At 38.4% G+C, this 54931-nt stretch overlaps 1 protein-coding gene across 5 annotated transcripts; it reads left to right on the top strand.

The window, feature by feature from the left end:
- Nucleotides 1–2527: 2527 nt before the first annotated feature.
- Nucleotides 2528–52708, top strand: XRCC5 (X-ray repair cross complementing 5). Of its 5 annotated transcripts, none has more exons than XM_069020958.1 (21): nt 2528–2607; nt 4913–5026; nt 5567–5750; nt 7439–7487; nt 9027–9149; nt 11869–12057; nt 14873–14987; nt 16623–16761; nt 18824–18936; nt 22384–22446; nt 23120–23257; nt 23903–23993; nt 25233–25360; nt 29426–29622; nt 33938–34028; nt 35906–35975; nt 42782–42891; nt 43400–43496; nt 45528–45595; nt 50325–50396; nt 51128–52708. In XM_069020958.1, exons 1-21 carry the CDS (start codon nt 2590–2592, stop codon nt 51140–51142), a joined length of 2184 nt encoding a protein of 727 aa, XP_068877059.1. In that variant the 5' UTR covers nt 2528–2589; the 3' UTR covers nt 51143–52708. The 5 variants fall into 5 exon arrangements, with proteins under 5 accessions (XP_068877059.1, XP_068877063.1, XP_068877061.1 ...); XM_069020960.1 differs by lacking the exon at nt 2528–2607 and adding an exon at nt 2758–2808; XM_069020959.1 differs by lacking the exon at nt 2528–2607 and adding an exon at nt 2820–2852.
- Nucleotides 52709–54931: the final 2223 nt, after the last annotated feature.

The raw sequence follows: 54931 nt of genomic DNA, 5'->3' as shown, positions 1-54931 counted from the left end.
TGGCAGCATCAAGGTGCAAAGTGGGTTTATTGTTTGTGTATTTTGCCAGAGAGCTAAAAGCCCCCATTTATGTCAGACTGAGAGCTGAAGGATAGGAATATCACAGATGGAGTTTCATGGTTATAGGTGTCTTTAGTTTTACTCAGACTTTGTAAGGAAATAGGGTGGCTGGTGCCTGGGCCGGGCATACAAACCTCCTGTAATCAGAGGTTCCCAGTCCTGGCCCGAATTTGGTTTTCCTGAGTAGTGTTTGCAATTACAGCTCTAGCTGCAAGAGCTTGGACCAAAGCCTGGGATTCAGCTTTCATGTAAAGTCTAGGATTCAGAGAGAAGGGGTTTATGTCAATAAAACTGCTCTGTTCCAGCAGTCAGGGCTGGGGTTTTACTTTCCAACCCCAGCATAAAAATAAAATGTTAATTGATCATGATGCCTTGCAAAATGCTTTTCTGCTGGGGAGTGAAAAGCTATTGCTGATGAAATTGATGAGTTCTTGTTTCTCTGTTCTTCCCTCGTGTGTGTGCACATCTGTCTTGTGCCTAGAACTCAAGCTATGTTGGAAATCAGCTGGAGTGGAGTTTGCCTGGTCATGAGCCCGAGGGGGGGGGCTTTTGGACTAAGATAACATCAGCAATAATAATAATAGTAGTAAGCAGCCTGATTTCCTTGGCTGATTAATCTGAAATCTCCTTAGAGACATTCAGGAAGACAATGCAAGATTTTGTCTGGCAGTAGCTGACTGGGGTTTTTTGTCTACCGGTTTCCCCTAAAATGCTTGTCACATTGCCAAGCTGCTCTGTTCCTTTGATATGCAAAGTGCTGTGAAGAGAGAATCCCTCAATTACCAGTATTCCCAAAGCATGGCAATGTAGTAAGGAGGGAAAGGGGATTTTTGTCTTCAGACATCACTCAGTATAAAAAGGAAACACTTGTGTTTTTAGGGTCGTCTTCTGGTACAAGATTTTTCAAGTGTTTGTGTGAGATTTACTCTTTTGTAGCTATACTAGTATCGCCCCTTCAAGCTCTGTTTAGAGAATAATTATACATAATATGAGGGTTTTGAGATATACCCAGAAGTGAAAGAACACTGGTAATGATATTTTCAAAGGATACAGGGAAGGTAGTGCAGAACAAGAAGTACTCAGTACATGTGATCAAATACTTACCATTCTCAAAAATCGCTGGTTATTTAATATCCAATGGGCACTAAGATATACCTGATATAGCATCTATTTCACCTGGACTTTTTAAAATCAGCGGGTTCCAGTTTTATCAAACAGCCTAGATGTAGTGTGGTTCAGAAATTCTCTCTGTTGTTAATGGTGGGAGAAAGCTAGTGTTGTGCCAGTGTTTAATAAAACAATCCTGATCCACTGGCGATTCATGGGCAGAATGCAACTTACGAGATGCTTCAGACAGCCCAAATCCCTGTCCTAGTGGTGAAGGGGAATGGCTGCTCCCCAGCAAGCTGTATCCTGTGGGATTCTGCGGTGCCAGGAAAAGGAGGCTGGAGAGCCCCAGGGACAGGCCCTCTGGGGTGGTGCAGTGGGTTTGGGTGGGATAATTTTCTTCACAGCAGTTGGTATGGGACTGTGTTTTGGGTTTGTGCTGAACACACAGTTGATAATATAGAGGTATTTTTGTTATTGCTGAGCAGGGCTTACAGAGCCAAGGGCTTTTCTGCTTTTGGTATGGCCATGTTGGCAAGAGAGTTGGGGGTGACACAGCTGGAACAGGTGACCCCAGCTGACCAAAGGGATATTCCAGACCATATAACATCATAGTATAGAAAGTGGAGAGAAGGAGGAAGGGGCGGTATTTGGAGTGGTGGAGTTTGTCTTCCCAAGTCACCATTACACGTGATAGGGCCCTGCTCGCCAGGAGATGGCAGAACACCTGCCTGCCCTGGGGAAACAGTGAATGAATGCCTTGGTTTGCTTTGCTTGTGTGCACGGCTCTTGCTTTTCTTATTAAACTGTCTTTATCTCAACCCACGAGTTTTCCAGTTTTTCCCCCTTCTGCTTGTCTCTGCAATCCCGCTGGTGGGGGATAAGTTGAGCAGCTGTGTGGGGCCGGGCTGATGGCAGCGGTTACATCACGATGGGTGAGGGATGGGGGAACCAGGAGGTGCTCTAGGACAGGGCAGAAGAGCCTCTGACACTTGCCCTGCCACCGCCTCTCCTCAGGGACCCCAGTCCACTCACCCCAGGCTTGTCCTTGGCTACGCTCTGCTCGCACTATGGCCAAAATGACAGCCACGCCTGCGAGACGTGGCACTTTGACGTGGGGGCAGACCTGAGGAGAAAGATGCGGGGGCCACCCGACATCTCCCTTGCCACTCCATAGCCGGCCGTAGCCAGCCCAGCTCCCCCCCGCAGCCCGTCCCGAACCGGCCCCAGCCCAACCGCGGGGCCCGGGCCGGGGCAGAGCCGGCAGCGGCCCCGCCCGAGCCCCGCCCGCCGCTAGGCGGCGCTGCCCCCGCCGCGGAACGCGAGGCGCCGCCGCCGTGTTCCCGGAGGGACGCGGGGCGGGAGGGGCGCGGTGCCGGGCGGAGCGCTGAGCGCGGCGCACCGCGTCCCGGCACGAGCGCGATGGCGCCCAGCGGCAAGGTGAGGGCGGGGGGTGCGGGGGTCCCGCCGCCTCCGGGCACCCACACGCATCCATCCCTGACACCGGGGAACTCCTCCCCGTGCTGGCCGGCGGGCCGCTGGCGGTACAAAGCTGCCTAGCTCAAAGGGAATCAGTGTTCCGCTTTAGAGCACAGTGCAGCTCCCGCAGCAGTAATTGCCATTGCTCTTGCTAAAATAATGGTAGAACTGGCTTTGCTCTGTTGAAAATGCAGTTTGTATGTGTGGTGCGTTTAAGGAATCTTGTTGGTGAAAGCTGTGTTAGGTCTCTTGTGGTACAGGGCAGTTTAGTATCTGTTAAACACAGCTTTATCTGTGCTGCTGTAGCCGTCTCTCTCTTCGCTTTATTACAGCTACTTCAGCACCGAGAGGTCAGCGATAAAGGCAGGCTTGTTCCATATCGCCCTTACCAGTACTTGAGCAGAGCAGGTTGGTTTAGCTCAGTGTGACAGTGCTGTCCTGCGGTCACACGTGCGGAGCATCGGGAAGGTGTCCCTCGGGACCCTGCACCTGACAGCAGCAGCACTGGGTGAGATGCCCAGAGGTTAGGAACAGATGGAGAGATACGGAGAGGAAGGTTACCCTGAAGGAGGATTCCACGTACCTGAACGGGCACCGAGCTTGGGTTTGCTGCCTTCCAGAGGAGCGTGTTGGCACTTGACACTCGACTGTGTGTTTTGTAAGGGAAAACAGCAGCTCTTTGTTCCTGCACTTCTTTGGCTTCTCTAGTGTCGTTCTCTAGTGTCACCTGTGAAGAGAGCTTTACTTCTTTTGGACAACAGGATGGATTTGGCTGCCAGCCATTGTGTGGTTTGAGGCGGGACAGCACCAAGCTAAGGGGGGTCTGCAATTGCTGATGCTGGTAGAGTAGTTCCTCAGGCTGGAGGTGGGCACTGACAAGGCCCTTGAGAGAACACAGTAACTGCCTCTGTTCTTCTCTAAGCTTTTGCAGACCTAGCTGATTGAGGCATTCGTTCCCAGCTCCCAGGCAAGCTACTGGTGAAGGCAGAGTGAGGAATAGAGTGCTGAGACTGAGTATAACCTGCCAGACAACTTGTGGAGCTCTGCTGCTAAGCCTTCTTTCTTTTTTTCTCTCTTCCTCTCCTTGGAGGATGCAGGGAATTAAACCAGTGCTTGTTAAAATGACAGGGGAGGTGCACAATATATTCTGGGAAAAGAAGGAGGATAGGAAAATAGCTTGAGAGCTGCTAATGCAGAGCGTTAGACTGCTAACTTGGGCAAGTTTTCTTTAACTTGGTTTTAAGACTTGTGTATTTGGGTGACAAAAAGGGTTAGGTTCTTTCAGCAGATCTTTGGAAAGGTACTTGGAGTTGCTTGCAAGGCCTTTTGCAGAGCTTAGACCAACACCTTTTCTCTCTGTTCATCCATTTTGCTTTGCAAAAGCAGACTCTGCATCTTGTGTCACTTGACAGATTTATGATTTATTGCCCACATCCTTTTGGCAGCTTCATTTCTTCTGGAATTGGGTATATTTTTAATTTTAGAACAAGTCAGCTGGTTCCAACCTTCCTGTGTTCAGGCAAACAATAATTTTTTCAGCCAGTGTAATTTAATCTACTGGCAGCCCATCAAGCAAGGTTTTGTTGGATATTTAGGGAACTTCGGTTTAATCCATGAGAATAAATTTGAGCTGGCCTTGGACATGCAGGGTATCATTTTGCTGAATTCCTCTTGCAACTACATTCATCTGTATGATTAATCAAGATAAGGGGAGTCTGTGAAAAACTTCAGAGGAACTTAGAATCAAATGAGAAATTGCAAGAAACAATTTTATTTAATTCCAGCTTATAAATGGATTTATGGGCAGACTTGGGCAGTGTTTCATATAGATCAGTTAAAGAGGTGGTCAGAAATGCAAGAACATGGACTAGCTTGAGGGATTTAAGCCCCTAAGTTGAAATTGGAATTCATCCTTGTAACTGTCAACTAAAATATCTGTTTAACTTCCTAGTGCAGAAAAGCCCTTAGATCCCTAATACATTCATGGGGTTGTGTAGAAATTGCATGCCCTTTACAGATTATTGTGTAACAGAGGATTTTTTTTTGTATTTTCCACTGAAATGTCTTCAACGTGGTACAGGATTAAATTATTTTCTTTTCAGTGCAATTCTACCAGTTCTGTCTCCCACCATTATCTCTTATTAACAGTACTGGAAAAGAAACCAGTTGTAATGTAGTTTAATTTTTTGGTTTTGTGTGTACCCTTTTAACCTTTTAAGTAATTATACTTGTATTTTATTTTTTTATTCTTACTTATTCTTTCCAGGTGGCAATAGTGCTGTGCCTGGATGTGGGCTTTACAATGAGCAGTTCTTCTCCTGGTGAAGAGTCTTCACTTGACCAAGCCAAGAAGATTATGACAAAGTTTGTGCAGCGACAGGTGTGTGTGACTTCATAGGTGTTAAAAAGGGAGAGGAAACAATAACATCTGTGAAATATTTTCCTCATTTACTAATAATTGAAATAACTGAGGAATGAGTGAGAACTGGTCTCTGTTTATATGGGAGTGACAGTGTTCCTTGTTTCAGCTGTATTTTTTGTGCATGAGATGTGATAGTTGGGTTGGTCACCCTTTTTCTTCAGGGCAGTAGAAACTTTTAGGGAAAAGTTTCTTTCTCTAAAATATTTCAGCACTTAATAATTGCCACACAGAAGACTCATTTCGAGGACTGAACCAGCCAGTTTCATTTGTTTTTTCCCAGATAGCCTCTTGTCAATTTGTGAGTTTAATTATATCTAACTTTGTGAACACACTGTAAGATTACATTTTGAGAGGATAGCACTGAATAAGTAAAAAAAACAGTAAATCCATTGTAATTAATGTTTCAAAATGAGTTCAGCCTGCTGTAATCTGCCTAACATAGTTATGTATGAATCTACCTGTGTTTTTATACCTGTTTTGTGTTCTCTCTATCTGCAGGTGTTTGCTGAGAGTAAAGATGAAGTTGCTGTAGTTTTGTTTGGCACTAATGGCACTAGAAATGACCTTGCCAGTGAGGATCAATACCAAAACATTACTGTACATAGGTCACTAAAGCTGCCAGATTTTGATCTGCTGGAAGACATTCAAGATGTGATTAAAGCAGGCTCTGAACAAGCAGACTGTATCCTTTTGCTGCAGAGCACTTCTTGAACTGATTCAGCTACATAGGAGACAGGAAGTCAGTGTTGTGAAATTGGGTTCAGCCTCCCAAGTTTTAACTGCTATTAGAGTTGAGCTAATTTGTGGTTGTAAGTTTGTCTGAAAGCTAATTTAGCTGCTTTTTGACATTCTTTTAGGCTAACAGATATAGCCTTGACCTTAAGGAATCATTGCTTTTATGAAGTGTTCTGTTAATGAAAGAGAACAAAGATAATAATATAATTTTAGGCCTCAAATAAGGCATGTATTTTTAAAACTAGCATTACAGAACTTGGTTTATGCTTTTTAATAAAATGAAAATATTGTTTATTAAATAAGTCAGCAGAAGTACCAGAAACCAGTCGTGGTTTAAGCCCAGCTGGCAACTCAGCCTCACACAGCTACCTGCTCACTCCCCCACCAGCTGGCTGGGGAGAGACCTGAAAGGGTAAAAGGGAGAAAACTTGTGGGTTGAGATAAAGACAGATTAATAGGGAAGTTAAAAGCTGTGCACACAAGCAATGCAAAACAAGGAATTATTCACTGCTTCCCATGGACAGACAGGTGTTCAGCCATCTCCAGGAAAGCAGGGCTCCATCAGACTTAACAGTTACCTGGGAAGACAAACACCAGAACTCTGAATATCCCCCCTTCCTCCTTCTTTCTCCCAGCTTTACATGTTGAGTGTGATGCCAGGTGGTGTGGAATATCCCATTAGTCAGTTGGGGTCAGCTGTCTCTGCTGTGTCTCCTCCCAGCTTCTTGTGCCCCCCCCCAGCCTCCTCACTGGCAGGGTGGTACAAGAACCAGAAAAGGCCTTGGCTCTGTGCAGGCACTGTTCACCAACAACTACAACATCCCTATATCATCATCACTGTTTCCAGCACAAATTCAAGACACAGCCCCATGCCAGCTACTTTGAAGAAAACTAGCTCCATCCCAGAGAGAGCAGAACAGAGGTTTATCAGATTGATTTATTTATAAAGTATTTCTAACATTGCCAAATATCTCTTCCTGGTTTGAATGCCATTCGTGTTTGAATGTATTCTACTCCTAGTTACATATAAGGTGAAGAGTTTTAAAGGGTGACCCATATAGTGTTCTTCATGTGTTTCATTTACATACAGTTCAATTTCCTGTGTTGTCTCTCTCTGGCCATAAAATGATTGCTGTGAGCTCTATCCAGGCAGTCAGAGCTGTTTCAGAGAAGTGTGCAGCCAGCCAGCTGGCTCACACATTCCCAGTGGAAACTGTGATGAGGAAGAAGTGAAGAGATTGTCAGATACAGGTGGTTAGAAGAAAAACTTGCATCAGAAAATGGTATCATATATTGAAATTTTGTTGGTGGATTCAGAGTGACATTCTAAAGGTTAGATTGTCCCTTCATTGGACTTGAGTCTCTCATTGACAGTTAAGAGGCTGGGATCTGAAGCAGTCTTTTTAGTGTTCCATTGGGTAAGTGGGGCAGAGACAAGATCACAATACAAACACGTTATAGAGGAACCACTTGCACATGAGTTATTTGCAAAGTATTTATCTCAAAAGAGTATTTCTTAACTAAAATGCGTGTTTGTCAGTCTTTGAGAGGGAGTGAAAACATAAAATTGTTTCCTAAGAAAAACACTTTTTGTTACTTGATTCATGTTCTGAGGTTTTTCTTAATTTTGCTTAGTTTTGGATGCTATTATTGTGTGTATGGACTTGCTTCAGAAGGAAACAATGTGAGTATGTAACCCGAAGCCTTTTACAGAATTTTGACTTTGCACTGATCTGATTTCTTGTCAGTCTTCTATTTCCAGTATGTATAAACATGGAAAGTGCTTTCTTAAAAAAAAAAAAACCCAAAAATAAAAAATTTAAATAAACGTTAAAGATAAACAGCAGAAGTTTGTCTCTGAAGAATCCTGAGACATCTGACTTCTCCAGACAATTGGAGAGCTTTCTGAGGCAACTGGCAGCTTTGTAGTAGAGCCATGGGACTATTAATGCCATTATAGAAGGCACAAAGGCTTCACTTTCTATCACATTCCTTGTGATCTGTTTTCAAAAAGTGTTAATCTGGATGTTAAAATGCTTAGAAAAGGGCTAGTAAGTTTAAATGTGATGGTGCATTTTAGGAAAAAAAAAAAGCAAAACTAGAAAGGTGAACTCGTTCAGCCTAAAGATTTTAAGACTGTTGGAGATGAGGTGGCTGTTAGTAAATTTGCAGGCTGTAGGAAACAAAGGTGCAGTAGGAAAAAACACTGTTTAAGCTGAGAAAAAATGTTGACATCAGGTGTTACAAAGTTGCCACTGAATGTATTTAGGCTGGCAAGGTGTTTCTAACACTCTCTGAACTAATGGTGCAGGGAAAGGAAAGTAACTGCACTTCCTCTCAAACCACAGCTTGAACATGTTTCTAAAAAGGTTATATGATCTAAGTGTGAGTGCAGAAGACTAGACTTGGTGATGCAACTTGTATTTTTATGAGTAAGGTCTAATCAGTGTGGAAAGCTGTATCCATTTAATGGTTAAAACTGAGTTGTGAATGAAAATTACTGTGTTTATGGCATTATAGTCTTGAATAGCTGTGGAGCAACTGGTTTTGTTGTTGCCTATATACACCAGCCACTGTGATATGGAATTTACCTTCATTTGAGAAAATACTGCTGAGTAAAAATTTAAGAAAATCACTTTTATGCTTGATTATCCAGATCAAAACTGTACCAGTTCAAGTGAATTTTGTTCTGTCATTGGCCAGCCTTCCTGATCTGTATTGTTACTACTTCTTAGTGCATTAAGTAGTCTTGACAGTCCATCTTCTCCAATGAATCTACTGAATTAGGTTACTAAAATGGAACCCCCACCAGCAACAGTAATTTAAAATATGTTTCCACAAGAACAGACTTACAGCTGCAAAGGAAATAACCAGTGTAATCCACAAACAGCCTAACATATTTTATTAGCATTTTATCCACATTGGTGAAAATTGGCAGAATTCCATTCATTTAGATATAGTTAGTGATTTATACAGCCACAGGGCTAGAGTCCTCAATTTTAGGGTAGGAGGGAGAATCATATAAACATGTAGGATAAATAAAATAACCTATGGTAGAACAACTTCTACCAAGTAGGTTTTTTTGCTTCTTTCATTTTACGAGTATATTTCTTTGGTAAAAGTAATTACAACTATATTACTTTTGTTGTTATTTTGTAAGGAAATAATTAAAAAGTGGCCTCATAATATTTTCAATAAATGTGAATGTTTTTTCTATTTTAAGAGGAAAGAAATATGAGAAGAGACACATTGAACTGTTTACAGACCTTAGTAGTCCTGTCAGTGAGGATCAGCTGGGAATTATCATTGCTAATTTGAAGAAAACAGGAATTTCACTTCAGTTTTTGTAAGTATGTAAATGGCTGTTTTATACTATGCCATTTTTTAAAGTGAAATTATTCTTTCTTAATAATTATCTTGAAATAGCTGGTGATCTGCTGGTGTATGGTTTCTTTAGAGGTGTACCAGTAAGTAGTATGATTATTTTAAGTACTTCTATCAGTTATACATACCATGAGTTCCAGTTATGAACCAGGTCCCCTTGGTTAAGTGATGTGCAAATAAATGTTAAGATGATGACTTCTTCTCCACTTAAGCTTATAGCTTAGAGCCAAAGTCTAAAATGGGAGACAAAAGAACAGTATAAGCAGAGAATTGGGAAACAGCCAAAAATAGTCTCAGAAACAGTGGTTTTGTCACAGCAACAGCCTAGATCCTTTTAGGTAAGGAAGTTACTGGGAAGAAATAACGAGGTAGTCTTGCAGATATGAGTAGCTTGATTCTGGTCTCAGTAGAAGAGCAGGTCTGAAGAGAAGGGTTATATTCACAATGATGGGCTTGGAAAATGGAAACAGTGTCTTAAGTGTTCAAACAGGAGTCCCTTGATTGTCACGCTGTAGATATAGGTACTCATCTGAAGAACCAATGCTGGTGTCAAGGTCTGTATTAGCTGTTGCATGTGATGGCACCTGGGAGCTGTGAGCCTTCTAGTGGAGTTTATTTAAAAGCAAAACTTTGTGTGTTGCTGTTTATAATAAATACTTACACAGGAGAAAGTTAAAGCCCTAGTTTTACTGCAGACCATATACTTTTACCTAGATCCAGCATTCTGTAATGAACAATGTTGTGAACTTAATAATAAATTCATCTAAACCATTTGCCAACCCATCTGGAAGATAAAAGAGGGGTTAGGTAGGAAAATGTAACTGAAAATCATGGACTGATCCTCCACAAAAAAATCTTTGCTTTGCTTTTGCTTAGGGGAGGCTGAATGCAAAAATGTCAGTTTCTGTCTACACAGCAAAAGCAGTTATGCTTCCAATGTGACATGCCCCTCCTGGCTTATTTGAGCTGTTGTTGGCATTGGGGGTGTGACACCATGAATCTGAGTACCTCTGCCAGTCAGAGTACATCTTTGGAGCTCTGGTATTTAGCTGCTGGTCCCTTGTCTATGAAGCACAAAGGAAATGTTGCTGTTGCAGGGTTGGCTGCAGATTTGCACCCTGTCTCCCAGCCACACGAGCAAAGGATTATTTGATTTTTACATGTACAAATGTAAAACGCTCATTTAAAAATAATTTCTTGCTATAACTTGTCCTTTTGTTGTAACCCATGCTTCCATCTCTTATGCCCTGTTTATAGATTAGGTTGTAACATGCAGCAGATGGTTGGTTTTCCTCCCTGTTCTCAGGTGCCAAGCACATGCTGTAGTGTTGGGTATTACGTACTTCTAATCACAGCAGTCTCTGGGCATTGTAGAGTGAACGTAGCCTAACTTTTACCTATCAGAGGTTTGAAGCTTTTTGATGTTGCCATATCAACTTAAAAATACAGTTTCTCTATTTTATCAGTGGAATCTGCTTCCTAAAAAGGTACCAAACACTTTGCTGAAGCTTGATCTTTAATTTTGCTATATGTGACACTGTTGTGCATAGTGTTAACTCTGCTTATTATGTGTTGCTTCATGGATAAGTTTAGTGAGGACTAATGAGGTGAAAGTATGGCAGAGATCTGTAAGCTGCTTCTGAAAAGCATAATACAATGCTAAACTTATTTCACTTTGTGGAAATGTGGTAAGAGGTATCATGTGGTTCTTTCAAAACTGGAAAAGATGAAAGACCTGAAAAATCTGCAGGTGTTTCCAGGGGCACAGGGTAGAGGATCTTACACATCTTTCTCTACTGTGTTTGTTATACTTAGTTAACTCTCTCCTATATTTTGAAGAGCAGCAAAATCATTTTATCTATAACCCCCGGCTAAACTTTAAAATCTGATTCATGAAGTGCAGGAAAAATGTGTCATCTTCAGTCAGAAATTCACCTAGTGTTCTAAGCTATTAAAATCTCAAAGAGTAACATTTGTTCCAGAAATACCTAATAGCTCCACAGCAGAGAACGTCCTGCTTGCTGGCATTTGGAGCCAATACAGAGTCACAGGCATGGATGGCCTTTAACAAGTCATCTAGAGCAATCCTCTACCTCAGACTGGGTCAGGTGTATGTCTGCCATTGCTGAGCAGTGTTTGTCTAATCTTCTGATAAAGATTTGCAGTGATGGAGATTCTTCTTTCTCCTCAGGCAGTTGGTTTTAGAGATTATAGTTGGAAATGCCTTTATCAGGTTTTTGACAATCTGACCTGACTCCGTGGTGTGATTGGAGTGCAGGCAGAATACAAAGAACTGATTTTTTCCTTCCTCCCTGCAACAGCTTTGTATATTTATGGCTGTCTTGCCCTCTAATTTCCTTCTCTACAGGCTTTATTTTTATTCAGTCTTTTTTAATGGATCTTACTTTCTAATCAGCATTGACTTTACTGTCTACTCTATTCCTGTACGTGGATGTCTTTATTGATGCACGATACTCAGAACTGGTGCATCACTCTGGTCAAGACATTACCAATGCCAAGTAGACTTGAAATACTACTGAATTTGTTTTGCAAGTCCTGTGGCTCTTTATACATCTGACTGCAGCTAGATAGAAATCGTTGATCCTGAGAACATTTTTGTTTTGATTGGTTATTTTAATAAGGAAGAAAGTCAAAATTACTGCTTCTTCTTGTGTTCTTAGTCTGCCATTTTCAGTGGGTGTTGATGATGGAAGTGGAGATACAAGTGCCAGTGTACATGCCCATATGCACAGAAACTCTTTTCCAAGAAAGGATTTAACTGAACGACAGAAGCAAGGTATTGATGTGGTGAGGAAACTGATGTATACTTTGGATGAAGAAGGAGGGCTGGAAGAAATTTATACTTTCAGGTAAATTTGGCTAATCCTTTTTATTGTACTATAGATTTACTTTCTGATTTCTTCTCCAAAAGATGAAGTTAAATAATCAGTCGTATCATAGTTTCATTGAAGTCAGTGAATTTTATGACTTAATATATACTCAGTCCATTTCATACAGCTTCTTCAGTGGCTTTAGAATAAGTAGAAGAGCTTACAGATTTCAGGGGAAAATCAATTTTCTTCCATTTTTAGTGTTGGAGGATTTTGGAGGGAACATTTTTATAAATGTAATTTCAAAAACATGTTTTAGAAAGAGATGGAATTTGTGACATAGTGCAGCTTGAACATCTACATTTAATGGTAGCCTTTGTTCCTTGGTCATAGACTTCTTCTAGCTCACTGGTTTGATAAACCCCCACAAATGCTTTGAGTAAATGTTGTTTGTTGAATCCTGCTCTTTAATCACAGTCTGCTGTGCCACTGTGACAAGCTATATACTTTTTCAGCAGCATTCCTAATACAAGAATTGAAAGATGATTTTTCACTTCTTGTGACTAATATATCCAAGACTTTTCCACACAGGTGTTGTCTCAGTTGGGAAACAGACAAAATGCATCTACGTCCCTTATCATGGTCTGATGTTACTGTCTCAGTAGTTCTGTTCTACAATTATGGAAAGTGATCTTTTAGACAATGTGGTTTTCAGGAAGCTTAGCAGACCATGGCTGTAACATGGTTATTAAAGGTAATTTTTAGATGAGGGTCGTCCCTGTAGGTTTGTATGCTATAATTCATCAATTTCTTTGTGGGATTTCCTTCCCTCCCCCAGCTCAGGTGGTCAGCTTTGCACCTCAGCAGCCAGTGAAGCTGCTCCTTGAGCATTAGTGAAGAGACATGTGTCACTGTCTCTGTAGTAGTCAACAGAGCAGTCTGAGTCTCTAGAAAAAAGCAGGCTTTGTCACTGCTTAGAAGACTGCACAGAAAAGCAGAATCTTTCCTGGCCCGTTTATCCTTTAGGATAATCCATATGCATGAATCTTACCATGTGGCTTGGCTTCTTTATACTTTTTTTATCACAGACTCTTTCTACTCTACAAGCTGTCTTTGTGCCATACTTTCAGGGGAAATCCAAAATCTCTGGATAAATAGGCATTTGGCTAGTAGATTAAAGCTTTAGTTGCAAAAGTTGTTTAAAAATATGTGAGGTTTTAGATGCAATTAAGTTGCTTATCAAGCTTTAAGAAGTCGGTTTTGCCAGTCTGTCATGATAATTGTCCAACTCAGATATACTCTCCATTTCCCAGATTCATTATTCCTGCTGGTAAAAATATTTCAACTCTTGTAAAAATAAATTAGCTGTGCCAGGAAAGGGAGTGAGGAGATTTTGTTGTGCTGTTTTAAGTCATGATACTCGGTCTGTTAGACAGGAGGTACTTCTGCTGCCTCTGGGTTTTGGGGGAAGGGTTGCAGAGCGGAGGAGAAAGGTTGTGTTTATAAAATACAAGTGGAAATGTACATTTGCAAGGGTTTTATTGACTGTGTCATCTTTGGTAACAGGCAGCATTTTTCTTCTATAAATATAAGAAATTAGAGATAATAAATTGAGCTTAAATTACATTTTTAGGCATTTGGCACTTATGTATTTGATTTGTACTCATCGTTGAATGTATGTGTTGCAGTATGATGTAGTAGAAAGTTCTTTTTAAAAATCCTGTATTGATGTCTTTATTGCTAGAAAAAAAATCCTCCGTTCCTTTCCCTAAGGAAAAAAAAATTAAAAATCCAATGTTTATCTAATTTAAAAATCCCAGTGCATTTTTGTCTTTCACTGTGCTTTTAGAATTTTGAAAAATCAACCCTGTTCATACTAGGAAACCTGAAAAGCAGAATGCCAAGTTGAATTCTCTGCTGATGTTTTTAGGAGTTGATCTTGATTTCTGCCAGACAAGTGCTTTCATCAAGAGAGTGGTAGATTCCAGGTTTTATCACAATGTGGAAAAGATGAGTTCAGTATTGTTTTATCTTTGTTTTATCATGCAATGACAGAAAAAAAATTGAGAATTTTCTCTGTTTTGGAATTTTACAGCCAAATAGCCAAAATAGTTTGCATTAGCTGAAAGCTGTTCTGTGGGGCAAGCCTATTTGAATTCACAATAATATATTATAAATTACTGTGAATTTTAGATTTTGGACTCCATTGCTAAAAGTTGTGCAATTAAGTTTACACTTTTTAGTATAAACTCGTTGCAGTTCCTTTTTTTGTGTTTTTTTGAACTTGTATATCTGCTGTTTAGGCTAGAAATAGTTGAAGTAACTTCCTTCACTCTGACAGAATGCTCTTAAATTAATGAGTTCATTAGTACTGTATAAAATAAAGTGTCAAAAGTTAATTCCTATGTAAACAAAATCCTGTTAATTGCAACTGGATTCTTTATTTCTTCAGCAGCACTACAGGAAGCATTTTACCACTTAGAGAGCCTTTTCTAATTTGTGTTGTTCAGCTCGCTACTTGCCCTAATTGGGTGAGCACAGATGAATGTAAAATGCTTAAGAAGCAATTGTGTAGTTTTATCAGTAGACCTAACACAGTGCCTTTGAGCCTTAATGTCACACCATCATAAAGGCTCAAGATGGGGATAATCTACTGTACCACCTCTTTTTTTCATGATCTTTTCTGACAATGGTTAATGATAAGATTATTGATACAGTTTATTTTCTAATGCTTTATGCAATCTAATCGGAAACAGTTTGGACTCCTGCATTTCCTTAAGGAGAGTGTTTTGTCAATAATACTTAATTACAGTTTGCCAGAGTTCATTTCTGTTTTTCTGATTCCTTCATTTAGAGAGAGCCTGGAACGTCTTTCAATGTTTAAGAAAATAGAAAGAAAGTCTATCCCTTGGCCCTGCCAGCTCACTATTGGTCCTAATTTGTCTATAAGGATTGTGGCCTACAAATCAGTAAGTACATAAAGTGAAATGTTTTAGTGTCATTTGGCAGCAAGTTAGGTGCAGCTGCATGTTTTTTTTCCTTAAGGCTAAGAAAATAAAAGATAAAACAACATCCAAATAATAAGGATAGAGATTTTTATTTGCTTAGAAGCCAGTACATCTAAAATTGTGGTTTAGTACATCTAAAGCTGTGGTTCCCACAGCAACTTTAACTTCACCATACACTCGTTGAATAACTAAAATTCATAAGGTACAGAAGTAGGAGTAACTGCTGTCTAGTCTGGCACTTAATGGTATTGAAGTTGATGACCCTGATTAAGAATGCTGTGATTGAAGATTTACATTCAGCATCAGTGATATGTAAGACTTTATATATATTTCTTAAGCCCTAGACACAAGAGGAATTTTGGATGTGTGTGTAAAATGGTGGATGTAAATGTTTTACCAGCCATTGTTTCAAATCACATCTGTTGTTATTTCAGATTTGGAATAAAAGGTCTTTTTTTTCAGCTTGTTTGTACTGTTTGGCAGAGCTTGGGGCCATTCTGTTTCTTAGGGTTTATATGGCTCCTTTAATCAGTGCTAGGAAAAAGTAAGTGTATTTAAAGACATAAAATGTACAAATTTCTAGTTAGAGAATAGTTAATAGGTAACTGTAGTGTGGCAGTATTGAGGGATCTGGTGAGATGGGGATTAATTATTTTGTTATTTCAACATGAAACTGAGTCTGATATTATGAAGCTGAAATATATCTGAATTCTGAGAGATGGGTATACTATCCTTGAAAGACATCAACTTTCGATATATAGTTATTAATAATTTTTTTATTAGGCCATTGTGCCAGACCTGTGCAAATAGACAGAAAGAGTCCCCTCCCAAAGACATTTACACACAAAATAAAGTTAGTTTGGAAGAATAAGCAACATGAACTGAGTGACTGGCCTGAGGTCATACAGCAGTCATACTGACAATATATTGTCTTTACTGTTTTCTGCTCAGTTCTACACTTTTCTTCTCATGTACTAACTATACAATCAATTTCACTTAAGCAGAGAGAAAAGAAAGCAATTTTATTTCCCTGTAGTTGGGAAACATTCACTCACTGTAAATACTTACTCCTTCTTTCCCTTCTCAGTCCCATAATGCAGCTGGGATTTTTTTTGCCTTTTGGGGAAGTTGCAGTAATATAAGGTATTTTTATCCTGTAGTGTAGTAAGCCTGATGGAAAACTTGGCCAAACAAGCTGAATGAACTTTGAATCTTAGTGTATCTTTAATATATTTCTTAATGCTTTGTCAAAAGTATTTATACAGTTGGAGGTAGTAAATTGCATAGCAAGCAAGTTACACAGTATCCTGTGACCCAAAGACTTCCACAAATGGCTTAACCTACAGGTTTAATGAATAACCAGGACAAGTATGCTGTCAATATGCTACAGTTCACATTTTAGGTCTCATACAGATGAAGCAATACTGAAAGCACTGTGGTGGCAGCCAGAGATGCATCATTTGACACTGTCTTTATTAGTTCTTTATTGGCAAAACAATGCAGCACTCAGGCTAAGGATTTTTTTTGTGTTCTGGTAAGTACTCTGGATCCCACTGAAATGTTAAACATTCCTTTTCTTTGAATTCTTATATCAAGATCACAGAAGAGAGGGTGAAAAAACTTTGGACAATTGTGGATGCTAAAACCCTCAGAAGAGAGGATGTGCAAAAAGAAACTGTTTACTGCTTGAATGATGATGATGAGACAGAGGTTCAGAAAGATGATACTATTCAAGGTATGACATCTTTATGTGCACCCTGAAGACAAGGGGAAGACAATGGCTGGACTCTTAGGTCACCCAAGGGCCTTTTAGTTCTATACCTTGAAGCCTAGCTGTGATCCTAGAATGTAGGCTCTGTAGGCTGATGGAACACAGAGACTGTTACATGAGAGTCTTTGTCTTCACATATTTTTAAAAATCTGACTTTTCCAGTAGTAAGAATAACAATAATAGGAATAATAATAATAGGACTAAAACCACCACCACCACCACCAATAATAACAACAGATCGAGCTTGGAAGGCACTACAGCTTCCTGAACTGTGCTCTGTGGAGGGCTGTACCTCACTTCTGTAGTGAGTAGTTCTGCTACCACTATTCTGTTTTTAGATCTTCAGTTGTACTGATAACATGACTGCTTTCATAGTGCTGCTTTTTTGTAGATGAGCAACTGCTCTAGTTATTCTGCAGCTGGAAAGATGAAGCCATCAAAGGAAGATTTAGTGTTCAAGAGTACCAGCTTTGCTGTACTGTAACAGGATCAATCTGAAGTACTGGTATGCAGAATACTTTTTCTGACCTGCAGCTTCTTTCTGAGCAGATTAGTTTCCTTAGAAGACTACAGGCCCCAGAAACAGCAGGAAGTAGTGTGCTTACTTGTAAAAATGGTGTTAAGCAAATCTGTTTCATTTTTTGTGATGGTATAGATATATTTTGTTACTAGTTTTTTTCCTTTCCTTTGCTGTTTCAATCCCACAGAAGTAGGGCAAGTATATTAACTATAAAGAGCAGAACTATTCAGATAACACTATTCAGAGAGTGCTGTCAATTGAATAACATAAATTGAAAATTAGAATAAGCTGTATTTTTTAATTTAATCTATTTCAAGTCTAGCATTCATAGATTTTTCATAGGAGTATCAGATAAAGTCCCAGCAATAATGGGACCTTTTCTTTAAGCAGAAGTGATGGTTAAAAGATAGTCTAGTTATGTTTTACAACTTCAGAACTATGTGTAAAAAAAATCCACTTCTTACAGAGAATGCATTTTGAAGGATTTGTGACTGTTGTCACGTAATCTTCTGACTGGTTCAGTTAGTAAGTAGTTGTGGGATACTAGTAAAAAGAAGTGGTGAGCAGTTCAATGTGAACAAAAGTGATAAAAGATTTCCCTGACAGTGGTGTGATATTTCTTATGCTAAAAGAGCTACTGATGCATCCTGGACTTAGATGAATCTTTTGAGAAATGTCACGATTAGGCAATATTTTGTATTTGCAGCACCAGTACTGAAATTTCTTTCATTCTGCCTGTATGTTTGCTTTTCAGTTTGCAGGAAAATATATCTGCTTATAGGTTTTTCATCCAGGGATTTATCTCTGTTCCTTCTACTTTCTTCACACCTGAGGATATCATCCTTAGTCTGTGGCAATATAATAAAGTGATGATGTTACAGGGAGGATATTGGAGGCTGAGATAGGAAATAAGCAGCTGGAACAGATGATACCTCTGAGAAATTACAGCTTCCTATTTTGTGGAGATATACCTGTAATGTATGGCATGGGAAGTAAAACACAGAAATATATAGAAAGACCAGTTCTGCATACAAGAGTGTTTTGGTTTTCCATTGTGTACCTTGCTTCCATTGTTAGCACATTTTATTCTCTGAGTCTCTCCTGGTGTCATCTCTTGTGCTATGATTTGTGGTATGTTTGAGGTTGCTTGTATTATGTTTGCAGAGAGTGTTGCAATCTGTTTGCTGAAATCTATTCTGATTTGCTTAAATCTATTCTGTGAGCATAACTTTGTTAGGCAAGATGTTCCCTTATTTTCTTTTCTGCTCTCTGAGGGTACTTGCGTTACATAAAATGATGTACAAGGAGTGCAACTGCTGTTCTCGAAGTACAAAATGTGTCCATGGGTGTGTGGTTTTTTTTTGCTAACAGGGAAAGTAATTTGATGAGCATGTGTGGATCGTAGCTGTGGGGCACGAGTGCATTGTTAAAATATTCAGAGAGCTAATTTCGGTGTTAAAATTGTAGGCCCATATGCTTACCAGATGCTCTTCTCTTGTTCTCCAGGTTTTCGGTATGGGAGTGATATAGTTCCTTTTTCCAAGGAAGATGAAGAGCAAATGAAATACAAAACAGAAGGAAAGTGTTTTTCTGTTTTGGGATTCACTAGATCCTCTCAGGTGTGATGCTAAATGTCTTCCTATTCAACTTCCTGGGTTATTCAAGACACTTGATCTTGGTTTGAATTCACTAGAGTGTTGTATTGGGTTTCAGTATTGGGAATGGGGCATCTCCACTCAGGTATGCAGGGGTGACTTATTTGCTGATTCTAGTACATGTAAGCAGTGTGTGGTCTTGCAAAGGAGAGAAGCTCATAAATGTGGCCATTGGACCCTCAAGTGAAGCCAGAGCCACTGAACTCAGGTCTCTGCAAAGTGAAGACAGAGGTATTGTGGTCTCACATCTCACAGACTTTAATAGTAGTGCCAGATCTGCAACAGAAGATGGTCTGTCTTTTGTTCAGCTCAGGCAGCAGCCTTTCTGGGCTTTGTCCAGCTAAGAGTATGGCTGCTTCTTAACAGAAGCTTCTCCCTCAACATTACTTTAATGTTAAAGCAAGCCTGAAAACTGACTCCATTCATTCTCAATTCCATAAGGATTAGTTTGTGAACCATGACTTGCTGTTTCTTTCTATTGTGACAAAACATAAATTTAGAAATTTATGTTTTTATGAAATTTTTATGAAATTTATGAAAGCTTAGAACTTAGACAAATCATTCAAAACCTCTCCATATTTCTGTGAGGTGCTTGGTGTTTGTAATGCATTTATTTCTACTTGTGGTATTGACTTTGCTATTTGTTGTCCTTGATAGTTGTAACAAACTTACTTTGTGCAAGTACCTTAGTAAAAGTTATCCAGCACAAGGTGATTTCCTTTAGAAAATCCAAGACTTAAGTATTAGCAAAGCCTTAGGCAAAGGCTTAACAAAACTGTTCTTGAAGCAGGACACATGAGGAGAGAGTACAGAGATGCAAGTGCCAAGTAATTGCTGTGCGTGTTAAGCTGCTCCCCATCTTTTTTCTCCAGGATACTGCACAGGGTGGGTGAAACTTTACTCATCTTGGAGCTGTCCACACGCAATCCTCTCTTCACCAGTCAAAACCGAAATGAAATCATAGGGCAGTTCTACACCTTCTGTTCTGACAGCTCCCAGCCCTCCTGCTCTTTGAAATCTCTCACTGCCTGAACAAAGTATAACCCTTGAGAAAGGCTAAGGCATCGTCACCTTTACCATGAAGGAAAGATGCTGATGAAATAGGAAGCATCTGTGGGAGCTTGCTCCCAAATGGATGTAACTAAACATCTTTTTACTTTACAATACAGGTGTCACAGAGACCTTGTGCATGTTGCTAGATACATCATTAGATGCAATGCAGTGTTCCAAAACATAGTGACCAAGGAGCTGGGAAGTTATGTTGATTTACTGAAATGAGGAGCCAGCCTAACTGGAAACTGTGACCTGGTTGCTCCTCGAGGACTTTCAAAACTTAGTTGTTGAGTAATATGAGAGCTTGTGAACTGCAAGTGACTGCGAGGAAACATGTCATGCTTGAGCTTATGTGCCCTAAATTGGCCAGGACCAGAGAGATGTTAGGGAGTGCTACCTCCTGTACCAGAAACTGGATCTAATAAGTGAAATGTGTCTGAATCCAGTGTTCCAATGAGACAATTTCTTGCATCTCTTCATGCATTATGAGCCTCCAGCTGAGTCTTACTATTGTAATTTAGCTCTGCAAGGTGTATTTCACTGTGTGCAGAGTTTTCTCATGCTGGAGGCTAGCCTCCTGTTTTGACTTGGTCTGACTTTATTTGAAAATGGAAACTAAGAGCAAAACAGATGAGGACTATAGTGTTCTGTGAGCAAACTGTTATTTCACATGGATTTTTATTTTCCCAACATTGGTCAGATACATAGTTAGTAATTGTAGGGTTGGACTTAATTTTAGGAATATTTTTCGAGTCACAAGTATGCATAAAAGAATTAACAAGTTGTTTTTAAAAATTTTCAGTGTACTAAATGCCGATTGCTTTTGATTAATTTTTATTATGTACTTCTCTTGTCTTTGTATTTCATAACAAAAAGAAATTACATCTTAAAGTGTGCTCTGGTCCTGTAGCCAGGAGTGTGAGTAGTTATGCTGTGTAGTAGCTGCACATCCCCTCAGTGGAATAAATTATTCAGGCATGCTTGCAGGATTGAAATTACAGTGTATAGATAATGATATCAGGAAGTTTTTAACTACAGCCAGAATTTTCAAGACCCATGCGTTATCTTAAGTTTTGCCTCCTAAATTTTGTTATTTGGAATAATAAAACTGACACTATTCAAATGTATGTTTTATAATAAATTGTTTCTTTAAAAAACTTTGGTGGAAAGATAATTCAATATTGACTAGAAAAACTGGAACAGCTCCAAATACATAATTAAATAAGGAATAGAAACACCTTATATTATTTTCCTGAGTTGTTCACATCCCTCAGGAAAGAAGATCAGAGGCCGCTTAAACTTTGATTTTTAATTTATAAGCCATGCCATGTAAATCAAGAAATAGTACCTGAAAATATTATAAAGGGACAATTTCTTCTGCAAACAAAAAAAGGTGTAGTGATACACACATCTAGTTATTTAGACTACACTGAAAGTAAAATTTCCTGAGCATTTAGAGACAGAACAGGAAAGAAGGATTGCAGGCATAATAATCTGATCTGAAGAATCGTGCTGTAGTACAGTAAACAGATGTGCTCTGGTACAGGTTGTCACTGACTTCAACGGCCTTATGGTAATTTGCTAAATTAAGAAGATAGAATAAAAAGATGAAATGAATGAAAGAAAACTCAAAGATACAATGAAGTTAGTTCTGAGACTGTAATTCAAAGAGGGGGTTTTTTAACAAAGGTTATTTTAACCAGTGTCTGTAGCAGTGTGTGATCTTTGTGACAGGCCTTCTACGATTGCAGAGTTTGTCTGTGTGTGTGTGCATGTGTGTGTCAGCTGCTGTAGCTCCAACTATTCCAGTGATGCCCCTTGCTGAAACTATTTTTTCTGTCTGTTTTTGATTCAGCCATGTTCATGAACAGAATAAACCCTGCTGACAGAAGTGCTTCTTTGCCAGCACAACTGTATATACTCGGGGTTGCTGTTGAAGTAGCTTTATTAATTACGGATGAGACCTTTTTCAGCTCCTTTTTGATGTATCATCGCTAGAAAAATTTAATTGCATAGATATGGTGTCAGGTTTAGGTCTTGTATTAACTACTGTAGTTTTCCACGCTGACTTTTGAATTACTGAAGTATAATTCAGACCGGTAACAGCTGCAAGTAGCACTGTCTTTCATTCCTGCCCATCAGTAGGAAGCTGTGGGAATATCCTACCCAAGATGACTGAATACCCATATTAAGTGACAAATGGAGAGGCATATATAGGGCTTCAACCTGTATGCACTGTAATTAAATTTGGTGGCTTCTGACTTGACTAATGTTAGTTGTTTTGTAATTTAATTGGTCCACTTGCATTAGTGACCTTTTCTTTAGGTCAGGCTAACTCTTGGCCATTTGAATCTGTAGATCCAGAGGCATTACTACATGGGCAACCAGGCTCTGAAGGTCTTTGCTGCGAAAGATGATAAGGTAAGGTGAACTGAAGTTTAATGCTGAAGGTATTTTGCTGTGGAACAAAGAAGAATAGTAGTGACACTTGAAGTTGTCCTGTCTTTCTGTGTTTATAATAAATACTTTTAATGCAGCTTGCAGAAATGTCCTATTTCGTTGCCCAGTAGGTTAAAAAGAGGTTGGATTAAACTGCAAATGAATACAGTATCTCATGAATAATGAAAGACTGATAGGTACTATATCTAGGCAAGGTTATGAGGAACCTGAAATTTGTGCTTAAGTCCATTCTCATGCACAGCAACAGTGTGCCCTGTCACTGTGTTGTTTAGAACAGACCTCCAAAGTACTGGAGGTAAAAAGCTCACTGTTGTGCTCTGATATGTTCCTTTAAGGGTCTGGCTTCCCTTCTTTTCTCTGTCTCTTGCAAAACCTCTGAGAGTTCTTCACACCTGGTGAAAAAGGTGGAATGTGCTGAATCTAAAGTTGGCTCAGCTTTGAATGGATCCACTATCGTGATGAGATTTGACCTTTCTGCTTCTTTGATTTACAAGCATGAAAAAATGCTTGTGTTAAAGTAATAGCTGAAATGGAAGCTAGTCTTGACTAAATCAATGCTATTGAATTCCCTGTGAAAGATGTACTTCATGATTAAGAACTTGCATGATTCTGTAGACTTCTTTTTTCCCTCCAGAATGCAGCAGTTGCTTTTTCTGCACTTGTTCGTGCACTGGATGAGTTGAAAGTGGTGGCTATAGTGCGTTATGCTTATGATAGAAGATGCTACCCACAAGTTGGAGTAGCTTTTCCATATATTAAGGACACATATGAGGTAATTTTTCACTCTTACCCTTCTGCAGAGAGACCCAGAAGCAATACAGTATGTCAGAACTTTTGCAGCATATGTTTCCCCTGATCTTTCCTACGAGAGACTATTGAAAGAGCTAAATATGTATAGCATAGCTGAGCAGTGATGGAGGTGGGGGCGGACACAACAATCTTCAGACTTTTCAAGGGTATAAACGTAAAGGAAAGGAATTATTTGGGGTGGTATGAACTGGAGGAGGTATTTGAATAAAGAAAAAATGAGGCAGAGAAATGTTAAAAAAACCAAACCCAACTTTTGACTTTGAAATACAGTAAGCTGTGATAAAATCTCCCAGAGTGCCAATATATTGGATATTTAAAGCTTGGATAATTGGAACTCTGCACAAGAAAAAGGAATCAGATGGCTGGGGAGGTCTTTATTCCACGAGCAGAAAAATGAGTGTAGCCATTACTATGTTATAAAATATAATGCTGTGTTTTATTCTGATTAAAATTGTGTTGCTCTGTGAATATTTTAAGTGTTTTGATGGACACAGACATTAGGCCTTCAGATTTTTCATATGTTTTATGTTGCCCTGATACGGCACTCTGGGGATGCAGATTTTTTTTTTCCTTCAGGCTCAGTTGTTCTTTCTTTCCTCTTGCACAGTGTCTCATCTATGTGCAACTACCCTACATGGAAGACCTAAGACAATATGTATTTTCATCCTTGAAAAACAGTAAAAAATGCATTCCTACAGGTAAGATATGTGCTGGTCAGCTGGAAAAGTAACCTGCTTGTTGTCTTCTAAGATGCTCTAAGAGAGTTAGAATATTTGGCTCTCCAATGAAGACTTGAGTTTTGTTGTTATTTTGGCTTAGGAGAAAACCCAGGTATTTGGGCATCCATTATGGTGATGTCATCTTGAAGTGTAAATGTGTATCAAAGCTTTGCCACTTCAGTTGCAGGCTGAGCAGACCTAAGTTTGAAGGCAGTATTTCAGCTGTCCTGTTAAATGACTTCTGGCTCAGGTTATAGCATCATTAGTCTCACAGGATCCTGTGACAGAGAACTGAGATTTGTCCTCTGTATCCTTTGATCTTTGAACTCATCATGGGAATTAAATGGCCAGACCTTGTGGGATCTACAGTGTGTGATTAGCTAGCTAGAATTAGAGCAGACACAGCTGCTCTGTTGGTGCAAAGCTGGTTCTGTAGCCGTTTGCAGTATGGCCTGTTAATATAATGTACAAAGGCAAAGACAGTATTTGCTGTGGAGTGTTATTAAACTGTGCACTTATTGGTATCCAGACTGAGATGGATGGCATCTGCAGAGAACATGCAGCTATACAAAGCTTGACTTGCTCTTCTGAGAGTTTTGCACAGCAATGAGTCTTAAGTGGATGTAGTTTAGAATCCACTCCCGCTTCTTTCATCTGTTATGAGATGCATTGAATGGGCACTTGCACGTCAGGGTATATATAGCGTGCTGGTTTTTCTGAAACAGTTTCTATTTTCTTGCCTGTAAGGAGTAGTTTGATAACCAGTCTAAAACCTGTCTTACCAAAGCAATAGCTGGCTATTGTGAACTGTGTTAATTTGCAATCATAACTTTAAAAATTTATATTGTGCCATTTAGTTTTGCAAACCAACTGTTCTCCTTATTTACTAAGTGGCCTATAAACCTTCTGTTGCAAATGAAAACATCTTGAAAAAGAATAAAAGTGAAAGCAGTAAGGCAACAATAATTGAGGTCTTGGGGAAAAAGAAAAAGGCTTTATGACTTAGCTCTGTAGTCCTTAAATAAAGCAGAGGTTTATTATTGTGTCCATTTTCCATATTTTTATTGGCCCATCTATAGCTGCAGTGTATTCTGTGGCATGCAATGACTTGGTGAAAATCTCACATTGTGAAGCAAATCTTCATTTATAAATTGTTTCAAGAAATGCATCCATCTGCAAGGGTATTTAATCTTCCTTTGTATGTAATTGCTGCCTTAGCGGATCAGTTATCTGCTGTTGACTCACTGATTGATTCTATGAATTTGGTTCATGAAGATGGAGAAACTTTTGAGGACCTATTTAAGCCCAGCAAAATCCCAAACCCTCATTTTCAGAGGTTTTATCAGGTGAGATGAATGATATGGTATTTTTTGAAAAAATTTTTTTAAAGACTTTTCACTTTTCTGTCTTTCTCTGATTCACACTGGAAAGATCTGCATTGTGGAAATGCAGATGTAAATCTCTGGCATTAAAGCATGGGGTAAACCAGTAATTTCTGTGTTGTCCCTGACATAGATTTATTTTTAAAATTTCCAGTTTCCAGGAAGCAAAGGAAATTATACCTGTGCTGAGGGTGTCTGCAACAGCATCACTGATAGTTATAGGCACATAGATTAGGCAAGTAAAAACTTGCATCTCAACACTCTATTGTGGACCTAGATTCAGTCTTCGGCTTTTGGACAAAGAGAAAAAGTGTCTGAAAATCAGGGGTATCTTCAGCTTCTCATTCTGCATCCCATCACTTTTCTGTGCATTGTTGCATCTAGCACTGTTCCAAACCAGGTCAGTCTGTGGTGAACTGGACCAGTAATAAATGGTTAACATTGTTGACATTTAAAATGTTCTGCTGGGGTGTCTAAGCTGATGCACTTTACAAGCAAGCAGAACAGTTCACACTTCCTGCAGTTATTCTGTCAAGCTGTCTCCATTTTGATTTACATTCCTTTCGTATCACAGACTTCCATTGCAACTATGAGGATGAGAGACTTAATTATACATTGGAATTCAAGTGTTAAAAAAATGACACAGCAAATTCAAAAATAAGGAAAATTATGTTGCAGTTTAAGCAACTGCAGAATTGTACTGTATACAGAACCATGGAGACATATTGAATGTGTGACTCTGCTCTGAAAATTGACCAAAAATGGTATTATAGCAATCATGTTCATCATATCTCAGCAATTCCACATGATTTATTTCAGTTTACAAGTAGGAAGAAGATACTTTTTTAAATTAAGAAAACTTACCCTAGCTTCTCAAAGCCTTGCTTCCTCAGTGTTGTCAAAATAACCAAAGGATCTGAAGGTCAATGTGTGTTTCAGGATCACATGTAAACCCACTGTCTTCAAATCCTACTCTGATTGACACCCGAAGAACTCGGCGTTCTCTTCAAGTTCTGCCAGTCATATTGACAAGACAGTGTGTAACTGAATGCAAGATTTGATCAGTTGGAGGTTATTACAGGGCAAGAACTTAAAATAAACTGACCTCTGCACAACTCTTATTTTAGGAAGGATTGTTAAGCTTGGATATTACAAATATGGTTTTGCTTGTGAACGAAACACTTAGGGGATAGAATTCCCTCTGTTATATTGCTAGATAGAGTTTTGCATTCTTTTGGTTTAGTGGATGTCACCTATCAGTGAAAGATGGTTTTTTAGGTGTGCTATTTGTCTTCTGAAACAATGCGATGATGTTGTTCTGGCACTCGACTCAATTGCTGCTGGAAGAGAGTAACTGAGTAACTTGCCAATTTCCTTAGAGGATAGTAGGATTTTGTAAGGGTGAATGCTACTGATAGAAAAAGTATTTATTGACTGTTTGAATATGTGGAGTAGGATACAGTTTCTGTCCTTGCTGTTTAGAAAACCCTAAACTGTCAGTGTCTTAGTGCTTTCTTTTGGCCACACACAGCCCCATTTGTTTACTGCAAAATTGCTATTAATCTGTGTAAGTTGTTCTCTGTTTTGCTGCAAAAATGTTCCAGATTCTTAGTATTTTGCTCTTAGGCCAAGTGGCACTGCTAGTTCCTTAAGAACTATGAAGAAAAATTCTGCATCATCTTTTGACTGTAGCCAGTAAGTGGATTGGGCTGAACAGAACCTATAAGTGGTTTTGAAAATAACTCAGAAGAAAAGGATGAACTCCTACTTCATTTCCTTGCTTTGTTAACTCATGAAGATATTTGGAATGATAAGTGACAAGAGCCAGAATTTAAACAAAAACATCAAGCTAAATTATATCTCTGGAAGTAGTGGTAGACATCAGGAAGTGACAGAGTGGGTGAAAAGAAGTAGTTAATGCTTGCTGGAGTGGAAGATGAGGAATATCCTATATCCAGACTTCTGACTTTTATTCCTTGCTTCCAGAAAAACCTAAGCGAACTTCTGTAGCTTTTGTAGTGGCAGACTTCCAACATTATTGTTTAAATTGTCCCTCTTAAATACAGGGATTTGAAGCACCTAAGACATTTGGGGAATGCAGTGCATTTTATTTGCTAGCCAAATAGACAAATTGCTCAACAGAGATGGACCTGTTGGTCTCTTGGTGCGTATTTGTCATTGCTTATCACAGAATTAGTGATATGAAGCCCACTTCATTTCATCCATTGACCAGTATCTTGGTGTCACCCCTGGTCCTGAAAGCTGGCTATGTCTCTGAAAGTGGAAATGTAAGGAAATCAGGAAGAGCAATGAGGAGCTAGCTAGTGCCTTGGTGACAACATGCATGAATAGAACAGTGAGTCTGGAAGGCAGAGACAGTGTGGGTTGCCTTTTAGCTGTGAAGGTAGGAGTGGTTCTTGCTGGACGCAGAAGGAAGGGGAAGCAAGGTTAAGAGGGACTGTTGGTTTAGAAACTCCAGGTTGTCTGTTTAACTTAGTCTCCATTTAGCACCTGAGTTTTGACAGTACCTGCCATCTCAGGTTTTGGAGGTAGTCATCAACTTTAAAAACAAAAGTGGATGCTGTGGCCACTCAGTCTGCTCAGCTCCTTGGCTGCACACATGAAGAGTTCAGTTACAAAAGCCTGAAACATAGGCATAACAGAGGATTTAGGTTTTTTTGCTTTGCCAGTTTAATTCAATTACCTAATGTTGTTTTATATTGTTTGGGGGTTTTTTTGTATCAAAAGAGCCATTACTGCAGCTTCCAGCAATGCTTTTACTCTCTTTCAAAATAATTGTGCCTTAAATCATTACAAGTGTTTCCAAATCAGTAGCCTTGTACAACTGCCTCCTTTTGACAGTATGTTCTAATATGGACTGGAATCTTAATGGCAGCCTGAAAACACATCAGTATTGATGTGTCACATATTGTCTGGATTTTCTTTATTGGCAGCTTTCCAGTGTGAATAGGGGCTTTTATTTGCTTTGGTTTTGTTTTTTAAATTAATGTTATGTCTGACAGCCAACAGAGGAGCAAGTCTCTGCTGTATTCCTAGTTTACTGAGTACTTACGTTCACACTGGTGTCTAATGCACCCAGTACAATGGACATGGAAAAAATTTGTCTCCTCTGGACATCACATGTTTTGATGTGTTTGTGTGCATGCATTGGTATCTGTGTGTATATTTGTAAATGCATATACCTCTCTACTGCCATCCCACACTTCACAAAATTGTAAAGATACTTACTTTGTTTTCAAAACCCTCCATGGAATTTCTGTAGCCTGCCTCATTAACCTTGTCTCTCCCCCTCTGCTTGGCTCCCTGACTGTGTGCACTGACTCTACACTTGGGTGAAAAATCCTTCTCTGTAGCTCTCACCATCTGTTCCAACTTTGTGCATCTGTCAGGCCCCTTCATTCCCTATTCCTTTCAAAGCTAAGTTCCAAACATACCTATATTCTGTGCCTCACCTGTGCACGTTTAGTATTCTCTTTCCATTTGCTCTTAAACTGGTGAACATTCCTCCTGTATGCATACTGAGTTTAATTGACCAGGAAGAAATATTTTCTTGGAGGCACATTAAACTGTTACAATAACTGGAATGTCTGGTTGGGATAGATCTCATTACTTAATTTTGAAACGTTTAGAAATCTCTCCCGTGTGACTGTTTTATAATAGAACTGCTTTTTAAAGGTAGAATGAAGCTAAAAATATGAACAGTTGCAGATGACTGTTTCATTCCTGGGTTTTTCCTAATAATTTTTATAGAACTCATTCCAATGAGTGTGGGAAGACTCATCTGCATCAGTATTCTTGTTTGATATCATTAATAATCTCTTTAAACAGTTGATCATAGACTTTCAATCCACTGTGAGACAGAATATTTTTCAGCAATACAAAGATAGTTTGTTTAATATGGAAGATATTTTGCACATACCATATGGTGTCAGGCATACAGGCATTACATTAAAAGTTTTTAATATAATTGAAAGTTTTACTTTGGTCAGACTGTTTTGTTTCTTGCAGTGTTTGCAGCACAAGGCTTTTCACCCCAATAAGCCACTGCCACCAATTGAACAGCACCTTTTAGAAATGCTGGAGATGCCTTGTGTGGTAAGAGAAAGGTGTCAGGCTCCTCTTGAAAGAGTAAAAGCACTTTTCCCCCTAAAGGAAGTTGGCAAGAAAAAAGAAGAGAAGACTGTACAAGACATCTTCAAAGACAAGTAAGTTGGAGATGTATTATGGATTTTTTTGGAAACTTTTTGGTTTTTTACACTTCAAGGTGTTTTTGCTGGATGAAGCAGGCTTAGAGTCGTTGAATGGAAAATCACTGAATTCCACACTGGAAAAAATGCTGATGGATAGAGAATATTGTCGTGTCACAGAATTTCTGGAGTATTTTGTGAATAGTGGTGGTCATTTCTTGCAGTGCAGGACACACTAGGAACCAGTGTGTAAGTTCTTCATGTCTATGTTTGCTGTCACAGAATGACAAAATCCATCAGGTTGGAGTGGACCACAGGAGGCTGCTTGGTCAACCTGCTGCTCAAAGCTGGACCATCAGTGAGGTCTAAGTAGGGCTTCATCCAGTCTGGCCTTGAAGACCTTCAGGGTTTGTGCATCCTTTCTGGACAACCTGTTGCATTGCTTCCTGTTTCCTGGTCAGACAGTTTGTCCTAGAGCTGGTTATAAAACAGTTTAAATAACAGTAAGAGAGGGTCTAATTTAGTTTAGAATAAATGCCATGGAACTTTCAATTAACCATGAAGTTGAGCCTTTCTTCTCAGCATGCTTGATTTAGGTAATTCTCTAGCTCTCATTTTGAATATCAGAAGAAAAGCAGTTTCATTATAATCTGCTGTGCAATTAATGTGGTTGTCTCAAAAAATCAAGCTGTTATGGACTCTTCCTGGAACAGTTATTGTTTGAACAGTTTTAAGACAGGGTATTTTTGTTGTTATTGAATATACTGTGCTTAGTTTATTTTTGCTGCAAATGGGAAGAATAAATGCTAAATTGCTACTGCAGTGGTACTGTCACCCTTGGCAAATCAATTTGCTCAAACAAAATCTGCTTCTTAGAAATTAATTTATTGAAATCTGTAATATAACTAGTAGGTCCCTGAAATGTTGGAGTGTTCTCAGTTAGCTCCTTCTCCCTTTGTTCTGTCATTTTAGGTTCAGTCCTTTCAGCACTAGGAACGACATCTTTGAGGTGTTTTGAGCTCTTGCTTAGCTGAGCTGTTATACATCCTTTACTTTGGGTCAGGTAGAGCCTCCTCAGCATATTTGCTTTGGGAAGACATGACACAGGACTCCTCGCTTTGCTGCTTCAGACTAATGACTACATTTCTCTCTACAGACTGGGAAACACCTGGCTTTTTTTTGTTGTTGTTGCTGATTTCAGTGTGTTCCTGTTGCCTTGGTGTGTCTGTGAATTCCTACTGATTGAATTCTCTTTTCCTTACTCCGTGCCTCAGTTTCTCTGGGTTTATGTACATCTGTACATTTATATGTATATTTTAAAAGGTGATAGAGGCAGTTTAGAAATACAAGGTAAAAAATTTGGGCTCAAACAAGCTAGAGAGAGAATTTAAACAAAAAGCAGTGACCCATTACTGGTAGTTGTTTTAAAATATATTTCCCAAAAGCATCTGGCAAGCAAGAAGGAAATCTATTTTGGTTAAAAACTGGTTTCCTTTACAGCTGCTTTTATCACCTCTCTAAAAGTAATTTAGATAGAAATTGATGTAGGGCATTAAAATTATTTTTTAAAAAAATATCTGTAAAGGAAGTGAAAGGATACAGACTCAACTATGCAAAGAAGAATGAATGATAGTAAGATTTTAAAAAAAATGCAGAAAAAATGGTATTGCTGTATTAATGAATGGAACTGGTAGTATTTTATCATTGCTACAACAGCAGTCTTAACTGTATGCTTTTGTTCTGTGTTAGGGGAAAAGCTGAGATGATTTAATTTATTCACTAGATAAAGAAAAGTACATTATTCTGCAACAGTGACTAAGGAAAATGTTAAACAACAGAGGCAGTGGCACAGGTTGCCCAGAGAAGCTGTGGATGCCCCCTTCCTGGCAGTGTTCAAGGCCAGGCTGGATGGAGCTTTAGGCAGCCTGGTTTAGTGGGAGGTGTCTCTGCCCATGGCAGGGGCATTGGAAGTAGGTGATCTTAAGGGTCCCTTCCAACCCAAACCATTCTGTGATTATAAATGCTATGGTTCTATGAGATTCAACTTATTAAAACTCAGGTATAGGTTGCACTGAAGTATTTGGGAAAAGTTGTCTAGAAGATGTGTTGACCATTATTTTTGTGTTCTAAAACTGATTTGTATCTCCTGTCATCATGTTGACCAGATTCTTCTGTTAATTTTTAAGGTCTAATGGGACTAAAGCAGCATAATTATAGGCATGATATCTTAATGGAGATTTTAAGTATTCATTTGTGTTGCTTTTGCTTAAGATCTGCTTAAAATAATTTAGTTTAAAAAACTTCCGTAAAATAGAAAACATTTTACTTTTTCCTTCTTAAGTTGGCTGTGGAGAGGCTGTTACCTTATCCATCTTTGTAGGATGTGAGAGGTTTCTATATTAATGTAGAAGTGGGTGTTTTAAATTAATCTTGTATTTTATTAATTTTTCCCAAATAGTAATTGCACGTTTTGCAGTTTAAAAATACTGCTAATCAGTGCATATTCTAAATGTCAGATCCTTGGCTGGTATAAATGGCTATGGATTCATTAGTTTCTGCTGTGCTGCACTGATTAATGACAACTGTAGATTTGGTCCTAGGATGTTAAATGCAGTATCATCATTTATTTTCTCCTTCCTCCAATCCCAAAGCATTTTGAATCAGTAAAAATAATGCAGGAAGAAAAAGAAGAAATTTGATTGCCATATACTTTTGGAGGAAAATAATCTAAAAGAGAATTTTTGTTGTTTTTTACAACCTTTCATCAAACCATGTCAATATACAAGATTTTTGGTTCCAGTAGAGGTTCTAAACTCTCTGGTGTTGATAAGTATCAGTTTCTCCTTTTACAGAGAGACACACTGGCTGTTCAAAACAAGCAAGCAACTTGTTCAAGGTTAGCCAGAAAGTCAGCAGAGCTGAGAATGAAGCAAAGGTATCCTATCCTTGTCTTTAGGCATAACTAAAGTCATCATTTCTCCTAGAGTGATAAGTAAGGTTATGCTGAATGGCAGGAGTTGCTGAGGAGAAGGGATTTCATTTTGATAGTGACAAAATTAAGTAAAGGACAGAGAAAACTGCTGAAACAAAGTGAGATAGACAGTGATTGTAAAATAGGGGAGGAGTGTGCTATAGAAAGCAAAAAGGAAGACTCCACAAGTTCTTTCTAATAGCTGATTGCTTCTGTAACATGCAATGCAGTTTTTGCAATCAGTTCTAATCTTGTAGAATGAAAAATGGCTCCTAGTCCAGGATCTCTGGCTTTGCCCTTCATCATCAAGCAGTTTCTTCTTTTCACAGCAGTAGAATTTTTCAGAAAAACTTGTTACTTTGTTTTGGGATTCCTTGAACACAATCCTACCCTTTGGGTTGCTGAGTAGTTTTCAGTTGTTCTTAAACCAAAATCAATTCGTCTGTGTCAGTAGCCTGACAGCATCTGATTTTCTTCCCCTTCTGTGGTTATCTGGATTTTCTTGTGTGCTGAGATGTGCTCTAAAGTGTAGCATGTTAGATGTTAGAATTAAGTTCCTAGTTTGAATGTACACCTTGCTGTATGTTACCTGTAAGGACAAAGCAAGAAAGTAGCCCAAAATCACAATTAGTTTTTCAAAATAATAAATAGTCTTTTGAAAGATGTAGCTTAAATAATAAATAATAAATAGCTTAAATAAAATAATAAATAGTCTTTTGAGATGTACCTTAAAATGTCCTAAGAGTTCTGATCTGCTTAACTGGAATTTGTCTAGCAGGTTTTAACAAATATAAGTGGAAGTTTACAGAGCTCTCATGTACTGGTGGAGAACAGGGGTCATTAGACTCAAAAGCCACTGTGTAAACAGGTTTGTATTAGCTATAAATTCCAAGACAGGAGCTAGCAGTTAGTGATTGAACAGTAAATTAATGTCTTACTAAAATGGTAAATTTTCACTGACATTTCATTTTAGAAGAAAATCTAGTGAGAATACCAAATGTCACATTATATACTGGAAATTATCAAGGTTAACTCAACATAGAGGTTCCACATAAAGTGAATGGAAATATTCTGGATTTAGAAAGGTGAAGAAGGTCTGTATAAGGAAATTCACACCTGAAATAAGCATGAATAATCTCATAGCTTCAACAGTGATACCTTTGCTTTATGCTAAGATAAAGTTTAATCTCTGTTTCTACTGTATGGTTTGTGCAGCCTGGGGGAAAAATGAGGCATGGTTAAGTGTTGATTTTGGAGCAGTTATGTAATGAAGTTTAGTTCAGTGCATATTTCATTAGTTTACTGTCTCCCTAGTTAGTAGGCAGGACAATTTACATTCATTTTTGTCCTTCTCCTTTGCAGCGAAGATGAACCCAACCTTAAGAAACCAAAAATTGAAGATGAGGAAGGGAGCTTTAGCATCGTGAAACTTGCTGAAGGCAATATCACCTCTGTAAGCATGTTTTTACAAATCTGATTATTAAAGGGGAAGATTAATTCTCTAAGTCTATTATAGTGAATGTACAGAATTCCTGATAAAAGGAAGGTTTCTAGCTGAAACGTGACTGAAATACTGTCTCCTTGCATTTGAGACTCGCTGCTAGGGATTGTAAAGACAACTTTCTCTGCCCTTAGGCATGTGTTAGCACAAGTTTCTATCAGTTGTGGATATTTTAGGACAAAATTCTCTCCTGGTGTTTAGAACTCTAAAAGGAAAGCCTGAGGATCTGCAGAAAACAGAACTGGAGCTCAGTGGTTGTAAATTTTGTTCTTGCTGTCTTTCATATCTTCTGCAACATAGATGTTGCCTCTGTGTATCTAATCAAAGGTATTGCTGCGATTTTAGACATTGTCCTCTGCATTAATTGGGGGTCTAAATCAGAAATTTGGCTCAATCTTGCCACTAGATTGATGCCATGATGATTTTTTGCCTTTTCTTTTATAGCCCTTTTATACCTTTTCATAACTTCCATATTCTTGGTGGTTTTTAGCCTATATTCTTGGACTTGTTTGTCAAGCTAAGAGACTAAACATTTTAGAAGCTTCGTAGCCAGAGATCAGTGTGCCCCAGACCCCAAGGTCCTCTCCAGAACACATTCTGTAAACCAAGATAGAACCATCCAGGGGAAGGCTCCTTGGGGAGGGGGCTCACTTGAGCCTCTCATGGGGGAATCTTTGATAGATATGCTAATTAGTAAAACCTTTAATGTTACACCCGATCTATTGGGGGTGTGCATTGTGGTGGGCATTAAGGTGCATTCAACCTGGATGTGGTGCACCTAAAGATCCTTAAAATAAGTACCAAGGTAAAATCCCTTTTTCCCTTCTAACTGTGTTTGATTCTTGATTTTAAGACCAGGAAAAGGCATCAAGTTCTAATTTAATTCTGTGGGTAGATGAAACTTGTGACATAACTGTGCACCTTCCTTTATTTGATGTTTTCTTATTATAAAAAAAATAATTATTGAGTTAACTTCATTTGTTTTCAAATGTGCTATTCTTTAAGGTTCATTTTGAAAAATGCGTTATTGATACTTAGAAAAATATTTAAAATCTAAAAAGATTTCAATGTTCTGCACTCCTAATATAAATTTGATATTTCCTGAAAAGTGACATTGCCAGATTTAAAAGAAACACAAGACCAAGCAAACTTCATGAAAGGTCCACAAATTATTTTGACAACAAAGCATAAAAATTTTTTAAAAATTAGGAGGATTCCAATTGCTGATAGGAAATTTTAAGCAATGTAGGGTTGTTAGTTTTCTTCCCCTCAAGTTAATGCATCTGTTTTTCAGTGTTTATCTATATTTGAACTTGGTTTTAGTTTCTTTGGAAGGTTTCTACGCTTTGCCCATTTAGAGCTTTGCCTTTAAGATGTCAGACTGTGCCAGAAAGCCTAGATGTTTTAAGTGCAAGCTTTTAATTTTCAGGTTCCTATTGGAGTAGCAAACCACTGATTCTGTACCCACGTGCCTGGGAGCTCCCACTCCACACTAAGCATCTGGTGAGATTAGGGAGGTCTAAGAGGTCTGTACTACAGAAGATCTCAAAACTGAACTAGCAGATAACCTGAATTGTGCTTCTGTCCTCTCAGCACCAGAGAAGTGGTGAGCTTGTAACAGTGCAGCAGAGCGAGTTCATCTTGTTCATGTCATAACCAACCATTGCCAGGTGTACTGTGAATTAACACATTTTAAGACTTGCATTTTTGGGTCTAAATGCAGAGAAGTGCAGAGCTTCTGTTTTCATATTAAAGATTCTAGTTGCCTGACAAGAAGAAAGAGGATGAATATCGGCAGACAGTTGAATTGGGTTTTGTGCTTTTTTTAGGTAGGCAGTGTTAACCCAGCAGAAGATTTCCGAGTTCTGGTGAGGAAGAAAAATGCTGACTTCAAAGATGGTAAATGACTTTTGTCTATCTTAATTATATTAGTAGCACCTTCAGGGTTCAGTAAATGCAATCCATTTATCTGAACGTAAGTTTCTAGTGCTGTGGAATTGCAGGAGTGAGTTGCTGTGGAATTTACAGGTTAGCTTGTAGTGCCACTCAGCCAAGGAAGGTGTCATTTGTAATTCCCTTGTCAATACTTTCCTTCCCCAATTCAAAGTCTCAGGTAGCTGTGTCTGGGTAAGAAGGCACTAGACAGCTACATTGAGGCACCTGAGCAACCCCTCAGCTGTTTGTGGCAGAAGATCCCCTGGTATTCACTGACTGCCTCATTCAGAATGAACCCCAGCTTCTCATTGCTGGGATCTTTCTGGCCTGAAGTGGAGGGCTGTTGGCTGTGCACAGTTCCATGAACAAAAGAGAGACTCTCATGCCTGGGACTTAAATCTTTACAGGGAAAGATCATTTCTTACTGCTTGTGAGTGAAAGAAAGCACAGGTGAATTCAGAGTGGAATAAGCAGTTAGTATGTGTAATCTGAAAGTTGAGAGGAGGCTCTGTGTACGCTGACTCTTCTCAGAGATGAAGAAGAACACAAAGCACGGGTCAAGCAGTCTTGCATGGCCTAAGTCTGAAAATGCAATGGAATTATCATTTGTTTGTATGGTATTTCCCTCCTGGAGTAGCTATACAAAGATACATATAATCCAAAGGTGTCTTAAAAAGAATGCACAAGATGGATGGGCAATTTGAAGGTAAACCTGATCTGCCAAATAGCCACTAATGTCGCATTCCTTTTCAAAGAAAGATTTGCAGAGGTACTTAAGTGAGGTGCTGGGTATTTCAACAAGGCCTTTGGTCCTTTTGGATGTAGTTTGAGGAGTGTGTTGAGCAGCATATTGAGTTGTGGTACCGTCTGTTAAAATCTACATAGCTATTTCCTCTCCAGAATTTCCAGACCTCTATGCCAGCTAGCTAGCTTTTTGCATGTATTTTTCATTAGATCCAGAAGAAATTACTTATTTAAAAAATATTTAGAGTTGTGTTCTTAAATCTCAGATATATTAAGATGCAGTAAAAAAGTATTGTACAATACATTAGAATACAGAAACCATGAAACAGTTGACTACTTTGTTACGGTGATAAATTCTGTCATGTAGGAAAGCTTTAGGGCATAAATAAATATAGTGATTACTCTTGAAAGTGGTTTAACTAGAAAGAGTGCTTAAATATGTCCACTTGGTAGTTGTGCTGGAGATAACTGCAGTACATGTTTGGAAGGTTATGAAATTTTGAGCAATTTGCTTTTATTCTATGTAATCTGCTCTGTAATGATAAGGTGTAGTTAAACAGAATGTAGTGCAGTCACCCATTTAAAGGAGAGATAGAAACCACTATAAATAAAAACATGCTTTGCATATTATCTCTTTCTTCTGGATAATCCTTTTTGTGCTTTAGAGCCTTTTAGGTAGCTTAACACATTCAATGTTGCAGGCGTGTTTTTAATGGCTTGCTGTATTGCACTTTGGTTGTGTAAATAGTAAACTCTGCCTTAAAACTATTCAGCGGTTCGAAAGAGCTTTTTTAGTATAATTTTATGTCATGTAATGATGAAACTTTTTTCCCTCTCCTAGAACGTAAGAAATATAAAATTTCTTTGCAGAAAAGAATAATCTGTGGCATTCAAATACTTCATTGTAAAACAGGTAGCATTTTATGTGTCAGGATGCAGACAGGAGAACTGCTAAGTTGCATTCTGTTTTTCTTTCTTGTATTAAAAAACATCTACTATATCTTCCTAACTGAATAGAGCTTACATTCACCTTTTAAAGTAACAGCAATCCTTCCACAGGGAGGAGAAGGACCTTTCAAATGTTTGATTGGAGGTGGGTTGTTTTTTAGTAGATGGAGAAGTTGTAGCAGTAGGAATAGCTGTACTTTAAATACTGACACTACACTAGCTTTTTAATTAAGCTGCAGGTTAATGGCACACCCACACCAAAATTATAAAGGTAGCAGTACCAGAGGATGGCAAGGGGATTATTTTTCTTTTTCTTCTGAACAAGCTTGTAGGAAGTCCTGATGGTATATTTATCATTGAAAATAGGTACCACTACATTTCCTGCAGTGCCTTCACTGGGATTTGTTTATCAGGGTTTCTACCTTTCATAGCAGAAGTCTTAAGTGTAAGTTAGTCCATGTCTGATGCTGTGTGAAAACTGGGCCATTAATGCCTGAATATATGTCTCTAGAAAATCAAAGATTTTCAGATTGGTAAGGGTCTTAGAGATAGATTTTCTGGACTGGCAGCTCAATTCCTGAAACAATAACGGACTTTGGTTTTACCTGACAACTTTGTACTTTATTACAGTAGGGAGCTGCTTAAGGGTTACATGGTGAGTTATGTTTGATGGTATCAGCTTGCTGATTAACGTTGATGCTCATGAAACTAGAATTGTGTTCCCCTCTAGACATCCTTACTTTCTTGTTTGCATTCCTGGCCAGAGAGATGTCATTTTATGCAGATCTTATTTTGAGCAAGTCACAGGTGTACAGTCATCACAAAGAGATGTCTTCTCATAACAGCTTCTGACGTTTTTGTCAATGACTGCACATAAAATAGATTAGCTTACCTGAGTAGAATCTAATCATTGCTCCCAAGGGTGTACAGTGAGTTTCTTCACTGTTGTGGCTTCAGAGAAGGCTCTCAAATGCAGTCAGTGCTTGCCATCTTTGTAATGCCAAAGGAGTGGCCACGTGACTACCAGTTCATTCTTGTATTTGAAGGTTTCCATCCATGTTGGCATCTCTGGAGAGCAGAACATGTCTGATGTGTTGAGTTGTATTTTCATAGGCTTCTGTAGAAGATAGAATCAGGGGAGTAGAAAAAGATATTGACACATGCATAATATTTTCTTTGATTTGTAAATTTTCTATGTGAGTTTATAGGCCACATTTCATTGCATCTTACAGGACTCCTGTCTGAGAACATGATGTCTGAAAACCTGTGGCTGAAAAAGCTTTTTTATTTTACTGATTGTCAGCTGGGAGAGAAATCTGCAATGACAGCTCAACAGTTTATGGACTAAGAAAAAATGTCCAGAGACAAATTGCATTAAGCTCTTAGTTTTATATTTATAGTAAGTTTGTTAATATTTTTATTCCTAGACATTGCTAGAAAAATGTAGTTAATGGAGTCAGTAACTGCATGTGAACAAGGATGATATTTTATTTCAAGATTTTCTGTAGAAATAAGTAGAGTTAATTACCTTTCTGGACCTAAGATAGTTTTTTAAAAAGCTAATACTTAATTTCATTTTTTGTTGGCATGTTTTTGCAGTTTGTCTGCATTTTTATGTTACTGGATGTTTTTGTGTGTTTCAGAGACTATTCATACTCTACTGCTAGGCAGGCCAAATGCAATGACTGGTTTGATGAAAATGATTCAGTCATTAAAAGAGTTTTTGCAAACCAAATACTTGAGTATATAGAATCACTTTGAAGTTTTCTGTATATCTTCACAGAGACGATGAAGCCAGGTTTGTCTTTGAAGAGCGTAGTGATTGGTTGAGACTCAAAGCTCTGAGTTGCAACAAACAGAATTTGAATTAGATGCTGTGGGGAAAAAGATAATAAAGATCACAATGATGGGATTCAAACACAGAAAAAGGGGCCCAGAGAACATGGGGACTCCATCTTAGGAGCTACATGGAACTCAAGTCTGGAGCACTGAGCCACCTGTTCCACAGTGAACCCTGTATTTAGCAGGGATTTGGGTCATACGTCCTTCAGACATCCAGCCTAAATCATTCTGATCCATACCCACAGGACATTTAGAGACACCATTTCAAAACTGAACAGTGCCTCATAGGGTATTGGAGTAGTTTAACAGAACTTGATCTTAAAATTCTTATTTCTTGCCTTAAAGATGAAGGAGGTCCTTAAAAATTAGTACCGTTTTCAGTTCAGAATTTCTTCTTTTCAGTTCTAGAAAGATGATACAGAGCAGCATTTTAAAATTAATTATCAGGTGTTTTAACTGATTTGTCAGTGAATCGTACTTTAAGCACTGTCTATGAATGCAAATCATTGCCACGAGCAGCACGTAAATCAGAAGATTAACAACAGGAGTCTTTTGTCTAAAGGAAGAATTATTGTCTTAACCTGATTCATTTTTTTAGGGGGAAAAATCCCCAAGGAATTGAGCTTGGACTGTAATAATAGACAGTTTTGGCTATTTTTATTGTGTCATCTGATTGGTATAGTAATCAAGACCAAGAGCTGAACTGAACAAACATGAAAATATAACTGCACTTTTGTACTGTGGCTTTTCAGAGATAACAAGTGAATATAATTGTTCGTGGCATATTTCACAAAAAATGACAGCACTGGTGAATGTATTTTGGAGTAGCAAATGTATCTGAATGCCAGAGGGGAAGGGATTAAATTCCGCTAGAACTGGAAGATCTTAAATTCCATGGTTTTTTTTCCCCTGCAGTTCTCCAACCCCTAATAACTATATTTGTTATCTAACCAGTCAGGTACAGTAGAAGGAGGAAAGAGGAGATTAAAATTTCTTGGGATGTTCTGCAGAATGTGGTGGTTATTAGGAGTTCTAGAAATTCCAGTTAATGCAAAATGTAGAAGTCTATTGGTTTACTTCCTTAAATGTGTGTGGAATGAGGAAGTTGGGAGAGAAGAAAAAAGTTATAATTACACAGAAGTGGCCTGAATAGGTTGTCAGTTTGTGACTCAAGGGCCTGCTCTTCAAAACCTCAATGCCTGAGATTTGTCTGGGACACATCAGAGTTAATGCTTATCACAGCTTAGTTAAAAAGACATCTTTATGCAGAACATGCCTTGCTCCAAAAACAGGGACATCTATTTTTTGCAGCATCCAGACCCAAAGATTCAGACTAATGAAAAGGCAGCAGGAAATCAGCAAAGTTCTCAGATTGGAAGTGTAAAGGAACAGCAACCACTTCAAGAATTTCCTTATCTACTGTCTGTAGTATAGCTTTTGGCCCCCTGAAGTAATTTGGTAGTCTAATCAGAACATAGGAATTTTTATCTATTTTAGATTCATCAATCATTGGCCTATCATTTAAGGGAAACCCAATGGACAGAACAACTTTTTAGCCAAGCTATTTCAGGATGTTAGAGGAATCTGACTTTAAGTACTGTTACTGTGTAAGCTGTCTGCTGCATGTGTTATGGACTCTCAGTGCCTGGTAAAACATTGCAGGTTTCCTTTGGTACCTTACAACAGGTTTCAAAAGGAGGCACGTCACAGTCAGTAGCAAGAAAGTGTTTTTTTTTTCTGATGGCTGCCAGGGCAATCAAATGGAAAGGGATTTAAAAAAATTAAATGCAAAAGAAGTAGTAGAGTATCTGATAATTTCAAACAGTATGCTGGAATCATTCTGACAATAAAGACTTTTATTGCACCCTCATAGTGCCTGGGGTTTTAATTTAACACATCAATGAGAAGGCAGTGTTTAAAAAAAACACCACCACCACTGAAAACACCAGCAGGACTTGCTTTTATTAGTGCAATTCATAAGAAATTAGAACATTTAATGAGAAAATCATTAACCATGAATAAAATTGACTGACTTTACTTGGGAAGCTTAAGTGGTGAGACTTCAATTTAGTTTGTCAGCTACTGATGAAATAAATACAGTGAGCTGATTACCTCTGGCACTGTAGTCACTTTAGCACTTTCTTGTGCAGTAGCTGCTGTTGGGCAGAACCATTATCTGCCTCCTTTTCTAGAAACTGTTAAAAGCTCATGGGAGAATATCAAACATGCCTTGTTTCACTCTATTCAGAGATGTTGTCCTTCAGATTCAGTTCAATTAGGCATTTAATAGAAAATAATATAACAGCCAGTGCTGTGCATGCTCACAGTGAGCAGAGTGGAACACAGTACTTAAACAATGTCTCCTTGATGTTTTTACCTTTTGTTTCTTCCACCACTCTGGCATGTGATTTTCTTTTTTGATGCTTCCATAGCTGGGCTACTTGAAGTGACATCTATGCCCATAACATCTGAAGCTGGGAAGGGCTGCAGGTCAGGGGAAAGGTTCTGCTAATCCACTAACTGGTCTTTAACAGTACAAGAACAGGACAGGCAGATGCTGTGACTTGTTCAGAAAGCTTTCCTGAATTTTTTTCCTCAATGGCAACAATGCTGTTAATCTCCCTTGATAGACATCCTCACTGTTTACCTCTACTTCTTTCTGTCAGGCATGCACAGTTTATAATCTCTGTAATCATAACATCTTTGCCCTGGTGAAAATTTATCAAACTGCCTGTACAAGAGACAAGACATACTGTGAGGTCAATAACAGCAACATCTTTTAACTGCAATCACCCTACACATGCTGGTTTGACATTATTTTACCTTTTTCATAAATTTAATGCTTTTATTGAAATATGCATCTATTGCAAGGGATGTTTATGGAATATGCTTGTGTTGTAGAACATTAACCTCCCTAAGCTTTAGAATCCCAAATTTTTATCAAACAAATCAGGCCACTGCATTTTTTTCTAGGCTTTCAGGGAAAAGTATACCTTGGACATGCTTGAGGTTCTTCCTAGTATATCTGGCTATTCCAGAGAGGCTGAAATAATTGTCACTAGCTTAGATAACAATTATCAACTTGCGTAGCTTGAAGCAGTGTGGGTATGATTAACTATTTAGATGCCTGCGGAGTAGAAAAAGAGAGATGTAAAAGAAAAGGGGTTTTTTTCCTTGAGAGTGTGCATTCTGTGATTGATTGATTATTGATTGATTGATTTCTCCTTGTCTTCCAGTGAGTCAGCAGTTGATAAACCGCATTGATCAATTCCTGGAAAATAAAGGTTCACAGTACTACATGAAAGGGATTGACTGTATCAGAGTTTTTAGAGAGGAGGCCATGAAGGTAATGTTATTGTGTGAATACTCTTATCTCTTTCAAATTAAAGGCACGATGGGCCAATTTTCTGTATTAGAAACTTGAAAATGTATTGCTGCAGCAAAAAGAATTTAACTTCAAATATGTTTCAAATTTTAGAAATAGAGTTGCATTTTATGGGGGTTTTTATTCTTACTGGAATGGGGACTAGCATCTCTGGTATTATTTGCTGTTGTTTGTTTTCTTTGAAACATAAAACAGAAGGCTTATGACCTGATGCTTGTGCAAGGAAAAGATGTAATCCTACAATTTTCTTCTTCAACAAAGCTAATTACAAGAAAGTCTTACTAGCTTTCTGAAAGGCAGTTTTTGTGGCTCACCTTTCCTTAGAACTCATGGTTTTAATAGAAATAAAAACCAAATTCTATAGACTTTTGTGTTCACTGTGTTAAATGACTTCATGAAGAATTAAATTTGCAGTGCTCTTTAATAGTTTTAGTATTTCTTGTTTACAGTTGCTGTTCTGTTTTTTCAGCTGTCCAAGGTGCAGTGCTTTAATGACTTTCTGCAGGCCCTGAAATCAAAGTTGGAAGATAAAGCGTTAGCTGATTTCTGGGAGATCATGATACAAGGTAGGATGGCATTTCAAAAAAATTAGACAACTTCTCACTGTATTATGCATTTACCCATTAAGTAAGAAAACTTCGTTATCAGTGGGGCACTTAGACTAACCCCACTGCAGCATTTTGATATGCTTCCTTCCTGCAGCCTATTTAAAAAAAAACCCCTAACAACTTTCATGTTGCAGCTTCTTTTTCTGCAGTAATAGTTTCATATCAGCATTATTCATAATGCACTGCCAAGTCTTGTTGAAATGGTAAATTAATTGTGGAAGAAGAGACACAAATGAAATGTTTTGGGGTACGGAGAAGAAGACGCAATTTCAGCTGAATTTTCAGAATAAATGGGAAAACCTCATGCAGTAGAGCTATAAAAAGATTCTTGCAGTTTAAGCTTCCAAAACGTCATAGATACCATTGAAATGTGTCACTGATCATTTTGTATTTAAGTAACCTGAAGGACAGAATATGTGGTGATATGGCACCTACCTATGATTAAACTGGGTGATACAAGAACGGCAGTGCCATTCTAAAAGACATTCAGAGACTACGCAAGCGATAAATAAAGGAACATTTTCACAACTACAAAACACAGTGGCCTTAAAAACAATCTTTTACATCATTCTCTTGTTTTTATATGGAACCTATGCTAAGAAAATGTTAAATGCCCACCTGTATCTCTTAAGAGTGCATGCTATAAAATGCAGTGATGTGCTTTTGTATAGTACCATTCAAAGTGGTGAACTCCAGACATGCTTTAATGTCTTCTTCATCCAACTCCTTTGAAATACAGGATGGGAATTTGTTTAGCAACGTGAAAAAACCGGCACGGGACAACACTGACAAGAATATTATATTCAGTAGTGCTGTAGGGGACCTTCTCCATATAAATTTGGAAAAAGAAACCAATAAACTTTGAAAATAGCAAACTTGGATCTTTGAAAAGCCATGAATAATTTTTAGTTAGTGTAAATCAGAGTTTTTGACAACTGGAGTACATTTTTGATGGAAAAATCAAACAAACACAAAGATGATATTTTCATACAGCATAGATTATCTTCCTTTAAGAACATGGTGAAATGAAATCTTGATGCTTTATGCATAATCTGGCTGCTCCAGTAGGCAGCTGAAATTGCTTTTTACTTGCTGCTACCAAGAGCAGAAGTCCTGTTTTCTCTCCTTCTTGCCACATGACCCATCACATCTTTTCTACCAAATGTGGTGTGCGTTGGGCCTTGTCGTGAGTGACTGCAGTCACCAAAAGAAGATGGATGGAAGTTAATGAGTTAGTGGCTCAGAAGAAAGGGACATCTGTTTGACAAGTTCCTCTGTTTCATGAAACCCCTGCCACTTGGCTCTCTGGGCACATGAAGGTGATACTACACTTATGCTGCTGCTGAAATTTTTATGCATCTCCTATTCTTTCCTCTCACACCCACAGCTGCTTTTTCAGGCACAAGCATTTGTGTGGCCAAGTGGTGAGCTAGACTGGAAAAACTATTGGGGTCAAAAGAAATAGAGATTTCTTTGGTTTTTGGTTTTTTTTTGGGGAGGTGGGACATCACTGCACAGGGTGGTGCTGCTGGCACAAGCAAGGAGCAAAGTGGGGCAGGACCAGTACTTTGGTAGTCAGACTAGGTAATTACAGCACAAGTGTCTGAATGCTAGGAGTTAATATTTTCTGAGGACCTAAGAGCATGCTGTGAAAGACTAAAAGTGTAATTTCGAATAGATTTTCAGCATTTCATCTGTGATCTATGATTTTAGTGTCTCATTAGTTTGATTGTCACAATATTAGCAGTTTCCTAAATGGATACTTCCACAAGCTTATGAATATGCTCATTAATTTATTTTTATATCGTATTTTATATCATAGTTGACTCATTTATGCAAGTCACATTTTCCTTTGAGCAATACTCTTTTTTTTGCTGATGATGATGACACATCCAGAAGTTGGAACGTGAAACACTTTTTTCACTTCTAACATTAGGTGAGTTTTTGGGAAGCCTTCTAATGATATTTTTATATGTCTTTTTTTTTCAGACAGAATTTCTTTGATCACTAAAGATGAAGCAGAGGAAAGTTCGGTGACTGGTGAAGAGGCTGAAAAGGTACCTTTTTTTAATGAGCATCTGTTTGTGTAGAGCCCTTGCCGTGGAACTGAAGAATTTCTTACATGGATAAATCTTCAGCTGAATGAAATAAGATCCATATGAAGAAATAAGAATGTTCTTTTGCCACACAATTGAAACTTCCACATTTCAGAGCAAAAATACCTTAGCATGTACTGCAATGTTTTACTTTAACTGGTCTTTAAAAAGTAGCATGTCGTGAAATTATCTGAAAATATCCTCTAGAAAGAATAGGAACTTCAGCAACTCAGTGTAGTGGAACAGCAGAGTACTATTTACCTGTGTAAGATCACTATTTGAACTTCACAGAAAGAAATGTGTTCTCACTGGTAGAATGAGTTCAAAAATCCAATACCTTTTTTTGAAAGGTTTTGTGAGCTCCAGCAATTCAAGTTGTTGTGTCTAGTTTTCACCATATGTGCAGTGATACCAGTATTTTCCCCTTTGTGCAGCTCTTGTGGATTGGTGGGCATCATACATGATGCTGGGGGTATTATTGGTGACCATATTAGATCCTTTTGGAAATGGGGGTTTTGGACTATTTACAGGTATAATTTCTACACATACATAGCATTTCAGTAACTGCAGTGGTGAATGAAGGATGTCCAGGTTACAAAGGACTGAATCTAACAGGTGGAATGGTGCCTTGTCTTTGGAAGGAAGCAGAATTCAGATCTGCTGTCAAAAAATGTATTTGTGTGGAGAGGATAAGAGGGATGTTTTTGTATCAGGCTGCTAGTTTAGGTGAAAGGTCCTTGTATCACAGACCCCCAAAGGTAAACCTGTGGCTAAATCACTATTTTGCAGAGAAGTAGCTTTTATAAAAGATGCCCCATTGATTTTTGCAACTTCCAGGCCTTCCATTAGCAATAGCCAGAAGTGGGTAGAAGTAGGTTCTCTATGAGTTAGTTAATGAGCAGAAAAAGGTTGTATTTTAGAAACTGCTTTTTTCATCTGTAACAATTTACCTCAAGGTGAAGAAGGCACAGAAATGTCATGAAAATGAAAAGCTAACAAACTAAGAGTCCAGAAAGCTGAGCACATGTGCAGGATACAAATGACTGAGTATGATGATTTTTCTAGACATGAAGGACCTACTGGCTATTTCTCATTACACATGAATGTATAGAGCAACTTTTCCCCCAGTGTTGGTTTTAAAGAGTATCAGTCTTTATCTAGTTCAAGTGCTATGAATTTACTTGGAAACTTCCTCAGACAATATTGTTCTTGAGAACTTTACTTTCTGGTCTGAAACTACCACTGATGCTCAAAAAATGTGCTAATGCTGTGTGAAATAGCCAGTGTTCCTTAAGGAAATCTCTACTAATCACAAAGACCTTGCAGCATACAATTGTCTTCACTGTGAGCTTGTGGTGGCTAAAAAATACTGTGCCTGCATAGGAATGCAGCACAAATTATAGAGTACCACAGACTGGATTCACAGCTGCCAGGCTAAGCTGGAGCAAAGCAGCTGTAGACTGACTGCAAATTTACATTTCTGTTTACCATCATCCTACAATCACCATATATTGTAATACAGGAAACTATTTTGTGATTGTTTGAAGGTCATTTTGTGATTGATTGATGGATTGATTGATTGAAGGTCATGCAATAACTGTATCTTCCCATTAAATTGGGGGAATAAGAGATACTTCATGAAATCAGTTCTGCTGCAGAGTTCTCTAACATGGCAGTTACCTTAACTTCCAGAGTAACTGGGTTGCATCTCTTTGCTGACTAAGCAGTTGGCAATTCCAGATATTAACTAAACCACCACTTCCCCACACACTGTCCAAATCCAAACCCAGAACCTGATTTCCCATGTCTGTTAAGGGTTCATGACTTTTTCATTAAGAAACTGGGAGACTGCATATTCTTGGAGTAAGATCTGCAGGGATAGAATATTTTATCTTGATGTTGTGGGGCTGGTATAAAATCTATTCCTCTTTGGTCCAATTAAACCCTGCCACAGGTTTCCTGTGTGATACAAAGCCAGCATTCCTAGCTCCACAGCAGATTGCAAAAGTGGTTGATTTGTTTTCTGTACCGAAGGCAATACCTTTCACTAAAGGGTTATATTGGATTTTTTTCAAATAACTCCCAACAGAGTAAGATCCATGTTTTCTTCACCTCTGTAGAGGTTATGTGCAAGCCTGTAGGTCATGGGCTTGTCTATCAGTGTAGTCCTGTGTGACACAAGAGCCCTTTCTCTTACGTGCTGTTTACTAGCTGCTAGTAGTTTCAGGACTGTTTTGTCTGTAAGATTACAGGTTTTATAGGGTTGCTGTCTGCAGGAAAAAGAAAGACTTGCCAAGCTGCTTATTAGACAGGTCAAAGTTTCCTTTTTCTTTTTGCTTGATGTAGGTTATCCACGCATATTTTCCTCTCACTGAGAAAAATGGGGTTTTTTTCCCCTGTAACAGTGGAGATACTCTTTTTAGAGCACGAGGATGGTAGGTTAAAAGAGCAGGAATGTCAAGTGCTTTTTCTGGTTGCTTTGGGGAAGATAATGGATTTCAGCACAGCTATTATATGTAATTTGCGTTTGCATAAATGCAAAACAGGTTTTCATAAAAAACCCCAACTTTGGATGTTCAGCATTTGATGGAAACTTCAGGTTTCAATTTACTGCAAATCTTCATTGTACATGTCTCTAGCTTCTGGCTTCCTTTGTGTAATTCAGTGTGAGAAAGCTGATGGTAAAAATTTTGCAAAATATGCTACTTTCAGAAAAAGCATTTGACTCTTAAATATGAAAAAAGGAAATTTGATCTGGCACAAAAAGCCTTTCAGAGCTGACAAATGTCATTAGGTTTTAGTTTCATAATATGTGCTTTATATTACTACTAGATTAAGATCTCTTCCAACAAAAAAGATACACAGATATAATGGCATCCTGAAATTCTAATTCCTTCTGGCCCTGTCACGTTCCCTGCCTCTTTTTTTTTCAGCTACAGAATCTCTATGATAAGTTAAACTCAGCATGTTAAAACATGAATGTTGTCTGTGGAGTGAGATTTCTACATTCCTCTTGGATGTTGCTGTTTAGGATGTAGGAAAGGTCTGACCTTTGGTCACTGAGACTACGGGGCAGAGGTTGCCTGTATCCTCTGTCTTTGGTGTTATCCAAACATGATGTATTTGCTTTTCATCCTAGAGGATGCAACAGGAAAGTCACAGAGTTTCACCCCATGTCTAAAGCTGTTACTAGGGTTCTAGAGAAGGATCAGAATATTTTATTTATTTAAAATAATGTTTAAGCTTTTCACATTACAAGTGTATTGTCTCAGAGATTGGTGATGTTGATAGGGATCCCATGGCCTCTTACACAACCTCTCTGGCTGATGCAGTTGAAGTCCCCAGCTGAACAGCAGCTCCATTTTAGCACAAAAGAGTTATCTAAGCAGGTATTTATAGTCTGTTTAATGTGGCTGTTTTCCACTTAGCTTTCATCACCTGGAGTTATACTGAAGTTGTTTCTGACTTAAGGGTGACAGAACTCAGTCTTGGAATGTGGCTTTTCCTCCTCAGCTTCACATCTATGTTTTATGGGGGGGCAGGATTGTTTCTGGCTCTGTATATTTGTTCTGGTGCATTTTAATAAGAAAATAAAAAGATTTTATATTAAGGATACTGGTAAAAATGTAGTAAACTAAGACTTGTAGACAACTGGATGCTTTTTAAAATAAGAGTTAAGTATTGCTATTTTTTTCCTGCTATTTTAGTTGGGTTTTTTTTTAGGCTAAGAGGAAAATCTGTGAAATAATTTGGAGGTGGTTGTACTCCAGATATTGTCTGTATGTTTGATTTCAGTTTTTATAGTATCTGAGTAACTTACCTTTCTCTTCTGTTTATGAATGTCATGCTTTAAGTGAAGGGCATATGGTGAGTTGTATCAGCAGCTGCAGCAATGCAATTTTACATAATGAATTTTCTGTTTTTAAGACTGGCATTCTAACAGTCTAGCATGTTAGAGGTTTGGGTTTTTTTTTAAATTCATGTCTTTGTTCATTTGGTAAGTGTTAATTGAATTAAATGGGGAAGCTTATAAGTTCAACACAGAACTAGAATGCTGTGTGTAGGAAATGTCTTAAAGAAGGCATTGGTCAGCTCATGTGTGTATTTGTATGGGGGGGGCAGTTTGTTGTCCTTGAGCATTCTGTAGCTGCACACAATATTTTTAAGAACACAAAGCTAGTCAAACTGTAACAGATAAAATTTCCATCTAACCCAGAATCCCATGTCTGATGGTGGACAAAAAGGGATGGGCAGAGAAAAATGCATAGTCCCAGGCTCCAGCCATTGATGTCTCAAAAACTTTTTGTGCCTGAGGTTGTTTCTGTGGACTTAGTAGACTTCAAATGATTTCTCTTCTATGCACCTTGCTTATCTCCCCCTGAGACTAGGGAATAATATTTGCAGCATCCTTATCACAGGGTGTTCTACAACCTTAACCATGTGTTGTCTCAAGAACCATATCCTTTTGTCTGGTTTTTGACACACTTCACCAAAAAATCCTTTAAAAGCAAGTCTTATGAAGTTTTGTTGTAGTTTAAGATGGTTTTGGAGGGGGGAAACCAGAAAAATTTTCTTCCTGATTTTTAATTACAGGCGGGTTTGTTTTGATACACAGAGGAGACATTCTGTTAATCTAACATTAAAGGTTTTCAGTTTTGTCAGTATCATATAAATACATTTGTATTTTTAGTTCTTGGCTCCAAAAGAACCGAAAAATGAAATTCTGCCTCCTACAGATGAAGGTGGTGATGTCGATGATCTGGTGAGTACCATAAAGATGTGGTGTGGCTTTAGAATTAAGCTCTTAAGTGAAAGGTACAATGAGAGAGCCAAATGCTTCTTAAAACAGTAGATATTAGAGTGCATGGCTTAAAAACACCTAAGGAATTGAATCAGAAGAGCCATGTGAAATTACTTACTTGCTAGTGTAAAACTTAGCCAGGTGTGTAATTTCATGATGGCAAATACTACGTTATGTAGTAACATAGGTGTTCACATGGGTGAAATGTGTCCTCTAGATTGTTTCAAAAGGCCATGCATTTGATAGTGGATTGGTATAATTTACTATAATAGCATTTTTTAAGGTTTGTAGATCTTGAACAGTTAGTTATGTGGGTTGAAAACTGAAATTCAAGGATATCAGGTTTTTTAATAAATATTTTAGCCATCTTTTACAGGCTGACTCATTACAAATCTGTCTCCAAGGCTTAAGCTGATTATATAGATGGATTTAAAGAACCTTTGATAACAGACAGATTTCTACTTTTGGACTGTACTTTAAAAATCTATAAATTGCACATATGATGATGTGAAGATGAGATTTTTAGGTTTGATTTTGTACTTTATAGCAGATTAGTATTAAATTCTATGCAATCCATTTATGTTCCATGATAAGGATTTCCAAATTTGCTTTGTTTTCTCAGCACTAAACACATGTACGAAATAATTTCAATTCAATGCTGCTTCTTTCAAATCTGTTTCTTCTGTTTGCAGCTGGACATGATGTGACTGGTGATATGTGGTGACTATACAAGCAAAGTTTTGGAAGGGCTCTCTCTTTGAGATGGGGCACAAAAGAAGATGCTAATGAGAAGACAGTACATTCATCTTTATTTTCTCAAATGAGAACAGAAATCCCAGAGACATTTCCAGCTGGTATAAATGTCATCTGACTTTTCAAAACTAGAACAGAAGATTGGAATTGTCTGAAATATTTGGGAAGTAATGATATCTTTAAGGCATTTTTTTTTTCTTTAGAACACTGAATTTAGCTTGTCCTTTGTATTGCTTTCAGCTAAACACTACTAAATTTAATGAGAACTGCTCTGGTGCCTGAAATTCTTGTTACATTTCCTGGGAAGGAAGACAGAAATGTCACAGCAAGGTTATCAGGTAATACTGAGTATTTAGTGGAGGTAACCTTGTAGCTTTGTTGTTACAGAAAGGAAAGCATCTCTATTTTCATGCTTTAAGAAAACCAACCAACTCAAAACAAATAAACAAAAAACCAAGATAGTGCAAAAAAAAACCAAGCCAAACAAAGCACCACAAAAATCGCCACAGAGGTGGGAAAAAATTCTAAGCCAGGGACTCACAAGTTAATAGTTTGAAATACACAACAGAATCTAAAGCACACAGCAGAGCCAAGTGTGCTGATTCTGCCACACTGTCTGCAGATCAGTAATTATGGTCATGTCTGTACTACAGGTGCTCTATCCAGTCAGCTCAGCAGCCACTCAAGGTCTCTGTCCCTTTCTGTTACACATTTTCCTGTTTCGTGAGCTGGGATTTTTGATTTTTTTAGACTTTTAACTAGTACAGTTACTGTAGACTCCTGGTGCTGTAAGGAAGAGTGACTCAGTTCTATCTCCATTTCATACACTGCTGAGAACTGCTAACCCAGAGTGGAAGAAGCCAGGACAGCTGTACACTGATAGCTGTGATAGATAAGTGATAATAGTTAATACTGGTAACCAGGATGGAGTAATGTCTACAGAGAGCAATCCAAACTAGTCCAACACTGCTTAGAAAGAGACATTCAAATCTGATTACAGAGCTGAAGAGACAGTAATGACACCTTCACACATACTTGTCTGTTACAACCAGATTAATTCCTTTATAAGCTGTTCTTTCATTATTATTAATGTATAAATATACTGTGCAAAATTATATTAGATCACATAAAAAGGAAAAAACATGATCTGTAGTTGCAAAATGTTGTGGAATATCTGCACTTTATACTGGCCAACAGCTCCTGTGTGGGAAACAGCAATTGCTTTTTGCCTCTGCTTCCATACAAAGCAACCTATTCTGTCCTCCCTTGCATCCTGTCCTGACTGAGTTGAAAGCATTTCTCAAGTGCAGATGGCAGGGAGCAAGTGATCTTTGCAGACCTTTATAGCTTTTGTGTCACCAGAAGATATTTTTCTCAACTGTAAATAAGAATTATTTGATCAGTGTTTTGAATGTCTTTTAAGGACAATTTATGGTGTACACTGGCTGGGGGTTTCTTTTATGTGGTTTGTTTTTTTTTTTGGTTTGTTTGTTTGTTTAGTAAAAGTATTTTAAAGGTTGGGTTTTGCCTTCAGAGCCATGTTTGCTAAAATCAGGTGACTACTTATGCAGTACCTAAAGGAAACTATCAAAAGCCCCTTTTCTGGGCCTACAACACAAACACTGAATATCAAAATACCTTTACAGAAGCAGAGTATACTTATTCTGTTCTTTACAAACTCTAAACTTTGCAATACCCCAGTAGAGTAGTTTTTACTGTATTGCAGAGATGATGAGAAAATCTTGGTCAAGACCACATAGAATATGGAACCTGGGGACCAGAATATGGAATTACTTTGTTTCTTTTGATTTAGTTGACCACATTTCTAGAGTGTATTGCTTCTGTCAAGGAATAGACATGTAGTTTGTGGAGAATTGCTGCATAGATCTTCTTGCTACCTGTACAGCACAGTATGTACAGGTAGGCTCAGTGTGGTGATTGAGTTGCTAGTACTGAAAATAGGAATGAGAATTTATGACTCAAAAGAGAATTCTTGGAAGGCAAAAAAAGCATCTTTCATTGTACCCAGCCTTCTGAGTATCAGTCTTCAGAAGCTTCTGATCTTAGTGAGGGTCTGTCACATCAGCAGCCTGATTTTACATTTGTTCTTTGGCAAAGGGACAGCTTTCAGGTTCTTTTTCAATGACTGGAAGAGATCTTGCATTTAGTTCAAGCTCACGTTTTCAGTTACAAAGTCTGACATACTGTTTAGTAGGCTCACTGTTTACATTGAGAATTCTCATTTTCAATTGCCACACTGACCAGTCCTCAGAAGCACTGGAGCAGTTAGCTGTGCACTTCAAAAGCAGCTATAAAGGAAACACAGTGTGCATTTGTTTTCTTGCAAGCAGCAGAACATCCCTTGTCAGGTACTTTATAGCCAGCAAAATTATCAGTGTCTACAAAAAAGAAGACTGATTTTTGTTATATATTACTGGTTTATTTCCTCTTTTCCCCTGGAAATAATGCCTCTCTGGAAAGCTCTTTGAATGCTAATGATATGGGGCAGTAACCTTACTTAGCTTTGTTTGCCAAGAGATCAAAGCTTGGGACTGTTGTCTGTGTGTTTCAGTTAATCTGCTGCTCATTGGGCAGAATCAGCTTTGATGGAGTGGCAGTGATTTCAGTATTATGTTTTTAAAGTTTTTTGTAAAAGTTGATGCTGGGAAGAGGTGAAAGGGAAAGGAATGATGAGTTCAGCCTCAGGAGAGTTTCTCCCCTCTTGATCTGGCCCAGCAGCTGAGAGTTCCAGCCAACAGCCTAATAATTGTGTCACATCAGCCTAGTCTGCAGGTCCTCTTCTTTCTTCTCTTCCTTAATTAGAAGAGGTGTGTGGACTAAAAGAAAATATTTTGCAGTGTGGACTTTGGGAGGTGGAGAGTATACAAAGGTATTATACCAGGAAGTGTAAGTAATACGTGAGGGAGCTGGGATCATAGCATGGAACTGAGAATACTCCACAGAAAAGGATGAAATACTGGGTTTGGGAGTCATAGAGGAAGAGTAAGACTTTTCTGGTGACACTATACAGTGAATCTGTAAGTATCTGGGCTATATCAGATCTGCATGCAAAGCTTGCTGCTCTGTCACTGGGTAGTGGGGGTCTGCTAACTGGGTTATGCAGTTCTCAAGTTTGATCTCATTCCTGTTTGTACTCAGAAACCAAACTTGTCCTCTTGGACAGTTGTCAGTATGCCACAGTAATAAAAAATAACTTTTAGAGTCTTAACGTAGTTGAAGACTTGTGATTTGTGTGATACTAACCAGGTTGAAATGAATGTCAGGTCAACAGTATGGTGTCAACATATTTAAAGTATCCTGAAAGCAAGGCTTTGTCTCTGTCCTTGGAAGGTGGCACAGAAGTGTTACACGTACCATCAAAGCACTTCTAATGTGAAGAGACCTGTTCTGCTGCACTCTGGTCTCTTAGTTGCCAGGGTGGATTTACATCTTGCTAACTTTCCTGGTATTTGGGTTTTGACAGAATTGTCTATTTGATGTTGGAGCAGGGTCTTTGGAATTAGAAAACGAGGAAGGCAAATCAGTTATCTCAGTTGTGGATTCTACAGACAATAGGCCATTTTTATATTTTGCATTTGCGCATGATGAAAGGCAAGGGAGGAATTCCCTTGTGATCTCAGTGGGGTTGGGGATAATCTGGAAAGAAGAGTTTTGTCTTGCATGTTGCTAAGCTGGCAAATACACTGGTAGATGTTGCTGCTGTGCCTGTAAGCAATAGGGTG

This window comes from Aphelocoma coerulescens, chromosome 7 (assembly GCF_041296385.1).
Source record: "Aphelocoma coerulescens isolate FSJ_1873_10779 chromosome 7, UR_Acoe_1.0, whole genome shotgun sequence".
Classification (NCBI taxonomy): domain Eukaryota; kingdom Metazoa; phylum Chordata; class Aves; order Passeriformes; family Corvidae; genus Aphelocoma; species Aphelocoma coerulescens.
The sequence above is the reverse complement of the archived record's forward strand: the minus strand, read 5'-3'. Positions and strand labels throughout refer to the sequence as shown.

Coding starts and splice junctions, on each gene's coding strand:
- XRCC5 (XM_069020958.1), top strand. Junction 9,150..11,868: donor GGAATTTCACTTCAGTTTTT/GTAAGTATGTAA, acceptor TTGTGTTCTTAG/TCTGCCATTTTCAGTGGGTG. Junction 34,029..35,905: donor CTGAAGGCAATATCACCTCT/GTAAGCATGTTT, acceptor TGCTTTTTTTAG/GTAGGCAGTGTTAACCCAGC.